This window comes from Danio aesculapii, chromosome 6 (assembly GCF_903798145.1).
Source record: "Danio aesculapii chromosome 6, fDanAes4.1, whole genome shotgun sequence".
Lineage (NCBI taxonomy): Eukaryota > Metazoa > Chordata > Actinopteri > Cypriniformes > Danionidae > Danio > Danio aesculapii.
The window spans coordinates 37683241-37755329 of NC_079440.1; the positions used below are offsets into that span (position 1 = coordinate 37683241).

Consider the following 72089-nt stretch of genomic DNA (forward strand, 5'->3'; position numbering starts at 1 on the left):
CTTACCCAATTTACCTAAAGCGCATGTCTTTGGACTTGTGGGGAAACCAGAGCTCCTGGAGGAAACTCACACGAACACGGGGAGAACATGCAAACTCCACACAGATATGCCATCTGACCCAGCCGAGGCTCGAACCAGAGACCTTCTTGCTGTGAGGTGACAGTGCTACCCACTGAGCCACTGCGCCGCCCAATAAAAAATATTGTATAAAATAAAATATAAAAAGTTCGAAGTTAGAAAGTAGAAATTAGACACACACACGCACACCGGCACATACTTTCAAACTTTTCTTTTTCTATTATCTTTTATTCTGTTTGTTTTTTTCTACAGTATTTCTATTTTTTGTTAGTATAAACAATGCACTAATTAATATGTGCTATGAATATTAATAATATTAATAATTAATATTAATATTAATTAATATTAATTTTTTTTCTAATAATTGTAATATTTTTTTCTACTAGATCTACTTAAATTGACTTTTTTTGAAACTTGAAACATTTGAAAATTGGGTAACACTTTATTTTAATGGTCCATTTGAGTATTAGTAGACTGTCTCCTTAATATCTATTGATACTGCTCAAAGGACATTTAACTGACTATATGAATCTTTGCAAGTACATATCAACTTACACTAACCCTCACTCTAACCCTAACCCTATTCCTAATTTAACAGTCTACCTATAATCTAATGTAAATTAGATATCATTTAGATCAGGCATGTCCAAGCTCGGTCCTGGAGGGCCGGTGTCCTGCAAAGTTTAGTTCCAACCCCAATCGGACACATCTGGGCTAGCTAATCAAGCACTTACTAGGCTTTCTGGAAACATCCGTGCATGTGTGTTGAGGCAAGTTGGAGCTAAAATCTGCAGGACACCGGCCCTCCAGGACCGAGTTTGGACACCCCTGATTTAGATGCAATGTAACTTCAATTCAACAAAATGACCATCAAAATAAAGTTTGACCGAAAGAAAGAAAAGAGTAGTTTACAAAAAGGGTTCACTTTACCAGAATTCACCCTAGTATACAACTCTAGTAGTGGTGTTGATAGTCCATGAAAACAGTATCTGTTTCTGTTTACATATTAATCCCACAATGGAGTAATCATTTATCTTCAGTAATCTGCTTTGAATGTGTAATCAGCAAAAAAACGCTCTGAGCTTTCCAATATCTAGTTAAAAGCTAATGGAGCAGAAAGGCCCGCATGCTTTAAGTCACAGGTCCACAGCTGAGAGCAGGTATAACTCATGATAAGAAGAAAAGCATGGGCTAATACCACGAGGAGGTGACTTTTACCCTCAATATGACCTCATCTAAGCTTTCTTATCACATTTTCCCTCTGCCCTGGATTAAACTATTTGCTATCATTTATACACACTTTATATGGTAGAGTTGAATGAACCGGAACTGATAGAATTACTTTGCAGTTTTCTGCTACTGATGTCATGAGTTTGTCCTTAGATCTCTTCAGGGATCTGACTTCAGTATTTTGTGTTTGTGTCAACACAACAGTAGCTTAAAGTGTGGAGAAATGTTTATTTTTTTATTTATTGTTATTTTTTTATCTATTTATTTATTTATTTATTTATTCCTTTATGTATTTGTTTGTTTATTTTATGTCAACCCACTTTAGGTGAATCGTGTAAAATGAGCTAATATAATTATCCCCTGTTAACTGATTGCCTGAAGAATTTCAAAGTTTTCGTTATTTGTTATGTTTGATTGCACAAAAGAGGAATTAATTCATTTAATATGAAATAATTTGTTCATATTTCTAGCACAAAAATCTCAACATTGAATGAAGTAAAGTTCAAACGTCTTGTTTCTTATTATTTCTATTTTTTTTTAGTCAAAGATTTTTTATAGTTTTATTTATAGATGGCATTGGGGATTTTTTTTATATCTCTGTAAGAATGGGTTTTAACCACAGCGGTTCGAACTGTAGTTCTGCCAAATGACTAAAAAATGATCAGCATGATGGTAAAAAACTGTACATTCTAGTCAAACCATTCTTCTGCAATCTTATACCAAAAACGGAAATAAGGGCTGTATTAATAGCTGAAAATGTGGGAGAGCGTTTATATTATGTAATTGTATTGTATTGCAATATGGAGCAATTATGTGTTGATGTTAAATCAAAAGCACTTCACAAATACTTGAAAATGAAATGATTTAATGACAATAATTCTCTATGGTTACAACTGAATTAATTACAAAATAACTGTATAAAAGGTTAAAATGTGAAATGATAAAAACATATGATATAAATTGTACCCAGCTTAAATTAAAATATAGTTACCAGAAGTAGGAGAGACAGGGGGAGGGAGAGCCAAAGAGAGCAGGTAGGCCTCAAAGAGGCAGAGAAGATAGACTCCAGAGGAGGAGAGGAGCAGAGCAGGAGAGTGCAGACCAGGAAAAAGACAGGCCAGGAAAAGAGACAGAGCAGAGTTTCCCAGCTATTTTGTACCTTTCTTGACCATGTGACTAAAGCCCAAATGCTGAGACATTCAAACTGACCAATCAACATGTGACCACACTGTAAAACCCCCAAAGTCCACACACCAGGCCCTCATCTGACTTTGGAATTTGTGTGAGCCTTCTTGGTGGAAAAGACATATAAACAAATGCATATGATCATTTTCATTCCTACAACTCTATAACTCTATAAAAAATACTGCAAATAAAAAAAGTAAAAGATAATGCAAAGAGAGTTGGGGAAAGGTACTTTTGAAAGTAATGCATTACAATATTGAGTTACTCCCGAAAAGTAGTGGCGTTACTTAGTTACTTTTTATGATAAGTAATGCATTACATTACTTTTGAGTTTTTTTGCTTTACTTCTTCTGACGTGGCTAAGGCTTGATCTGTTTCATTACTTGCAGGATTTTTTTAATAAAACAGCTCTGCAATTGACAATGCATTGTATAGCCTACACCTTTATTTACCTTAAAAACACATAAAAAAATAATAATGTAGTATAATCTTTTTTTCTGAGAACTACCCGACCTTCAAGCTATACATGCCATATATATAGAGATTAATGAAAGTGTCTTATCAGTGAAATCACCAAAATCACTGTCCATGGGGACAAGCCCCTTTTCCCTTTCTTTGATCTGTTTAGAATAATGAGAATACTTCCATCGCAGAAATGTAAGGTTTAACCATCTTGTTTTCTGTCTGTTCCTGCATTCTCTCATTGAGATTCAACGTAATGTTCATTTTAATCCAGCTATTTATTTTTTATAAGCTAATTAATAAAACTCACATTTTTAACTGAAATATTATCACTTAATTTTTCAAAGTGATGCGTTACTTTACTTGTGATGCCTCAAGCCTCATTCACGCTATGAGGGACTAGCAACGGCAAAGCAACCGTTCATTTCAATGAAAAGTGAGCAACTTCCGGCAACCTCCGTATACGCGAGCGACAAGGACCACTGGCGACCAGCTATGCAACAAAGTTGAGAGTCCTTTAAGCAAATGCAGTGCGACTTTCTTGAGCGACAGGCAATATGAGCACCAGTAGTGCTCACGTGATCAGAGGCTCAGAGGCTGATTATAGTCTCCGTGCTGTAGACCGACACAGACCTGTGTTTGCAGCAGATCACCACCCAGAGCGACAGGCAGCTACAAAGTCGCTGCTAGTGGGAATGATGCCTCATTCACCTCATGAAGCATTCTCAAATTTGTCACGTCGCTCGACACGCCCACCTGGTCGCCAACGGTCGCTGTCGCTTGTGTTAATGGAAGTCGCTCACTCTCTGTTATAAATGGTCACTTGCTTTGCCACTGCGAGACGCTCGTAGTGTGAATGAGGCTTTACTCATTACAGAAAAGTTATATTATTATGAAACTCACGTTACTTTTAATGCGTTACCCCAACACTGAATGCAAATAATAATGCAAATAAACAACAACAAATAATAAACAGTTAATAATAATAATAATAATAATAATAATAATAATAATAATAATAATAATAATAATAATAATAATAATACACCGTAAAACCCAGCAGTCAACTTTATCAAATGAAATGAGTGGAGTTAATTCAATATTGACTGAAAGTTAATTCTACTCATTTGAAAAGAGTTTTGAACTCTGTGGCGAAGGTAATGAGTTAATTACTGTAAATACCTCATTGCTTCAACTTAGTAAGTAAGTTCACAGTACTCATATAGATTTGTTTTTTTAACTCAAATGGTTTGTAGCAAGGTTTTCCTCAAGCAGTTTAAGTTGCCTTAACTTACTGTGTTTTACAGAGCTCAACTGGTTTGAGTTCTCTTTATTTATTGGGTTTTTCTGTGCTCAAATTGCTTCATTTACTCAAATGGATTAAGTTCACAGTACTTATCAGGATTAGTTTCTGAACTTAAATGGTTTGTTGCAATCGGTTTCCTCTAACGATTTGAGTTACTTTAACTTTTTGGGTTTTACAGTGTACTAATAAATAATACAAAGAAGAAGAAGTAGAAGAAGAAGTAGAAGAAGAAGAAGAGGAAGAAGAAGAATAGTTTCTCAATTTTGTGTAGAATAATATGTTGTATACAATCAGCCAAGTTATATATGAACAAATTCCTTTGTAAAAATCAAAGATATGAATATAACTGTAATATTTAGAGTATGTAGTGAATGTAAGTATTGTTGAAATGGAGATTTGAGTGCAGAAGAAAATAAACTAAAGCTTGAAATCTACAGACACAATCTGAAATACATCAAAATTGTCAAAAAAAAAAAAAAAAAAAAAAAAAACATGTTGTGGAAAGCCAAGAAACATATTTCAAAAATTGACAGCTGCATGAAAAAGAACTGTGTTTTTGGCTTCAGGGTCTTGCAGTGTATGTTCGTATGTGAGAAGTATGATGAAATATAATGTATATAAGGAGTATGATGAAATATACCATTGTATGTAAGGAATATGATGAAATGAAACTTTTACATGAACTCTAGTTCGCCTGCAATTCGAAGAAATCAGCTAATTGAAATCACCCGTTGCTCTGGTTTACATACAAACTAATATAAACAAGACTTTATTAGTTAATCAGGTTATTACCCACATTGTGGCGTAATCACCGGTGTGTCTAGCTTAGAATATTCAATTTGTTATGCGAGTTATGATGTTAAATAAAGCATGACAGTTTTTCATAGTGTCAGCCGGAACCTTACAGACTCCCTCGTGCAGCTACAGATGCATGAAATCCAATCTTTACAATCGAAAACATCAGTCCGGTGACAGAAATAAAAACTCCATTCATATTCTCCATAGGGAAAGGAGCTTACAAAAACTGATCTAGATACCCTATTATGAGTTGTGGTTGATAATTCATTGTATTTAGTTTAGCTGTTGATGATAAATAAAATGTTTCAAATTGGGAATCAAATTAAGTTAACTTTAGACCAGCAAAGATTAGACTGGTGTTCTGAGTCTTTTTAGTTCTTTGAATTCCTTGAAGTCAGTTTGTGAATTATCAGACTGATTTCACAAGGAAACGTAGCTATTTTACATTTTGTCAGTTTAGTAGCTAATTTATAGGGATGGAAGTTCAGTTATACAAAAATGTATGATTTTAAAATGGATGCGTAGTAAATTGTACGAGATTCATACAAATTAACCACTGAATCAAAAAGTTACCAGTTGCTGTGAGATCGTGTTGGAATTATACATGGACTAACAAATACATCTAATTTATTAATCAAACCTATTTCAGTTTTTAGTGTTTTAAAGGATAATAATAGGATGATTGTGACCGATTCCCAGTACTGGTTTGCAGCTGGAAGGACATCCACTGCGTAAAACCAACACAATCTCACGGCAATTCATAACTTTTTGATTTAGTGGCTAATTCGTAAGAATTCGTTTGATCTAATTCGTACAATTTAGTACAATTTGCTCATCCACCAATTATGTAGCCAGAAGTACGTATGAAAAGTGTCTAACAGTATCTTACAGTACTTACAGTATCTACCGTTGGGTTAGATCTAACAATTTCATGCTGCTGCTTATTTTCCCACATAGGCTGCTTGGTGTTTTCATGCATCAACAGTGGTATGAACCATTATAGAGGTGGTCAAATTTGCATTTAAGGTAGCTTAAATCTTATTTATTATTATTAATACAAGGTTATTAAAATACATATCAAAACTATTATACACTATTTGAGGGCAGACCCTCCTGCACATCTTTTGATCGAATCGAATCTAATCGAATGTTATTTAGATGGGGTCAAACCATCCCAAGCCCCTGTAATTTGCATGCTATGTTTAGTTACTCAAAGGCTTTCAGTCTAAATAGCTTTAACCATTAAAACACCTTATGTAGAGAACCCTTTCCTTGTTCCGTGCTGAATTGGTGATCAATTCCTGCTGCACTGTTGAACCAATTGACCGTTAAGGTTCTCTACGTCATCCTGTACTCATACATACATTTGTCTTTCATGGATGAACAGCCTTTTACGGATCCTTGAATGGGTTAATGACAGGGTAATGATGCAATATTCTAGTAACCACAGATTTGAAATGACTTCTATCGCTATATGGCTGAAAGGGTCTTCATTGTTCATCTGGACAACCTGCTGTCAGATGGTTTCAGTCGCTTTAGAATGCCTCAACATCTTGCAAATCAGTGTAATCTGAAAATGTCAGATAATTATACCAGTATGTTGTAGAGTACTGATCTGCAATCTAGAATCTAGAAAACTGTAGAAATAGATGTTTCTACAGACACAAACAAAAAAACATGATTGATTATGCTAATTTGATGAACTAACAAAATATAGTTTGAACTGAAAGTGATGTGGTTGAAAGAGTACTAAAAATTATACTTTTACTTGAAAATTACTTGCCAAAAATGTAGAATAAGTAGAGTAAAAGTATCTGTGTATTTGGTCACACTTTACAATAAGGTTTCATTAGTTAATGTATTTACTAACGTAAACTAATAATGAGCAATACTTGTACAACATTAATTAACCATAGTTCAACATTTTTTTAATGTATTATTAACATCCAAATTTATGCTAGCTAACATTAGTTAATGTACCATGAGTTAACATGAATTAACAAGGAACAACTGTATTTTTATTAACTGATGATAACTAACATGAACAAATACTCCAACCAATGCACTGTTCAATGTTTGTTCAAGTTAGTTAATGCATTAACTAACATTAAATAATACAATCTTATTGTAAAGTGTACTGTGTATTTTTAATTGAGTATCTATATGAATAAACAAATAATATATGTCTGTTCTAAATGCCACTCAAAGTATAAGTAAAAGTTGCCTTTTATAAGTACTCAAGAGTAGGGAGTAATGAATTTATGCAGTGAAAATGATTCCACCATATACCTATTTTATGTAGTTTTCTTTTAAGGGTGTTTCCAAGTCTTAGTTATTTTTTTTCCCATTCATTTAAAACGAATAAACTTATAAAATAGTGACTGCAGATTGAAGGAAAATAGCGCAGTAAAAGTTCTGATGCAGCACTAAAAATGTATTCAAGTGAAAGTACACATCTTTTTAACTTCTTAGTAAAGTACAAATCCTCTGAAAAAGTGCTTACAGTAATTTGAAGAATTGTAATGTATTATTTGACACCACTGCTTCTGTGTAAGCAGTGCTTTATTTATAGTAAACTTTATTTACAGTGAAACTGCACGTTTCTCTCACTTAGTTAAATGCGGGTTAAACGTTACTTTTCTCACCGTTAGGACATCCAAGATGTAGATAATTTTTCTTCAGTAAAACATTAAAGAAGATTTTTAGCTGGAGTCACATTACTTAGTGATTCATAAAATGCAAGTTAATGCCTACATGCACTTTGGGAGTCAAAAAAACTACATAGAAGTAATTTTTGGGTGGTCAATGCCTTTAAGGCCTATACATTCCAGCTGAAATGGGGATAATAAAACAGGTTAACCGGTTTACATGACCACAAGCAAAATCAGACTGTGTGTACTGTATAAACATGTCCACTCAGTAAAACAACTGTCACTTAATTACTAACTGATGCAATCCAGCTCATTTTGACCTCTCCATTATTTGATAAGTGACCCTGGACAACAAAACAAGGCTTATGTTGGTCAGGCATATTTTTGGCAAAAAAAAAACAAAAAAAAACATTGTATTGGTCAAAATGACTCTTTTATGCCAAAAATCTGTAGAATATTTAGTAAAGCTCATGTTCCATCAAGTCATTTTAAAATTGTATTGCCATAATTTTATCAGAACCAAATATCTGAATAGTAATCTGTATTGCTGAGAACATAATTTTAAATGCAATTTCTCAGTATTTAGATTTAAAAAAAATGAAACCAATGAAGCCATATGAAACCATACATCAAGGAATTCTCAAATATTGTCCTGTCCCAACAAACCATACATTAATGGAAAGCTTATTTATTCAACTTACCATCAATGTATGGTTTGTTGGGTGGTTTTGTTGTCCAGACACAGTCACGTATACACTACGTGACCAAAGTCTTGTCGCCTATCCAAGTTTTAGCAACAACAAATAATAACTTGACTTCTGGTTGATCATTTGGTATCAGAAGTGGCTTATATGAAAGGCAAAGGCCTCTAGATTACGCTTATTTTTACCAGAATAAAATATGATAATGCCTTGATTTTTATTTATTAATATGGGACAGTAAGGTCTGACTTAGACAAAAGTCTTGTCACTTAACAGAAATGATATACAGTATAGAATATAAAGTCATAGTGCAGTGGAAAAAAGAATTAATATTGTGTATGACTCCCCTGGAGCTTGGATGACGGCATCCACATCTCTGCAATGACTCAAATAACTTATTATGAAAGTCATCTGGAATGGCAAAGAAAGCATTCTTGCAGGACTCCCAGAGTTCATCAAGATTCTTTGGATTCATCTTCAATGCCTCTTCCTTCATCTTACCCCAGACATGATCAATAATGTTCATGTCTGGTGAATGGGCTGGCCAATCCTGAAGCACCTTGACCTTGTTTGCTTTCAGAAACTTTGATATGGATGCTGAAGCGAAGGAGCGCCATCCTGCTAAAGAATTTCCCCTCTCCTTTGGTTTGTAATGTAATGGGCAGCACAGATGTCTTGATACCTCAGGCTGTTGCTGTTGCCATCCACTCTGCAAATCTCTCGCTCGTCCCCATACTGAATGTAACCCCAAACCATGATTTTTTCTTCACCAAACTTGACTGATTTCAGTGAGAATCTTGGGTCCATGCGCATTATAATAGGTCTTCTGCAGTATTTGTGACGGTTGGAATGCAGTTCAATCAGATTCATCAGAGAAATATACCTTCTGCCACTTTTCCAAATGATCAACTAGAAGTCCTGTTATTATTTATTGCCTTTACAACTAAGATCAACGACAAGACTTTTGTCAGGTAGTGTATGTTTTATAGCACACAGTGCTTACACTCACCATGCTTGAGAAATGTTTGTAATACTAGTAGATTCCAGTTAGCAAGTCATACTTTAAATAAATGATTGCTATTAGGACTTCAGGGCTCACATAAATTCAGCATGAAGCGGATTTCCTTTTCTGAGAGCATAATTTACGATCTTATACACCGTTAAATATAGACCTGACATGATCTGATATGTAAATCAGGATAATGACAGCTATTACATTACAGCCGAGGATTATGACTCTGTTCCTGTCTCCAGTTCATTACAGAATTGGCCTTTTGCCTTTTCCCTTCAGACTGTAGTAAATTCATTTATTTGCATTTTTTTTCCACTGAGGAGATTTGTGTCATGACTTAGCTGATCGGTACAAATATTAATAGGGCTTTGATATGAAGGTGGTATGTCTTTATTGAGATTTATGAGTCGGATGGAATGAAACGATCAGTTGCCTCGAGCAAAGCTTTTTTCTCATTTGTGCTGATACTAATGTGAATTATTTATTTCTTCCACACAGATTCATTTCTGCAGGGCACTGCGGGTACAAACAAATGAAAGCACACATATTTGACAGCTTAAAGTATGCTGTTTCTGTGACCTGAAGGTCTTTATGTGTGTGTGATGGAGGTCAGTCAGAGACAGAGATAGATGCTGAGGAAATTATGGGCTGTGATTGTTTGTTCAGGCTGCTCTGGTGAATAATGACAATATTATGACATTTCTGATGGAACTGAAAATGCAAGTTGAATTGAAATACAATGGAAAGTAACTGAGGTTATGTGCAATAAGAAGTGTAATTTATCAGTAGAGTAAAATATGTGGTTTAGTATATTTATATATAAATTATAGAACGTTTTGCTCTTTTTTATTTGGCATTTTTGCTTATGGGAGCAAGAAATCACACATAGACTCTTTACTAAGCTCTACTTTTTCTCTTTTGATAGTTTTTTATCCCTCATATTTTGTTTATTAACCCCCCCCCCCATTTAATTACTGTTTTTAAATTATTCCTTCATTATTTCTCTTTTAGATATGAGGGGAAAATTAAGCCTTTGTTATATGAGTTTTACACATTTTCTGTATTAATTTGGGTTTTGACAGAAAAAAAGAATACCTGCATTTTAAAAAGCTCTATTTTATTTTTATTTTTAAATTATATTTATAGCTATACATATGTTAATCAATTTAAGTTCTTCTACCTAATTTTTATTGTTTATTTTTTCCCTTTAGGGCATGAAGCAAATATTTATTTTTCAAAATTATTTATGCTTTTTAAATTTCACGATTTTAATTACTGCTTTAATTTTTCATTACTTTGTGAAAAATTAAAACATTCCTAAAGTATTTAAGGCTGTAGTACATTTATATCTATTTAATATATATCAATTTCATTGCTTATTTTTATGTATTATTTTATTAAAAGTAGTAGTAGTAGTAGTAGTAGTAGTAATATTAATATTATTATTATATTAATTGCTTTTTTTATTTTATCTCTATATTTAACTTTAATTTATAATATTTTTTTAATGAATTGGCTAAACATGAAAGTACACATTCCATATACAGTATTATGCTAAGCATATTTTTGGCTACACATATCTAAATCACTTTAAATTTCTATGTGCTTTGGTTTATGGAAGCAATACATTTTATACAAATATATATGGGCACCCCCTATATTATTGTAAAATTATTCTAATTTATTTATTTATTTGTTTATTTGTTTATTTATCTTTTATCATGTATTTATTTATTTTATAGATTTTAATTTTTATTCTAATTTTCTATAGCTTATTTATTTTTTATCTGTATCATTTTATTTATTTTGTTAATTTATTTTATAGATTTTATTATTTATTCTAATTTTTCATTGCTTATTAATTAATTAATTAATTTATCTTGTGTCATTATATTTATTTTATTATTTTATTTATTGATTTTATTATTTATTCTAATTTTGTATTGCTTATTTATTTATTTTTCTTGTATCATTTTATTTATTTATTTTACTATTTTATTTAATAGATTTTATTATTTATTCAAATTTTTATTGCTTATTTATTTATCTTGCATCATTTTATTTATTTTCTTATTTCATTTTACAGGTTTTCTCATTTATTCAACCATTCTATTTATTTTTATTACTTATTTATTTATTTAATTGTTTAATTACTTTGTATCATTTTTTTATGTACATTTCAATTTTTTGACATTTGCACTATTGAAAACATCAAAAAGCAAACAATGCACATCCAACATTAAGGGGAAAGTACAACACAAAACTCCACCATGTTTATTACGCTCTGTAAATTAATTTAGGTAACAAAAAGTAAGTTTAAACATTAAGCTTCTTTCCTTAAATCAACTTTTGGAAATCACCTTGGTTTTGCCTTGTCTGCATTTGAGCCTTTGCAGTGAATGGCTGGCTCCTCTGTCGAGTCTGAGCTGTGATTGGCTCTCTTTTCTATTGTGTAGGCTGGTGCTGTATAAAAGGTCAGCTGGAGGAGGAGACTGCATTGAGATTGTGAGGATCTACGTTGTGACACTCAGACTCCTTTTCTCTTGCTTTGGATTTTTATTACGCACCAGCAACATGTGTAAAGGGCTTGCTGCCCTTCCTGCAACGTGCTTGAAAAGGTAACTATACCTCAATGGAAATCTTTGGAGATATTTTTGTGATTAATTTAATGTTTAAGACTTGACTTATACTTTAGGGAAAGAGAAATATATGTTTTTTTGGATATCAGATTTTATTGTTTTCACTGAGTGATGTTGCTTTTTTTAAGCTTGTGATAAATTCCAAGCAGATTTTAAGAGAAAATAAATTAATCATAACCAGGTTATGTTTGCATATATTGAGTGTCTACATCTAAATTTTATTTTATCTTATTTTATTCTTTTCAACAGCGCCAAAGATATAAAACATAAGATTGGCTTCCTGCTTCAAAAGCCCGATTCACCCCAAGAGCAAAAGACTCTGAAGGAAAAAGAGAAGGAGAAAGACAAGGAGGTGAAGGTCACTGTGGTTAACAGGTAAGACTGATCCAGCATGATTTAATTTTAATTTAATTTAATTTAATTTAATTTAATTTAATTTAATTTAATTTAATTTAATTTAATTTAATTTAATTTAATTTTTTATCTTGTTTTATTAATTTTTTTTGTTTTGTTTTATTTTATTTGTTTTAATTTATTTGTTTTAATTTATTATTTTTTAAATTGTTATTAATAAATGTAGTAGAGTGATTTACCATGGCTTATTTTCTTTTCTTTTCTTTTTTATCAAATATGATTTTATTTTATCAAATAGTTTTAAATTAGCCGGTAAGATTGATTCAGTGGGGCATAATATAGATATTAATTCATAATTAACATTATGTTTTTATTTAATTTTAAATATAAAAAAATGTAATATTATATTGCTACATAACTATGTTACATTCAAAATTATTGTAGATTTTATTGATAGCAGTTCTTACTTTTATAAATGTAATATAATATATTTACACAACCATTTAATCAATCCTCCCTCTTGTTTCAGAATCACTCCTGCCGAAACTGAGAAATGGAAAACATCTTTTACCAACCTGATCAAAAACGACGGTAAGCCTCAAAATGATATGCTCCTGCAATAAAACAGCAGATGAAGGCATCATGCATTAGCTAGGATCCATCTAACGAATTAAGAAACCATCAGTCTACAACATTGACCCTTGTTTATTGGGCCTTGTCTTCTCTGTCAAAGAGTCCTTGGCCTCATTAATGTGTCAGTAGAAGATGACTCTGGCAGGACATGACCGTGTCCTTCTCACGCTCCAGAGACTGTGTGCTACGTGTCTTCAGACTGCGCTGGTGGCCCCTGAAGAGCCCCAATGCTGTGCTCTGGGGGCCTGCAGGGGTCATCGACCAGCGGGACAGTCTTTAGAGAGTCTCTTCAGACTCAAAGAGCTGAACTCCTCATTCCTGAAAGCCCTCAGCGTCCACTAACTAGAGCTAGAGTCAGTTTAGAGGGAGTTTTCAGTGTATAAAAAGAGCCTATCTTACGTTATATTATAATGTATTGTATTAGATTATATTTAAGAAAATATCACAAAAAAACTTAATAAAAATGTAAATAGTTACGTTATACTAAAATACAGCTTCATACTGTAATTGTGAGTTTTTATTATATTTATATTATATTATATAAAAAAAATTTATAATATTTTTGACTTAGTATACTATTTATTTGTATTTAGTCTCACTGAAATCTTTCCTTGCCGATAGTTGAAATGTTACTTATTAAATAATTAATACTGAATATTTAAGTCTAATTTCATATTATTTTACTATTTATTCCATTTTATTTCTTAATAATGAGTTTAGATTCAGATTTGAATTTTTAAACTCATTTAAACAATATATTATGTTATATTATATTATATTATATTATATTATATTATATTATATTATATTATATTATATTATATTATATTATATTATATTATATTATATTATATTATACATAAAAAAATCTAAAACATAAAGATTAAAATATACAAATATTATATTAGTATATTAAAAATTTCTCAAACACAATAAAACAAAGAGTATATGTAATTTGTAAGTACCAAAAGCATGGCAGTAGTTAAAATGACAGTAAAGTACTATAATAAAATAACATTCAGTCATTTATATATTAAATCCTGTTATTTTTAAAGTCATAATATTAAACAAAAAGTTTAATATTGCTTGTAATTTATTTTAATTAGTTTAGTCCATTAAGTCTCACCTGAAATCCTTTTCCTCCAGATGGTCGCAAGGCTTTCGCATCCTTCCTGCAGTCCGAATACAGTCAAGAGAACATTGAATTCTGGGTAGCTTGTGAGGATTTCAAGCAGACGCCAGCAGACAAGATGAACCTGAAAGCCAGAAATATATTTGAGCGATACATTAAGGCAGATTCCCCCCGTGAGGTGAGAGCTTTTTACCTGACCACCATAAAACTCTTTCACACATGTACATCAAATATACTTATAAAGCTTTATTATCTTCACAGGTCAATCTGGATTCGGTCACTAGAGAGCAGACCAGAAAGAACCTGGAAATGTGTGATGTTTCGTGTTTTGACGAAGCTCAGAGTAAAATCTTCACACTTATGGAAAAGGACTCGTACCGGCGATTCCTGAGATCCAGACTGTTCCTAGAACTGTCTCAACCTACGATGGACAACAAACCCTGTGGTTTAGAGAAGAAAGCAAAGCGACAGATTTCTGACTACAGTCAGTGTTTGCCTAGTTATGCCTAAGCAGAGCCGTCTGCTCCTACATGAACAAAAGTACACTATGAACTGTGGCGTGTTGTGACCTTCACTCATCGGGCTGTGTAAAATGAATGACGTTTAATGCGAAACACTGCAGCTGAATTAGCTAATAATAATAGTTGTCATCATACTTATCCAGTTAATTGAGTTGAACTTTTTTCTTTAAATGTTATGTTTGAATGAGGAAGTGCATATTTTGGATACTACACAAAATTTGGAAAGTTGGATGATCTTTGACATTAGATTACATTTTTACTTATATTTTTTTATCATTCCATAATTAAGAAAATACTGCAAGCTGCCAAAAATTAAACAAATAAATTTAATAATTTCTTTTTTGTGGAATTAAATGTATATAATCAGACATATAATGTACTGAATATACAAATCCCTCAGTAAAAAAAAACCTTCAGAATATAGATATGTATAAAACTGTAAAGTTTGATGTAAGAGGAGATTTACGGCTTAGTGCGAGAGAAGAGAATGTTGTAAAGATGGCTTTTAAAAAGTATTTTGTAATTAAAATCTAAAGACACACAATTATAAAGTGTGTTAAAAACAAACCAAAAAAATTGTGGAACAACTGGTTTAAATGTATTTCCCTTTAAGAGGTCGCAAACCTTTAAGTGTTTTTTTTTTCTGCAGGGATTTTGAAGAAATTTAGAAACCAGTGACCGTTAGCCAAAACAAACACTTTAAAAGTCAATAGTTACAGGTTTCCAACATTTTTCAAAATAACTTGTTTTGTGTGAGCAAAAAGGAAACTTAAAGGTTTGTGACAAGTGAAGGGTTAGAAATGGATGGCAGATCTTTCTGTTTGGGGTGAAATATCCCTTTTGTTTCATCTGTTTTGGATGTTTTCTTTACATTAGAATGAAGAAAAACTTCATGAAAAGCCAAAAAGCCCAATAGCTGCAGTGTCTCGTCTTAAGACTAAATAAGAGGATTTGTGTGCCAGAGCCAATTAGAATTCATTTGATGTTTCAGCCATCATGATTGTAAAACATTTGCTTTTCAGACCCCTTCAAATCCCCAAAGCTATTTCTCTCACATTTACTGCAGCTTCTGCATTGAAATATGTGTATCAAATCGCCACTTGAGTAAGACGTTATCTTCTATATGGGATTTGTGGAAGCGATGTTTTCACCAACAACATAACTTAACCCACATCTACCCAGTCAAGCTGCATTGAACTGGTTTTGGGAAAACAACGCCTGACGTAGTTTACAACTAAATGACTGTTACAACTTTGTTTGATGCTATGATGAGAATAGGAACATCATTAACAATAACCAACTGTATCCTCTTTACTCTTGTAACGTTATGTAATGCATATATATATATATATTTATATTTGTTTGTATAAGCTCTTTTGAGGTGATCGTTCACCCAAAAATGAACATTTACTATCAAGTGAGTTTTAAACTTTATATAGAATTTCTTTCTTCTGTTGAAGGCAAAAAAAACCTTTTTGAGGAATGCTCGGAAGTCAGAAGTCAATGACAACTCGTTTTCAGCATTCTTTAAAATGTCTTATTTTGTGTTCTATAGAAGAGAGAAAATATGTAGAGGATGATGACAGTATTTTCATTTTTGGGTGACTGTTTCTTTAACTCTAATGGTGACGTACACATTCTTTCTACTTAAAATGTGAACTTCAGTTTTCTTTCTCTGTTGGCCATCCATCATAATCCACCAAATGACAAGTGAATGTGATAAAATGTGCATGTGCAATGTATATAACCTGTCACTAACAGTGATTCACAAATCGTGCTGTACCTGTATAAACAAACTGTGTGTTGGCAGACTTAACATATCAAACCACAGATGCTCCGGTTCAAATAAATGGCCAAACATGTGAGTTGTTTACATATTTGTTTACTATTTCCATATTTATTTTTGTCATATTTGTGAATAAAATCACATATACAATTTAACTGGTCTCTGGAATTATCTATCTATTTATCTCTATTTATCTATTCATTCTGAGCTTAAAAACAGAATGCTAAGAATAATCAAAATATATTTAATGATGTAGCCATTATTTTAAAAAAGTTCTTCAAAATATATGAATTAATTTATAGAATTTTTTTTTTACATAAAACTAATTGCTACTTTAAAACATAGAAATGCCACCGCCAGATACTGCTTTATTTACATTTGCTATTTATTTTTTGTTACCTATTTAACAAAAGAAAAACAACTGTTCAAATGTTGAGCTTAAAAAGAATAGTTTATGTTTTGAATATATACATAAATACGCTTATATATAGAGCTACATACATAAATAGAGTTACAAAATAAATAATGACAAATGTCAAAACACATAAAAGCAAACTGAGTTCAGTCCTCCGTATATCTTCAATAAATATATCTTCAATAAATTTATCTTCATTTTTTAAAGCCTTATTTTAGGTCTTTAAAAATATAATTTAAGCTATAAAATAAATTTTTAATACTATCTAGTATGCTATTTCTATCATATATATGTATTTTTGTATATGTTTTTAAACTTTCAAATAAACAAAAAATAAACAATAAGAGGACTTTATAAAACACGCATGTTTATATTTCTGACTGAAATTTGTTTTATTTAATTTTAATGTCTGTCAACTACATAATACTCATTTAAACAACGACATACCATTTGTTTGTTTCTGTATGTAATTAATAAAAACTGCATTTTTAGTTTATTTCCTTCACAAAATAAATAAATTAACTAAATTAATTTCAATTAAATAAAATTAATTAATAAAGAAAGAAAGAAAGAAAGAAAGAAAGAAAGAAAGAAAGAAAGAAAGAAAGAAAGAAAGAAAGCTCCATGTCAATAACCCTCATCTGTCCTAACACACGATAATAAGCCTCCATGTAATATGATTGTGACGTAATGGAGGATTGCAATTGTGGATGTTTAGGACATTGAGTGAAAGAGCACAGGAAGTTCAAATATTCCAAAAAACTATAAGGTCTCTCTGGGGTGTTGTTCCCATATTCCTAAAAGGACAATGTCTATCTGGAAAACAAGACGCTTTGGGTAAGATTACTTATTAACTATCAATACTGACGCATTTAGCACGTATCCTTTTCGCGGCTAAACCAAAAAACAAACGATTCAATATTTCACCTTCCTCAAGAGAAGATAAAGACGTGGTTTTTAGACTCTCAACAGAAAAAGAAAAGATTACCTTGGCGAAGTCAACGTGACCCAAGACACACGCAAACACATGGATTCAATCAAGACTGTTGTTTAGATGCTGATGTGAGAGAACATTTGATTCTGTTTTTTGGATTTATGGAATTAGACTGTGTGTAAGCAATACAGTGTATGCTGGTCAGTTGGGTAAAATGATTTAACTAATAGTTAGCTTCCTACTCCACCAGTTGCCTGTTTTACATAAAAATTACAAATATTAAAATAAATTTATTACAATAGATTTAAACTGATATGCAAATGAGGCATTATTTCGGTAAAATTGCGCACATTTGCATACTGTACATTTTCAGTACAAAAAATTTCACATTGGATAAAGCCAGGTTCTATTTGTTTATTTAATTGTTAACACATTAGATTAAAAAAATGTACAGAGGGGATTTTAGCAATTACTTTATCACTCCATAATTTCAAAAATACAGCAATAGCCAGATTTCGTTTCTGAATTATTTGTTGAATAAAATGTTCTTTATAACATTGGAACAAATTCCTCACAAATTCATAAATGTGAATTAAACTGTGGAGTTTGGTGTATTTGAGAGAAAATCTACTGATACAAACTGCTAAAATAAAAACACTTAAAAGTGTGTGTTTGTCTTTACATCTAAAACACTTAAAAGCCCCAAATCTCAAAACTGATGCATGAAAAAAAATGCATAAGATGAATTTACTGTCTCATCTCATATTCTTAAAAACAACGCAGAGGTTTTTCTTTTTTTTCTGAGTAATCAAAGTGGGCTGAGATGGAGTGGGTTCTTCAGGATGGGAACATTTAGTTCTGATCTCTTTTGTACTTCCCGTTTGAAGTAGGAAACAGAGAAAATCTTGGGATGTAAACAAATGATGTGACACTTCAAAGGCATATTATACACTCAAAGCAAATCATAAACACAAATGGAGTAATGAGTGAAATGATTATTATGATGTATTGCTGTGCATTTCATACAGAGCCATGGGGAACAAAAGAAAAGTTTTTCCCAAAGTTTGTGATGACTGAAACCATGACTAAAGAGAAATGATCAAAGAAGTTTATTTTAAAAATGCAACAGTAATACTGTGTATAATAATATATCATTTTTAATTAATTTCAAACACTTTGGCTGCATTAATAACGCAAGTTTTAATGCATAGATATAATATTATGACTAGTGAAGGGACTAAACAGAAAAGAACATGAATGAATGAATATTATGACTTTATGACATTTGGATGTATAGCTCAGAATGTAAACAACCATCTCATGCAGATTTTTGCTTACACCTGCAACAAATTCCAATTTATATGACATTTGGATGTATAGCTTAGAATGTAAACAACCAAATATCTCATGCAGATTTTTGCTTACACCTGCAACAAATTCCAATCTAAATGACATTTGGATGTATAGCTTAGAATGTAAACAAACAAACAAACAAACAAACTCCAATCTATCCTAAATGCTTTTGTTTATTTTTCTTTATTTTTCCTGTGTAAATTCAGTATAAACTGCAGCACATTTCTTTGTTTTAGTGAACAAACAATATACTGTATATTGCCAGCTACAATGTATCTGCCAGCTACAATGCTGAAAGCATTTAATAAATGACTCTTTATCGTGATTGCAGATAATGCGTCCACTGTACGTTTTTCAAAATATGTCCACTTAAGAATAATAACATGTTTCACTTCAGGGATTTTCCATCTTCATACCTGCCAACACCACAAGTTGTCTAGTGCGATTTTCTATTCTGTTTTTCATTCTATCTTCTATTTTCGAGTAGATGATTGTTATATTATATTATATTATATTATATTATATTATATTATATTATATTATATTATATTATATTATATTATATTATATTATATTATATTGAGTAACTTTATTATTATGTGGCGACTGTTTCTCAGTGTTGGGTTGTGGCTGGAAGGGCATCCGCTGCGTAAAACAAATGCTGGAAAAGCTGGCAGTTCATTCCGCTGTGGCGACCCCTGATGAATAAATGGACTAAGCCGAAAAGAAAATGAATGAATGAATGAATGTGGCAACGGCTGATGAATCAGGGACAAAGCCAAAGCAAAGTGAGTGAATTTATTTATTTAAATTATTATTAGAATTATTATACTGTAGATCACCTAGTTCAGTCAATTTGTCACTGTATATTGTGACGACCACATACATCTTTGTTTGCAGCTCATAGCAACGAGCTGTTGTTTAGGAAAATGCTGTGGTGATGACTGTATCTCTGTTTTGGAAAGAAAACAGATTCAAAAGGGCCTTTTTACCCCGAGGGGCCAATGCTTTCTGTTCAATTAACGTCAGCACAAAAAAAAGAGCAAATGAAACTGAGATGCTGCTCATGACTTTGAGTGAAGGGTATTATGAGCTCTGTTATTATCATCACAGTCTCATTTCATAAATGAGGGGTAAACATTTCACAGAATTATTCAGTCCCTACTGTGTTAAAAACATCCTAATCAGCATCTGCATAACTGTTTTTCATTCCCAAAGTAAATGCGTGGGTCCTATTCTGACAGTACATGTTTTGCTTTTGCCTGCAGTTAGAGTATGGCAAGCCATTTTAAAATTTAATCTATTACAGTTTTTCTCAGTTACTTTAGTGCATTTCTCACAACACTATTTACATTTGCACAACATTTAATGCATTTCTCAAAACCATTATTCATTTGTGCACATCATAGTAGCAGTTTCTCATTCCTTCCAACAAATTGCAAATGCTTTTAGACATGCATCAATTGTTTTCATACAACATTATCATTTGCTTATGCTTATTCCATATAAAACTAATACTCCTCATTTCATTACTTGAGCCAAAATGTTGAAATAGTTGTCAAAATTTGCACTCACTACTTACTTCTATTTTTTTTAATATATTTATTATCTGTTTTTTGTCCTGTCTCTGTAATCCTGTTGCACTGTAGAAGCTCTGTCACGAAAACAAATTCCTAGTATGTGTGAACATACCTGGCAATAAAGCTATTTCTGATTCTGAATCTGATTCTGAAAAAAAAAATCTGTCAGGCAAATTTATAAAACTTTTTAAACCTTTTTTTTTCTGAAAATGTCTTCTAAATTGAACAATTTCATGAATGATTTACAGACCTGTGTATGTTGTAGGTTCAGTACCAATATGTACTGCAATATTGTTTACAGTTGTGCACAGCTCTACCCAAAGGAAGTTTATGTTTGTTGTAAATATGGGTGTATTTGTTGTTTTGCACATTGCTGTGAATAAATTAGAATTGCAAAGAGCATATGCAGTAAAAATGTGAAACATATTCAGTTTTGTACTCAGATACCTCACTAAATGCAGTGATGTCTAACTTTACTGTAGTTTTCAAATGGCTGTGCAAATAGTATATAGTGCTGTCTTGAGCATTTTCAGGAAGTGTCACCAAAATCTGACTTTTTTGCATTGGAAAAAATAAACTATCATAATGAAAACAGGACAAAGCCATTTGACTATTTTGTTCATAAACAATGGTGGCAAGACTTTTCATCTTGATTACACTTACACTTTTATTGACATGAATACTTGCTTTTGAGGAATGAGCTATCCATTTTGAGCTGTGCTTTTTAAAATACTATTGGTTGGGCATTGCATTTTCGCCATATCGTCCAGCCTTACTAGTAAGCATTCACCAAATACCACTAGATACTTCTTTTTATTATTAAATACTAGTACATATGTCAGATATATTTAATAAATATTAGTTTATTGTTGGGAAGCACCTTGATGCAGTGGGTAGCGCTCTTGCCTCACAGCAAGAAGGTTGCCGGTTCAAGTCTCGGCTGGGTCAGCTGGTATTACATGGTATAGCGTGGAGTTGCATGTTCCTCTGGGTGGTCCAGTTTCCCCCACAAGCCCAAAGACACAAAAATAGGTAAATTGGGGAAGCAAAATTGTCTGTAGTGTATGTGCGTGAATGGAAGTTTATGGTTGTTTCCCAGTGATGGATATGCTGGATAAGTTGGCGGTTCATTTCGCTGTGGCAATCCCAGATTAATAAAGGGACTAAGCTGAAAAGAAAATCAATAAATGAATAGTTTATTGTTCACTATTATTATTGTCCTATAGTATGACTGAAATTACATATTTTTTACAAATGAAAATAAGTAAAATAATAAAAATTATCTTAATAATAACATTTCTTAAAAAGTACTATCTAATAAACGTGCACAAGTACCTAATTAAAGCAATATAGTGTCTAATAACTAACATTTAAAGGGCACCTCGGTTACCCCTTTTTTGTGTCTTTTGTCTTTTGTGTCAGTTTTCAGCTCAATACACCCATCAGGTCATTTAGTATAGCTGTCTGAAGTTTCTGTCTTATAGCTGGTAAAAGCTTGTTGCTGTCTTTTTGTACTGCACAGCCCCCCCCCCTACACAACTTAGCATGATTTCTAGATGACTGGGCGGGTCTTTTTGCATTTCTGCGGGTTTTGGATAGTTTTTGGGCTGGAATCAGCCAGCTACATCTAGCAACACTGCCCATGTGCCTGTCATCATGCCCCAATCGCCGCCCTCGGCTGACTCAGGAAGCATATCTCACATAACGTTTGTGAGAAATACTACAGTAAGAACTTTACCAATGAGTATTTGATGCATTTTTTTGTGGAGCAACGATGAGTCACACATGTCGTTACAAAGTTCATGCACACACACCCACAGCGAGAACACACACACACACACACACACACACACACACACATGCAGATAGCGCGCGCGTTTAGCTTTGCACTGTTTTTGCAAGCATATGTGAGAGGGTACAGGTTCATATCCACTGCTGTATGGATATCTGTTATGTTCATGTACAAAATAAACCTGATTTAACATCCACAAACCGGGATTGAAACATCTTCTCTTATAATTGTTCTGACACGCGGCTGTGCTGATGAAGTGAATCTTAAGTAAATTGCTGTAATTCATTACACACATGCACTGTTTTAAAACATTTTAAACTTGTAAAACTCACTTATGTTCACATTTGATGATGATTGATGATCCTAGCAAACTGAACAAACCTTTTATTCCTGGTTGCTTTGCGCACGTCCTGACTTGTTGATATGATTATAAGCATTACTAAGGAGACATGTTAATACACAGCTGTCAATCAATATTGGTGGGCGGGGGGACCGCACTCCTACGTCAAGTTGTGGTCGGTCTGAAAACCACTCCAATTGGTTTACATCACCCCAGTATGACGGTCTATACACTATACCTACACATATGTCTGTCCAAACAGCTTGAAAAGAAGATTTTTCACCATAGGTGCCCTTTAATCTTTAGAGGGGACCTATTATGTCCCTTTTTACAAGATGTAAAATAAGTCTCTGATGTCCCTAGGGTGTATGTGAAGTTTCAGTTTTCACTATTTTAGGCTTTGATCCAAATTGTGCCATTCTGTCACATTAATTCAAATTAGCCATAGCAACAGAGTGAGAGTGACACCATAGCAACAGATTCAAAACAGGTCTAACATTATCTCTGTAAAAAACTGAAAATGTGAAAAGAAGTGTCTCCGTCTACAGTGTTCATTTATGCATCCTAAAACTCCTCTTACGCTGCGGTCACACTAGATTTTGAACATGCGAAATTCTGTTGTACGGTGCTGCGAAAAGGGGCAGGATTAAACAAGTTGATTAGACATTAAAAAGCGAGCGATTGCTCCAAATTTCTGTACAAAGCGGTCATGGTTTGATCTTCTATAGGTCTCATGAAATCACATGATGCAATTTCACAGGACAGAGTTCACCAATCTTGAACTTGCTATGCGAAACTTGTTGCATGAACTTACGTTTCCAGTCTGCTCCATTCTCATGCAAATTAATGAAAGTGTATGGGGTGAAAAGTGCATTGTTACTGTGGTTTTAGTCGCTGACATTATATTCAGCAAATGAAAACACTAATGATGGACAGCTGCTCCTCACTCAGGGCTTTCTATGCTAATAAGGGTGACATTGTAACTAATGGCAGGGCTTTCCCCCTCTGAAGACTTGTCTAAAGAGAGAATGTCAATCAAAGTGTTTCTGCAGTTTTTATGAAGTGTGATTTATAATAATAATAATAATAATAATAATAATAATAATAATAATAATAATAATAATAATAATAATATTAATTTTTATCATTAGAGGCAGAATATATTCACACTGTTGCCACACAACTCTGTTTAAATCCTTATAAAAGTGATTTTTGCATTATAGGTTCAACTTAAATATTAAGCAACAAATATATATATTTAATAGGAGAGGGTATATAACCATAATAATTATGGAATCATGGCAACAAAGTTGAGGTTACAACAGGTCAAACAGGCTGGGGGCAAAATAACAGCAAGCAAAAATAAAAAGTGAGTAATCGGTAAAATAGTCAAAAATTGGGGGATAGGCAGCCAAAAAGTTCCAAAACAAAGAAGAAAAAAAACAGAGAAAACACTGAGTAGTGATCATTACGATGAAACAAGACTGAGCATAGATTGTGTGCGAAAGTGGTGCTTAAATAGTCAGTGTAATCAGTGTGAATGATCAAACACAGGCTCATTGTACCCCGTATACATTTCGGTATTGGTTGGTTGGTCAGTCAGAAGCTAAAAAATTAAATAAACAACTACATAACAGGGTGAGAATGTGGTAAAATCTGTAAACATTGCAAAAATCAGGTGGGCATGTTAATCGGGTTTAGGGAAGGAGGAGGGAGGTTTCATTGAGGGGTTAGTCAGTCAGTCGACAGCAGTCTCTGGTGGATTTACGCAAGAACAGCAGGCATGAATGGCACTCACGAGAGATATTTAAGATCTGAAAAAGTGTACACAGCGAAAACACAAAAACTGCAAAACACTTACTTTCTGGGATGTATTTCACCCTCTCCAGAGATGTATATAGGGTTGGAATGATCTGCAGCTGTGTGTGATGATCAGACTTCAGAATGATATCAGGTGTGGGTGGTTGATTAGCACGATACATGATGGGACGTGTAGTCTGAGTGAATGGCTGGTGGAGTGTACATAGCTCTAGTGAGTACTAGGGTATACTACACTCAAAAAATATTTTTGCTGCTTTTTCAGAGTAAGTTGAATCAACACACTTGCTTTTAAATTTTTTCATGTTTAATCCACTTAAATTAGAAAAAAACAAAACAAAAACAATTAAGTTAACTTAATCGATTTGTGTTGGAACAACATGAAGTAGTTATGTGAAACGCAGCATTTATTTACAGTGTGCTCTAGTGAGTCTGGTGGACACTCCAGCTGATGACCATAACAATAAGAGTATAACTCATATTTACTAATATCAGTAAAAACACAAAAAGTACATCATGAATATTGAGTTGTCATAGTAGTCAATGGCAGAAAACTGAGCAATCCAGTAGACTCTTGTCCCCAATGAAAAAGTGCTGATATGAATAAGTAAATATGTGTCTATTTAATAATAAATGCTTGTTTGCTTAATAGGCACTAGTACTTAATAAATAATAAATAAATACTACTGTCTACAGAATAAGCACTAGTAGGTAATAAATATGTACTAGTATCAGAAATATAGGTTATCTACAAAGTAGCATGGAAACAGAGTACTAGTACAGTATACAGATTAAATGTCAAAATGGCCTGCCACAGTTTTGTGAGCAGCAAACGTGTGTCTGGTTTAGCAGAGAACAGGCTGTTTTTCTTGACCGCTTTATCTGTTTCTGTCTGTTCTGTGTTCTCTTTGGCGGCAGGATCTTGCTGGAGGACAGCAGGTTGCTCATTACGGCTCAGCACAGGGCTTGATGTGATTATACTCGGCTCTGGCGCTTCAGGTGCTGCAGTGCCGGTTTGATCATTGTTATTGGAGAGGGCAGCTTTTGAAATGGCACACACATACACACCGAGCTGAAGTGAACTTGCTTGAACCGCAGAACAATACGGCATCACAAGAATCCCAAGTAACAAATAACACTACGGGACGAATTAAGTGAGTCGTATTTCAGCGCAAACTCTGAGTAAACACCTTCAGTTTGGTTTTATCGCAGACTCTTTGTGGTGATTCATTGAGTTCTGAGTCAATCACGTCGGCAATCCTGAAATGCATCACAATAAGATGTTTAATTGTTGTTTAAATTTATTTATATAAACTAATATTGTGCAGTCATTGACTCAAAATTATCTGGTGTGGGTAAAATTTACAGTAAGATCTAGATATTTTTACATAACATTATATATAATTATACAGTATAATAAATTGTATATTTTTATCTTTGTTATAGGTATAGGTCGGACAAAAATGAAAATTTACTGTTAATTTACTCACTCTCAGAATATCCAAGATAAGTTACCTTTTTGGCTTGTAACCTTTCCTCCCATTTTAGGTTTACAAAATTTTATAAAATGTTTTTCATAAATTCTCAAAATGACCCAAAGGACATATGCATTACATTTTTTATATGTATTTTTATTCAACATTTTTCAACAATATTAATTCAACAATATTTGCCTCCTATCACACTGGTGAACACAAAATGTTTGGGTCAAAATGATAAAAAACAACAAAAAAATTTGATTATGTTTAATCACTGCTATATACATTTATGGAGAGTGCCAAATACTTTACAGGAGGAACATTGTATTGCAGTTTTATTTCTGTAAATCCACCAGAGGCTGCTGTGTACACATTTTCAGATCTGAAATTTCTCTTGCGAGTGCCATTCGCATCTGCTGTTCTCACTTATACCCACCAGAGGCTGCTGTCGGCTGACTGACTGAGCGATCGACTGACCCGCCCTACTCCTTCCCTAAACCCAACCAGTAGTGTTTTCAAAAGCACCTATTGACCCGCCCACCTGATTTTTACCAAGTTTTCAAATTGTAACACTTTCTCACCCTGTTATTTACTAGTTTATTTTATTTTTTGGCTTCTGTTTTTGTCTTACCTGCTTTCTGGAAGCATTCTTCGACAGACTCGAACCCCGTTGTCATGGTCGGCTCCTCTCTCTGTCTCAACTCTGCCGACATACACTGTGAGCTAACTGGACAAACTGGTAATGCCGTACCGCCCCATAGTGTTCGTTTTAAACATGAAATGCAGCCATATGTTGCTCTGACTACATAATTCGCGACCTCCAGAAATGTATATGGGGGACTGTAGCAAAGTTCGATATTGGGGGAAGAAGAAGACAGGGTCGGCGATTCAGGTAAACAGTATACTTTTATTTTTAAATGAGTGCACAACACCCGTAGTGTGCGTGTGTGTGTGCTCTCTCCCTCTTCTCCCGGCTGCTCCTTCTGTTCTCCTTAAGAAGGTTGTCTCTCCGGCCCAATCACTAGAATAAACAGGTGTTATTTATTATTTCTGATTGGCCTGCTGATTAGCCGCCGGGCTCCAAGCCTGCTCTCCCCCCTCATTGGGTGTTCGATCATGCTTACCTCTCCACAGGGACGTTTTCAGAATGAGCCTATGTTGGCTCTGGATGATACATTAAGGCAGTGTTTCCCAACCCTGTTCCTGAAGGCACACCAACAGTACACATTTTCAATCTCTCCCTATTCAAATACACCTGAATCAAATCATCAGAACATTAGAAGAGACTTGAAAACCTAAAATGAATGGTTCAGATAAGGAAGACATCCAAAAGATGTACTGTTGGTGTGCCTTCAGGAACAGGGTTGGGAAACACTGCATTAAGGTATTTTAAATATCATTCAATGAATCATTCAATCATTCATTCATTCATTCATTCATTCATTTTCCTTCGGCTTGGTCTCTTTATTTATCAGGGGTCGCCACAGGAATGAACTGCCAACTTATCCAGCATATGTTTTACACATTGGATGCAAGTTCCAGCTGCAATCCAGTACTGGCAAACACCCATAAACTCTCACATTCACACACATACACTATGGTCAATTTAGTTTATTCAAATGACCTATAGCGCATGTCTTTGGACTGTGGGGGAAACCGGAGCACCCGGAGGAAACCAACGCGAACATGGGGAGAACATGCAAACTCCACACAGAAACGCCAACTGACCCAGTCGAACCAGCAACCTTCTTGCTGTGAGGTGACAGTGCTAACCACTGAGCCACCATGCCACCCTATATTAAATATATTATACTATACTATTCATGCATTCATTTTCTTTTTGGCTTAGTCCCTTTATTAATCAGGGGTCTTCACAGTGGAATGAACCAGCATGTTTTATGCAGTGGATGAGAAACACCCACACACAATCTTTATATATATATATATATATATATATATATATATATATATATATATATATATATATATATATATATTATACTCTATATTTTATTTTTATTATATTACACCTGCAACAAATTCCAGTTTTTATGAAATGTTGATGTATAGCTCGGAATGTAAACAATCAAACATCTCATGCAAATTTTTGTTTACACCTGCAAAAAATTCCAATTTATATCACATTTTGACGCAATCCTAGCAATTCTAAATGCTTTTGTTTATTTTTCTTTATTTTTCCTGTGTAACAGCATATACTGCAGCACTGAACATTTCTTGCTTTTAGTGAACGAACAATATACTGTATCTGCCAGCTACAATGCTGAAAGCATTTAATAAATGACCCTTTATCGTGATTGCAGGTAATGTGTCCACTGTACATTTTTCAAAATAAGTCTACTAAAGGAAAATAATATGTTTCAGCTCAGGCATTTTCCACTTTCATACCTGCCCACACTGCAGGTTTCTAGTGGGATTTTCAAGTAAAAATATTCTATCTTCTATTTTCTTGTGTATAATTGATTTATATTATATTATATTATATTATATTATATTATATTATATTATATTATATTATATTATATTATATTATATTATATTATATTATATTGCAACTGTATTGTAAAGTTTTACCACATTTTAAACGCAGCATTCCATCATTATAATATAGCACTGTTTTGTACATTAACCGAGAGAGCTCAAATGCACTACAAGTTAGGAAAACGCATGCATATTGACCTTATTCTGCAATGCGGAAGTGTGCTCTTTTTTGCAATTGTTTTAGAACTTCCTATTGAGCTATGGGAGGAATGACTAGCAATAATAAATGGCAGAAAACGGTCAAACTTCATGATTATATGAAAAAAAGTATAATAACATAATAAGAAAATATCAGTTTGCAATATCAGTTTGCAGCATAACAAGCTGTTTAAACATATAAAAATCAACAGAAGTGAATGAGACCGGAAGTCTAGAGCCAAAAAGATTTCAATGGTTGTGCCTACTCGTACATGCAGAATGCGTACAGGAAGAAACACACAAAAATGGAGATACTATATACCGCAAACTCTAAAAAAGAATGAGCCATATTCATAACTTTTTGGAGTCTCTCAACACATTTTTGTTGTGGTCTGCTTTAATAGCAGTACATTTCTGTATTTACAAGTGCTGTGAGAATTTGTGTCCTATATAGATATTTTAAATAAATAAAAATGTTTCTTCAGTTCATTAAAATTTTTCTATTTGCATATGCTTTCTTAAACTGCATGAAAGCAAACTGTACTCGTCTTATTTTTATGAGTACATAGTAGTGCTAGTTATAAATCGGTATATGTCCAACTGACATTTTTGTCAAAATTTAGTTATTGACATATTCGTATTAAATGACAACTTATTTACATTATGAGATGTTTTTTAATAAGTTGTTTACATTTTAAGACTTTTGATTTCAAAAACAAATGTTACACACATACTGTTCGCTATATGGAATGCAAAAACTTTGAAGCTCAATATCTCAAAATCATTTAGAATACAGATAGAACCTTATAATTCCAAGGTGATGAAATTATGTATCTGTGCACTTAGGTAAAAATTAATTTGCCCTCATAATCTTTTATCAAATACCATGACTTTTCCTCTATGAGTGTGTGCCTTGCTTTTCTCTATTCGTCAATCTTTCTCCAGTGATCTAATCGGTTCCCAAAAGATGAAATCATGCACCGCCTTCCATTGTTCAACATAGGCTCAATCTGAAAACAGAGCCCTATATACATTTCTGGACATGGCAAATCATGTACTGTAGCCAGAAGTACTTATGGCTGTATATCGCCTTTAAAACAAAAGCTACAGGGAGGTCTACAGTGACACTGTTCTTCTTTCACGCTTACCAGCTGACTGCTTACCTCTGTATGGATGGCTTTCCTGCTGTTACCAGTTTGTCCAGTTAGCTTGCCATACATTGGCAGACTTGAGACTCAGAAAGTTGATCACGATGACGGGGTTCGAGTCTGGTGAAAAACGGTTCCAGAAAGCAGGTATGACAATAACAGAAGCCAAAACATAAAACAAACAAGTAAACAACAAAGCGAAAATGTGGTAAAATCTGAAAATGTTGTAAAAATGAGGTGGGAGGCAGGTGGCAGTGCTTTTAAAAACACTATTGGTTGGGTGTAGAGAAGGAGGAGGGTGGGTCAGTCGATCAGTCAGACAGTCAGTCGAGAACTCATTTATGTGAGAACAGCAGATACAAATGGCGCTCGCGAGAGAAATTTGAGATCTGAAAAAGTGTACAGATCGACATCTGCTGTATTCGCGAATACAAAAACTGCAAAAAAATTTGGCGCTCTCCAGACTGTTACTTGAATATGTTGTTTTTGTGAATATAATGTATTCGCAATATGGAAAAAATGACACTGTTAACTTCTATTTAATGCCAACTTTATCTTGCAACACGTTTCAGCTCTCTCTGCCACCGTAGTTTTGACACTTTAGATTTAAACTTTTAAGACATGACATTCTCTTTTGTGACTGTTGGTAGCGTTCAAAAACCAGGCAAATTCACAGCTGGGCCTTTAATGAGAGCCGTCTGGTTTTACAGCACAAATGACCCCTTGAAATGAGTATTTACAGAGCATTATCTTGCCTGTCATCTGAGCATTGTGCAGCCATTATCTGCTTTCTGCTTTTGTTTTTGTGCGTTTAAGCCACGTTCGTTTCCATTTGTGTGCAATGTGCAAATAACAGGCAGAGTATTACTTAGCCATAAGGCATGATTAGCATTCTAGTCGTTACACACAAGCACAGACAAACACCTGCAAACACACACACGCACACACACAAACACACACAGACCTTGTTATAGCTGTCGTACAGCTGGCAGCAACACCTGAATAAGTTGTATATTGCCTGGTCCTTGTGTGAAACGTGATTGTCGTACGTAGTTTGAGCACTGAAGCAACAGCAGCAGGATTGTGTCTAATGAGCAGCTCCATAAAAAGAAAATCTGCCACCTGAACTGACAGGCTGTTTGTGAATGCAATTGATATGTAGTAGGCACAGAAAGTTGTTTGAGATGTAATGTAAAAAGTTTTTAATGGTGTGGTAATAATTAATGGCAGTAACAAACTAAACAAACACACGTTTTAAGCGAAATATTTTATATACACAATTGAAAACTGTTTTAACACAGAACAATGTATGTTTTCAAATATTCATATACGATATATTTTATTTAGACTATGGAAAGAAAAGATTTTATTCAACAAGGATGCATTAATGTGATAAAACAAAGCGCATTCATATTCATTTAATCACATACTTACATTTTTACAACTTAGAAAGAAAGAAATCATGCTTTTATTGAGCAAATAAAAACAAAAACCCATTCTGAAAACGTACCTCTATATACATTTCTGGAGACCGTCAAATACATCCTAGGAGGTAAGTTTTTTTTTTTGCAGTTTTTGTTTTTGCGAATCCACCAGAGACCGCTGTGTACGCTTTTTGAGATCTAAAATTTCTCTAGCGAGTGCCATTCGCTCCTGCTGTTCTCTCGTAAATCCACCAGAGGCCGCTATCGACTCACTGTTTGACTGACTGTTTGACTGACTGACTGACAGATTGACTGACCCACCCTCCCCCTTCCCTAAACCCAACCAATAGTATTTTACAAAGCACAGATTGACTCGCCCACCCACTTCCCTAAATCCAACCAACAAATTTAAAAAGCACTTTAGAAAAAGAAAAGCCCTCTTCTGAGTCTTACCACATTCTCACCCTGTTATTTACTTAATTTCATTTTTTGGCTTCTGTTATTGTCTTAGCCACCTTCTGGAACCAATCTTCACCGGACTCAAACCCCGTCGTCATAGTCATCTCCTCTCTGCGTCTCAAGTCCATCGACGTACATGGCGAGCTACTGGAAAAACTGGTAACAGTCTGAAAACCATCCATATGGAGGTAAGCGCTCAGCTAATAAGCATGAAAAGGAACGCTGTCATACCGCCCCATAGCGTTCATTTAAAAAAATGAAATGCAGCCATACGTACTTCTGGCAACATAATTCGCAATCTCCATAAATGTAAATAGGGCTATGTTTTCAGAATGAGCCTTTGTTGAATAAAAAGTGAAGGAAAGAAAAGACTTATTGTAAGGTTTAACTAAAAAGTATATTTCAAATACATTTTTGGAACCTTCTATTAATCAAAGAATTCTTAAAGGACACCTATGATGAGAATCATCTTTTGGAAGATGTTTGGACAGAACTGTGTGAAGGTATAGTGTGTCCACAGTCATATTGGCGTGATATAAACACAATAAGTCTCTTTTTTAAAGATTTTCTGTTGTTAGGATCCAAATTCCTCCCATTTTGAGGCCCAACGCAACGTTACGTAGGAATGAGGTTTCCTCACCCACCAAACTGATTGACAGCAGCATATTAACATGTCTCTATAGTAACGTATAATCATATCTACAAGACAGGATGAGTGTAATTATACAATTATAAAGGAAGACGCGAAAAGGGACTAAGCCGAAAAGAAAATGAAGGAATGAATGAATAAATGAATAAAAGAAGACGCTTCAAAGAAGACTTAAATCAGGATTTATTTTGAACATTAAAATAACAGATGTATATATAGCAGTGTATATTAATGTATATCTTGTCACATTTTCAGTGCAAAAACAGTGCAAATCTAAACGCGCGCGCGTGTGTGTGTATGCGCACGCACGCAAACTTTATAACGACATTGGGTGTGACTCATCATTGCAGAAAGGCTTGAATTAACCCCACAACAAATATATTAAATAACCGTTGGGAAAGTTCTTACCGAAGTAGGGTAGATCTGCTTTATTCTTGTCTGTCACTGTGCTGTTTATCTGAGATAAGACGCAACAGTAGAGGCTACACACATCAGCGATCTCATTGGTTCTGACAATGTCATAATAGCTCAAATTTCCAACATTCTGAAAGGTATAATACATAAGCTGATGGGTGTTTTGAGCTGAAACTTTGCAGACACATTGTGGGAACACAAAAGACTTATCTTAAATCTTGAAAAATAGGTGAAATAGGCGCCCTTTAAAATGAATGATGAATGAGCGAATGAACTGTCACAAACAACTTTTTCAATATTGTTTATACAAGTTTGTGACAAGCTGTTGCAGAAAGTAAATTTAGTTCCAAAAAAAGCTCCTTTATTACTTGTTTGCACATTGCAATTACCAACTGGTTTGACATTTTGTAACTAATAATACCAACATACATTCCAGCAATTTAAGTGTGACTAATTTTTAACTGTCCAAAAATGTCTCAATTCTATTTCAGGCCAGTGTACTTTTTTTTTTTTACCTTAATTTAAATTAGGTCTGACCTAGGTCATTGTATTTTAAGGGCAGCCTAAATTGATGTGCACTCTTTAAATTAAATGAAAATATTTCTTGTTGTTGTACTTCTTTGAAAAGAGCAGTACAAACAAAAACAATTGAATAAAGAACAGTTTTGGTGATCTTGACCTATAGTCTGGACAAAGTGAAATGGAGATGCTCTTTTCTTTGGCATTTAGGAAAAGGGTGCCTTGTGATGGGACACAGTAATGATATTTTCAGTCCAGCCGATACATGCTGGCTTTAACCCTCAGTCAAGAATAGTACAACTGTTTCTAGGAATGAGAGTGGTAATGAATGCGAACATGTTTGCATGTGACATTGCTTACTTTGGCAGCCTCTCATCACACATCTGCTTTGTCTCAGTTTTCCACCTCTCTCTCTCTCTCTCTCTCTCTCTCTCTCTCTCTCTCTCTCTCTTTCATTCTCTCTCATTCTCTCTCGTTTCTACATTTATCTTTATATTCTTCCCAATGATGCTCTTTGTCTTATCATGGTTTTGTGAATAAAACACTCTGTGGTCGAGTGGTGAAATGAAAGCTTTGAGAGATCTTGCCTCACAGGATGTAGTTGCATTTTTATTCAGATTTGGCATTTTAACAATATTCTCTGGGGATTTAAAAGTTACTGAAATTTCATGCTTACCAAAGTGGTTTCTTCAAGGATGATTCAGAAAATTATAGAGGAGGAACACAAAAACATTTCAAAAAGCTCCTAAAATGTTTATTCATTTTAATTTAGTAGCTTTATATGGTAAAGACAATTACTAATTCATTTTTGTTCATATACATACTGTGACTGAGGATTTTTTGGTTGGTTAACAATTTTAGTTGTAAATTGGTGGTAAGGGTAAAAGACTGATAAAAAATCTATTTGTTTAAAACGATAATTTGATTATATGATCAACTATACATTTATATGGATATTGTTTACTGTGTATTTTATATATGTGCCAACTCACTGCATAATTATAAGATATTATAAGATATACAAGTGCTGTTTTCATCCTGAATAGCATATGTACAAGGTATAACATTATAATATAATATAATATAATATAATATAATATAATATAATATAATATAATATAATATAATATAATATAATATAATATAATATAATAATCTAATATAATATAATATAATGATCTCATCACACTGTTTATGTTGTAATGTAAATGTAATGTAATAACCACATTACATAATTTTTAAAGAAACTTTTAAGTGTATAAAAGACTCCTTTTTTGAAAGAACAGAAAGGACACAAACTCTTATCTTGGTATTTTTTAACTTGAATATGAAACAATCAGACAAGCAAGAATAAATTAAAAGCAAATGCTGAAAATGGCTGATATGTACATCTGGGTAGCATAAATAAATAATCTTCAGAACTTCAATGTGATTATGGATTTTATATGATCAACTGCAAACATACATGCATATATAATTTGATGCAGATTTCTTATATAATAAGTGAGGTACTCTGTCAGTCCTTACTGACAATTTTTCCAAATCCCCACTCCGAAATAATATATTTTAAATGATATTTGCATCTCAAAAAATGTATCTTATAATACATAATTATCATAAAACATGATTATTATTTTCTAAATTACTTTAACTTTATATAAACACATTTTACTCAACAGATTCTTCTTCTGCTCTTAGGATCCCCATCAAAGTAAGTAATTTTATTCATGTTGGTGATTCCCAGTAATTAATAACCACATTAAACTAATCCTGTCCTGCAGAGAACTAACAGTTTGCATTGCGGGACATCAGTAAGGACCACTAGAAGCACCTTTCACTGCTCATGTATAAATGAATGTTATTAGACTTAGTGATATGGCAAAACACAATACGATAAAGACACATGCAAGAGTATAAGTGTCTGTGCAACACACTTTAAATTCAAAAACATGCAAAATGACACTGAACATCACACTCGTGGATTACATCTGCCGCTCATATTGCAAAAACTCACAAGCCTCTAACAACTTATGATTCTATAAGCAAATAATATACTGAATGACAACATCAATAGCATGGTCCCACTTAATGTTAAGTGACCTTAACTGATATGTACTTAAACTGAAAATAATCAGTTGTTACAATGTACCTATTGTTTAATTACATGTTCTTACATTGTATTTATGTTTGATTAAATATTTAAATCTTTAATTAATTTCAGTAATAGCATCTTTAATTACCTTGACCCAGCCTTAAACCTTCCAATACCACCGAACCTGTTCCTAACCCATTCCCGTATCCCTCCAGAAGTGTTCTGCAATTCATCATGCACACAGTAAGTACATTGTATTTATTTTTTGATGCAAGTACCCAATAGTTAAGCATACTTAATCTAAAGTGGGACCAATAACATTTTGCAGTAATCACTCTTGTTTAGAATAATAGTTTATATGTCTTACAATGTGTTTATACTGTATATATGGTATCGTGATAAATGCTCGCACTAATGTTTTGGGTTTCCATGACTTAATCGAAATGTGTTTTGGATTTAAAGTGGCATGGGAATAAACATTGCCTTTAGTAAAAAAACGATGTGCCCAGTGCTTTATATAGTTTCTCTCCTACTTGATATTCCCATCTTAGCAACTTTCAATAGGGGTAACCCAAACAACAAGTTCCCAGAGACTGGAGCGCATCTTAACATGTCACGCTTTTTTGTAAGCAATGACTTATAGTGACGCTTTCAATAATGAGTGGGTTGTTTCCCCAAATCGTCTTTCAGTTTACCAATTGGGCTTTTTAATATTAACACAGACGTTTCCAAGAAAAAAGGCAGCCCACACTCATTCCCACCCATTCCCTTTTCCCAGCCTCTTCCTTTTGATAAACATGATGCTTAGACGCTCAGGTCAGCGCGTCCTCATAAAGAAAAATGACACAAAACCACTTCTGCGCTTACGCTGAAAAGCCAGTAATTACAAGTAGGGACCAGTTTTGGTCTTTATTTAGTCTACAGGGGTCAGAAAAGAGTGTGACTCCAATTATTAGGACAATGTACAGAATTAATAGAGAATATCAGGATTTTGAGGCGCTTAGATAACTTCAAATCATACAAATTAGTTGCTTGGTAATGACAGATTACATTTCATCAGTGTGTATTATCTCTTAAACCCTGATCTTTTTCTTCTTTTCATTGAAGTTCTTGACATTCAGAGCACTGGGCAGGAAATACATTCATTTAGGTTTGTGGCAAGATGTTCTTGTTAGCAATGGGACATTTCATTCAGGTGAAGGGAGACACTGAAACGATATATTATGTTTTTCTTTCAGCCCGATCTCACGAGGAGTCATAACTATTTTATGTATTGCCAGAAAAGTGGCTAAATTCATACAATGTCATTCATATTTTTAAGTAACAAGTAACAGCTACCAAACCCTGGCCCTAAACCTACCCCTCATTGTAGAATGAACAAATCATACTAAAATGTATGAATGAGATTGTACAAATGAATACAAATTAGCCACTAAATCAAAAAGTTACAAATTACAGTGAGATTGCAATGCATTTTCAGTCTTTCCAAATAAACAGATGCAGTATTGTTAATCAGCTTATACATCAAAAAGTGCATGCTCAAAGTATTCTTTTTCTTTTAATGAGTTAAATGTGTGAAGTCTCCTTGCAGCTGGTCGAGTGGGTTTACTTGAGCAACTCCTGGTACTGGTCAGAGCGCAGGAATCGGCCGAACGAGTCCTTCTCCATCAGGGTGTAGATGCGGCTCTGTGCCAGCTCGAAGGTGGAGGAAGAAAGATCCACCAGATTTCTCAGAGTCACATCTTTGGTGAAGTGGTCGATATTCACCTAAAGGAATAAAATTGGTGATAATGATACGATGTGTGAAAATCTGTTTTGCACAACGTGCTGAAACTGGACAAATGTAAATGAGTTAGAAACACATTATGTCAATTTTGACAGTGTGTGAGAACTCTAGGGGGGCTGTAATGTGAAGACTAGAATAGAAAACTAATGCAAGCACAGGCAAATGGCCAACTGGATTGATTCCCTATGTGTGGGATTCCCACACACACGCACACACAATGTGTGTGTATATATATATTAGGGCTGCACAATATTGGAAAATGTCATTGTTTTATTTTTCTGTGATACATTTTGCGATATCGAGTAAACCTTCAACTCATGAAATGAATAGCTCTGTTTGGAAATAATTAATAACTTGAGGACTATTTTAGTTAATGATAAGATGGTTTTATAGTAGAGCGCATCTGCATAAAGTGTAATAAACTAAATCACAAGCAACGGTAAATACAGTAAAGCAAAGTTACAAATGAAATGAATACCTTGTGTTTTTTTCTAGGAGTTTAACAGTATTCAGGAAGAAAAACTTATAAATAAATAAATAACACTGTATACTCTGCACATAAATACATCTTTCTTGAAGTTACAAAAATGTTAATTTCCTATGTCTGAATGCTGTAAACTGGCTTGAAAGGCCTTGAATTTTTGGTGACTTTGGTTAAAATTTGCAATTACTCATTTATTAATCATGTGTGCGTTCACACCAACTCAACTATAATACTAATTCGACATTGCAGACCCTGCGATGTGACGATTGGAGATGTGCACATTGCAATATCGATGCTGAAACAGAAAATTATTCTGTTCATTAAGGCAGCATTTATTAAATGTAAATAAACTGTTAAATTCTTAAATATTTATTACCATTTTAAATAACTGCTTTCTTAATGTATATAGTTTCAAATAAAATTATTACTCCTGTCATTATTGCTTAAATAATAATAATAATAATAATAACAATAATAATAATAATAATTAATATTAGAATGATTTCTGAAGGATCATGTGACTCTGAAGACTGAAGTAACGAAGCTGAAAATCATCTTTAAAATCACTGAAATAAATGAGTAAACTAAATTATAAACTACTTTTGAACAATTATTTCATAGTGCAATAACATTTCACAATTGTACAATTTCTACTGTGTTTTTGATTAAATCAATACAGCCTTGGTGAGCAGGAGAAGCTTATTTTAAAACATTTAAAAATCCTACTGACCCCAAACGTTTGACAGATAGTATATATATATATATATATATATATATATATATATATATATATATATATATATATATATATATATATATATATATATATATATATATATATATATAATTAGTACTGAAATATTTAATAAAAGTGATCCTATAATATTGTATTATATTTTAAATGATTGAAGTGTTTTTCTGCCAATGAGGAGAATCTAGTGCTTTAAAACTTTAAGTGCAAAGTATAAAACTTTAAGTGCATTTTATTGATTTTAAAAATCATTATGGTCACTAAGAAATAAATAGCTGTTGCACAATGTTTATTAAAACACTCGCATACAGATCCATTACATAACAAGCACTTTAAACCTCAGCACACGGATGTGCAAACATCCTGACAAATCTTTTTCAATAATGTGACTGTTTACTAAATTATTTTTCCAGTTGTTTACTAAAACTGACAGTGTGGGGTTTTAAGACAGAGCAAGGTTATAACCCACAACCTTCTGGCTGTTAGAAATATAATAGAAAAGTGACCTGACTGATATTCTAGTGAAAACAACAGTTTCATTAGGTTATATCCAACTCAAGATGCAGACATATCAAATGTACTGTCAGTATTTCAAGATATATTTCAGATGTAAAATTACAGCTATCAAAAATAGTCTACAAGCATTTAAGAAAATTATATTCATGAATGTTCTTCTAACATTCTGTATATGTTTTTTTAATGTTTCAAAATGTTGATTACTGATCAGTATCAATGCAAATCTATGGTAATGTGACCTTAAAACCTTTCTTGATGTCTTGGAGGTCAATATATTTTTAATCATACTGTAGTTCATTTCCCTTAAAAAAATGCAGATACTCCATCACATCAAGTTTTTGTAGCTCCTTTGGGAAATTTAAGGGCTGAGAGCATGGGCCGTGTTGTTTATACAGCGATCTCAACAACTGATATGAAATATATTTTCACAACACACGAGTAAACTGTCTGGCAGAGTTCTGTTTCCTTCTGCCTATGAAACAATGTGATTTCTGGAAAGCTTTGATGGAAATCTGAGTGCGATTAGCACACACAAACGTACACACACAAAAATCAATAACAAAACAAACAGACCTCTTTGGGCCCACCGGTCTGTATGAAGTCCTCATAAATCTTTTTAGCTTTGGTGGCCATTTTCAGAGGGTTCTTGGTCTTCTTGAAGTCCTCACAAGCCTCCCAGAACTCAATGTTCTCCTCACTGAACTCAGATCTCAGGAAGCTCTTGAAGGTGGCCAGACCATCTATGGAATAAAAAAATGTGGAAAAGCTATTAGGGAGCGAGAACAGCTTTGTGTGTTCTTCGTGTACTAATGTGTTGGTGACAGGCTGCCACCGGAAGCCCACATCCCACCGGCTCTTAACATCCTTATCCAAACATTACAGCCTTGCACGCCTGAGGCGCACAGTCCTTAATGCAGTCCCTCTCCAGCTCCTGTTGTATAATAGCAAGTGGCATTCAAGTGCCACCTGATTCAGCCCTGTGAATTAATCAGTGTAATTATGCACTATTCAATGCAGATTTATTTTAAGACTTGTTATTGTTTGTATGAGACGGATTGTACCAAACAGACAAAAGAAATGCTCTTAAATTTGAATCCAAGATAAATTTTGAGACCACCCCCCACCCCCCGAGTAAAATTGTTACAATTCTGCATAACAAACAGGCTTTGAAACAAATAATTGAATGAATAATTGTTTGGAACAACATAATTATTTAATGCAGTCGCTCTATGTGGACAAAGGATCTTTTGGGCTTTTTGTTTATTTATAGGTTTGCTTGGGTTTGTAAAGATCTGACCTAATTAGATGATGATTTACTGCTGACAGAGATTGCGCTTTACAATGGCACCACAGAACCAAATGCATAAAATTATGTTAAAAAAGTTTCATTATTCTTGTTATCTTCTTTTTCACAAATTCACTGTCTATGGTTATTCACACCAAAAAGGTAAAAAATAAAGATGACAATGTTTACATTCACATCCTCTAGACCAGTGTTTCCCAACCCTGTTCCTGGAGGCACACCAACAGTACATATTTTGGATGTCTCCCTTTTCTGACCCATTAACTTCAGGTTTTGGAGTCTCTTCTGATGTTATGATAAGATGATTCAGGTGTGTTTGATTAGGGAGAGGTTGAAAATGTGGACTGTTAGTGTGCCCTCAGGAACAGGGTTGGGAAACACTGCTCTAGACTGACTGGCAATCAGCATAATACTCAGTGGCGCAGCGCAAAATGTGGGGGCGTCCACTATGCTACTGATAATACTGACAAGTGCACTCTAAAAATGACATCTGCTGCTGGTTGAAACTACTTATTTAAAATGAGTTGAAACAACACAACTCTTAAGTTTTTTGGGGAAATATTGTTTTATGTTCAATCCATTTAAATTAGTAAATATGATTAAGTTAACTTAATCGATTTGTGTTGGGAGAACATGAAAGTATTCAGCATTTTTACAGTACATTTTTAGTTTTGTTCAGCATCATATTTAGAGGAATGAACCTGTAACATAATCTCTCTACAATTACAGATTCACATGTGGGTTGTTGTTTTCACTTTGTGCCTCAAGCAATTGTTTTGTATGCATTTTGAAGGGTTTATACGGTGAAAAGGCATTTATTTTATATTGCGAAGTGCTCATTGTCAGAGTTGTACACATGACAGCTTTATTTTTCCACAAGGGGGATTGACATCAGGTCATTTTTGCTTCCAAACAGACTGTTCATCAACACGACAGATTTGTCTGCTGGAAAAATGTAGACTTCAACCAATTAGGTGATATCTTCCAAACTTCTGAAGTGTAGATTATTTGGTCAGCCTCAAGCGTTATATGCATAACCAACTGTCCACAAGGGTAATGTCTGAGAATTAAATTAACAGTGTTCATTTGTCAGTGAAAATAACAAAAATTTTTGTTGCCTATGGCTTGAAACAAACAGAAACTTCTTTTCTGTGCAAGTAATGTGACTAAAAACTAAGAATGCATGCCCTCTGTCTGCTCAACTAATGAACGAACAGTGCTATATTGTTGATGAAAGAAGACAAGACTAAAATGTAGTCAAAAAGATGGAAACTAACTTAACATTGTTATTGTTATAATGTGCTGCATTATAACAGTTCATTCATTAGATGTGTGGCTCAGAGCATGCACATTCAGTCACAATACTGTTTATTTCAAACTGTTTTCATTGACAAAATTAACAGTGGCTTACTGGGTGAGTGAAATGTAACTAGGCATTAAATATTAGTAGTAAAGTCCATATTTCTAATACTTCCTTCCCTGGATGATGCCTGTATTATAGATGCAGGGAATATTTATCATATTCTGTTTTAGATACTGTTTTTATCATGATAGAATTATATAGCCAATGTAATCTGCCTACACTGAAATAAATGAAACTACTGTGTCTTTCATTCAAAGTACCTTTTTATATTAGGAAAGTGAAAAGAATTTTTTAACACATGAAAAATGGTACTCTTTATGTGCTTTTTATGTATTTCGTGCACTCTCAGAAAAAAAATGGTAAATCAAAATAAATAAATAAATCAAAAGATCTATTTTTTGCTAAACATTTTACAACACTTTTCACAAAAATGTTACAGAAATACATCCTCCCATGTACAAAATTAAATAAAAATTTCCTCCAATACCTTCGTAATCACTTAAAAGTTCATTCAATTTACTTCATTTTAAAAAAGGAAATTGAATTATGCAAAAGTAACGAATTATGCACAATGTTTGATTAGTTTTACAATAGTAAAATGTTTGCAAGAACACTTTGCAGATGCAGGACTTTTGCCAGCTCACATGCGTAGTGGAAAGCAAACACCAAAAGGTGTGGAAAATGTATTTATCAAAAATATAAAAAATAAACATTTGCTTACCAAATGTCTATTACAAATGCCTTAAAGTTTAGTTTACAATAGCTATAGTTTTGTTTTACCAGTTGTTTTGTTTTATAGACCTTAATAATGAATGTTCATGAGTTTCTTTAAACATGTGCTTTTAAAAGATGATTCTTGTTTTAATGTGGACATTATTGATACAATCACTTTACCTTTAATATTTATTTTCATAGATATTGTAATAAAGAAGGAGTTGTCTAACACTTATGTACCTTTTTATGAGAACAATTGTGTACCTTCATTTCAATTGTGCCATAAAAGGTACATAATAATATCATAAGAGGTCTTTTCTGTAACAGATAAGGTACAACTTTTACAAAGGTACTAAACTGTTCATTAAGGAACATAATTTGTATCACCGTGTACCTTTTTTTTTCTGAGAGTGTAATGTCAGTTTTGTTGTTACCTTTTTGTGTGACATTAATAACATAATAATTAAGGTTAAAAAAGATAGTTGTCTATACTTTGTACTAAAGTAAAAATATATATTTAGTGCCTCTATTAACCAATATAGAAGGTCACTGGTTCAAGCCTTGGCTGGGTCAGTTGGCATTTCTTTGTGGATTTTGTATGTTCTCCCTGTGTTAACGTGGGTTTCATGCGGGTGCTCCGGTTTCCCCCATTAGTTCAAAGACATGTGGTGTATAGGTTGGGTAGGCTAAATTGTCCGTAGTGCATGTGTGTGAATGAGCGCGTATGGATGTTTTCTAGTGAAGGCTTGCAGCCGGAAAGGCATCCGCTGCTTAAAACATATGCTGGATAATTGGCGGTACATTCTGCTGTGGTGACCCCAGGTTAATAAAGGGACTTTCTTGACCAAAATGCATATTTTTTTCATTCAGATTAAATTTAATTTTATAGTTTAAACCAAAGTTAAATTATACTTAGAGAAAAGGAACAACAAAAAAAGCTATAACAAATTACAGTAATTCTTTTAAGTTGTTTCAGAGTGTACTTATTTCAGTGTAGCTACTTTCTCCTGGCTGTAGCAAGATCTAGGCAAAAACACTCAAAGTGTGCTATGTCCTCATTTAGAAGAAGTGTGTTTGTAATTCAGAGAGGAGTCTTCTTTTTATAGACCTATATAAACTACTATTAGAATGTTGTTGTTATTAAAGGTTAATGTGCCCGTTCAAGCACAAGTTGTTTACGCATTCCGAATCAAGTGCATCAGTGCAGCTCCATAGAAATCCAGAGAGGCATAAACAAGTTTTTATAACGTGTTTTACAGAGACTTTCGATAAACCAAACCTTCTAATGATTGGTTAAGATACAACCGAATGGCCGTGAAGATAAACATGTACTTACAGCTGTTGGAGAGGACCTTATCAAGGGACTCGCGCCATTGGGCTGCTTCTTCAGGTGTGGCCCTGAACAAAACAAGCAGATTTATTCATTTAGTTATATTTTATTTTTTGTATATATGGTCAACATGTTGTTTTTGTGATTTCTGAGCATCACAGGTTACTGTAATTGTACTTTAACAGCACAATGAGTTGTGTTTGCCACGATTTGAAGCATAAAGAAAACAAAGGGATAACTCATCCACAATTAAAATTCACTAAATATTTACTCACACTCAAGTGGTTCTAAACCTTTATGAATTTCTTCCTTCTTTTGAACAAAAAACTAAACATGAAGAGTTTAGATGCAGAGTTCTGAAATTTTCTTCTAAAATGAGCATTTTATTCAGGTTCCTGGGTGTATGTTCAGTAATATCCCTTTTATGTCAAAGAACAAGTCCTTTTCTTGTTTTTTTAAGTGAAATATCTCAACATAAACAAAGGAGACTGAGAAAAATATTCATTTTTGATGAAAATTTGGGACGGCACTTTCAGAGGTTTTTGCATCTGAACTCTTCATAACAATATTTGAAAAAGCAGCCATTGGAATTAATAGTAGAAACAAAAATACTATGGAAGTCAATGGCTATTTTTAAGCACTTTTCGAGAGAACAAAAAGAAACTCAAAAAAAATTGGAACAAGTGGAGAATGAGTAAATACTGGTAGAATTTTCTTTTTTTTGGGGGGTAAACTATCCCTTTAAGAATGATGTCACAAAGTTAATTCAAGAACCTGTGTGAACAAATCAAACTGCATGTGCACAGACATACACAGATATCATGTTTGTGTATATTTGTTGATATAAACACATTGGTCAGAGCAGCAATAATGTGATTAAGTTGTTCACCATGCTTACATTTTAAGTACTGTAAAGTGCAATGGCATTGGCAGGATTGCCTAAATCTCAACACACAGATACTAACGTTGTTTTAGTACAATGCAGTTATACTAAAGTCTTGTATATATGTAGATATACTCAATAATAAATAATTTTATTGGATTAGAGACACAGAAACCTTGACATAATTGTTACCTTTTTTTGTGGATTGTTAATTTCATTACATTATATAGTGTTATCGGGTTTATTTCACTTCGATGGAGTTTATTTGACTTTGACTTTTATCATGTCCCCGGGGTCTTAAAAATCTTAAAATGTCTTAAATTCCAAAGAATAAATTTTAGTCCTTAAAAAGTCTTAAATTCACTGAAATTTTGTCCTTCAGGTTTTTTATTTTGTTTATGCAAAGCTACCCCTTCAATCCAACACACATCCAATCATGACAATACAGCTCAATAAATCTTTTAGCAAAACTCCATTTATAGCTAGGGGAGAGCGGGGTACAAAGTAACACTTTTTGGTTTTGGCCTAATAATGAACAAAGTATTGGGGTTAGACAAACCATTGGTTTTTTACCAACAACACACAAGCCTCTCCTACAAATGAGCACTGAAAGTATGATCTCCAGACCTATGGTTTCTGTGCAGTATTGCCAAAAGTGCCAGGAGTAAAAATTTTACTATTTACCCCACCTGCAGGGCAAGTTGTAACAGACAGAGGGTTAGTTGTAACACGTGCTTAAAAAGGCAGACTTTACACAATTAATTTAAATCCATTTACTTTAAATAGTAGCTATATTTCCTCAGTACTTAGCTCAATTTATTTTTTATTCTACATAGCACAGTATGTTTATTTATTTATTAGATAAACACATTTGGATTTATTTAGATTATTATACAATGCAACAATTTGCAGTATTAGCAATAAAATATATATTTTTTGTCTATTAAAAAATATTTTCTCTCAAAAACATTTTATTTAAAATGTTTTCAACATAACACTCAAAACTCAAAAGTTATTTTGTTTGTTTAATTGGTGTCCAACAGTGTGTGACTTATTTATAACACCCTGTTACAACTAACCCTGCTGTGTGGTGTTTTCCTAAATACTGGCTAGCAGTCACTGTGTGTTTCTTACATCTTTCAAAATGGTTCCATCTTTTAGCCTAGAAGACGGTAATCAAATAAAAATTTTTCGAGTATAATAAAAAATAGTTTTATGCTGCAAAAATGGTTTCTCCTGTGTTTCTCCAGATTTTGGCGAACTTTTTTAAAAATTGGCAGGAAGACGTCTGCCGACACTGTGGTGAAAACCTTGGAAGCATGCCATGGTTAACTCTGAGCAAATACCTTAAAACTCCATGTTACATTTTACCCCGCGTTATGTTGTGCCCCGCACTCACCTAATATCATAACAGTCAGTTGTGCATACATTTAGTTTATCAAAGTTTTAATTTACGTTATGTTAAAAAAAAGGTCTGCTTGTTTTGACACAGTAATTAAAATATGTTGCTAAGAAATAACTAATAAGAATTAGTTTTTTTGATGGGACAAGTAATTTTTTTATTACTGGACCATTAAAAAGCCTTAGTGTTTAGCCCTTATATAAGTCTAAAATTTCATTCTTGATGGTCTTAAAATGTCTTAAAAAGTCTTGAATTTGACTTTTCTCATTTGACTGCAGAAACCCTGTTTTATACATAACATATAATTTTAGACAAAACTATTTGAATATAAATATAAATATGGACAACACTTTTTTGTTTTACTTTAGATTAGTGTATGGTTATTTCCCACCACCAAAGTTTGTACTTTAATTACTGAGTTACAGCTGAAGGGTATCCGCTGTGTAAAACAATTGCCAGAGTAGTTGGCAGCTCAATCTACTGTTGTGACCTCTCATAAAGCAGAGAATAAGACAGAAGGAAAATGAGTGATTTATGTCAGATTAAATTACCATTTCAACTAATGTTAGCATATACAGTGTTATTGTTATGTACACTGTTTATATACATTTATGTTTGTAATATTTATTTTGTATTATTGGTTATTTATTTTTCTACTGTTGTAGTGTGTTAGGTTTTTAAAAAGCTCATTATAAATAATAAATAATAATAAAAATAATAATAATAACAATAATAATAATTATTATTATTATTAGTTATCATAATTTATCTTAAAGGTTAATAAACTATTGGAAAGGATATTGTTTTATTCTGAGTTTATTTGCACATATTTTGTCCAAACAAAGTCTCATACAGTTTACAAATCCTTTACGGTTATTGTTTCTATACACAATGTCTTATCCTGTGATTAAAATCTTTAATCTTTTGTTGTTTTTTTTGTGCCTGCCAAATATAGTCCTATTAACAAGACTTGCATAAGGCTTTACGTAAGCAAAAAGGGAGCTGAAGTGGTCTGCAAATGTTTTTACGCTCAATTTGGACACAATTTACATTACAAACAGACCCTTTTCCATTACAGGATGTACCATGTTTTGTTTTTCTGACGCCATTACTTGTTCTCTACTGTTCAGCCTTTTCCTCCACACCTCAACCTTTGGATAATCTGATAATCTGTCTAATTTTGGTTGTGAATAGATGAATAGGTAGTTAAATTGATATATGCTTTGTAAAAAAATCACAATGAGCTTTAGAATACATCAATGTTGGGGAGCTACTTTATTGTTTCCTTACAAAGTTACAACCTCAAAATTTAAACAGTAAATGCAAGCTTCTAAAATGTAACTTAAAATAATTAACTTGCATCTCAAAGATATATGTTTCTGGTGCTTATGGAATCAAGAATTCTCCACTTGGAAAAACGGGGATTTCTGTTATGTCTGTCCATTGTGCAGTAGTGGTTGCGCATTTTGAGACCCTTAAAATGTACTTCAAAATTGAGCTCTTACAGGTGGAAGTCATCTCAGAATGATTGTTTGAAAACATCAAACAATCATCCTGAGATGATTTGCACCGTTAAGTGAAAGCAGAAAGTTCCGTTTGGCTCTATTTTGAGAGAAAGAAAAAACCTGAATGATGACTTCAGTCAGAAGAGGCCCTTAGTGTACACAGAGTTTTTGGTTTAAATGAGTAAGCGATGCATGTGAGGAAACACGTGCAGATTTGAAGTCCTCATCAGTAAGGAAGAAAAAACAAAAGAGAAAGATGAGAGAGGGGAAAAAATGAGGAGAGGCGTAGGGAAAGTGAAGGGAGCCAAGAGGAACTCACTTCTGAAGCTTCTCTGGTTTCTTCTCAGGCTTTTCCTGGTAGGGGATAATAAGGTCGATGGAATTCTCTGGCTTCTGAAGCAGAGTTCCCAATTTAGTCTTGATCTCTTTAGCCCTGAAGACAACACAAACACAAATACATACAGATGTCCATTAGCACTGTATTAATTGTAAGAAAGGAAGTTTCCTATAGATGTACAACAAACTTTCAACAAATTACGTTTTGCTTTCTTAAAGCTTGCAGTGAATCTACTTGATGAAGCTTTATCGTACGGCATAGCTGGTATGCTTTTAATGTATTGACTTTTACAGCTGTCATTAGTACAATTATTACAACAGTTAGACAAATGATGAAACAACATATGTTCAAGATGTTCAGATCAAACATGTTCAGAACTGTGTTGGCTATTCTTCATAATAAGGTTCCATTTGATAACATTAGCTAATTATATTAAGTATTATGTCTTTGTTGAAGCATTTAAATCTTTTTTTCTTATGTTTTTTTGGTTGTTGCAACACAAATTTGTGTTAGATATTCACAAAATCCAACCAATAGATTAAATGTATTAATCGTTGCAAATTTTAACAGCTGTTGTTTGTTAATTTTCCACCCAAATATGTTTAATGGATTAAGTGTATTAATTATTTAAATTAAAATTTTATACAGCTGTTGGTTTAGTCAATTTTCCACCCAAATATGTCCAATTGATTAAGTGCATTAGTTATTGCAAATTTTAAATTTAATACAGCTGTTGGGTTTGTCGATTTCAGCCCAAATATCTTCAATGGCTTAAATGTATTAATTATTGTACATTTTAATTGTAATACAGCTGTTGGGTTTGTTGATTTTCCACCCAAATATGTTACATAGATTAAATGTATTAATCATTGTAAATTTTATGTTTAATACAGCTGTTGGGTTTGTCGATTTTCCACCCAAATATGGGTTGAAGCAGTCTAGAATTTAAAAAGTTGTAACATTATTTAACTGATTACTGGATTTTCTCATCTCAGGTTCATATTAATAATTACAACTTTTGATTTTGATCATAAATTTCATGCATGTTGAAAATACAACGAGGTTAACTGGTAGTTCCTAGTTTAACCTTGTTTTAAAATATGATACACACTATAAAAAATGTGTTGCCTTTAAACTGTACTTAAGAAAGAGAATAAACTAAAAAGAGAGTATAAATTTACCTTAAAACTATTAACTAAACAAATTATGTGCATAATTAAGTTAAATCAATGGGTTTACTGACTTTTGAAAGCAAAATGAACTTCTTACTTTCAAGGCAACAAGTTTATTCATTTTTTTTAAAGTAAAGTAACTAATCGTTTTTTACAGTGCATTTCACTGTACAAGTAGGAACAGATGCAATATCCTTTTCATGACAAATACACATATTCCTCCTGGATTATTGCGAGTGCAGTGACGTCAGGCAATCTTGGTGATTTGTTAAGGTTTTGCGAATCTTGCTTCCACAGGCAGATTTATTGCTGAACAAAAATACTGACGTCAGTGCACATTTCTCAGCTTCACATGTTAAAATTATGATTTTATGGTCCAGTTATACAATGCAACATTATAAACCAACCATGTTGCCATCTTAAGGCTGTTTATCTGATGTACAAATAGACTTTTCATGAGTGATCCAGGCCACGGGGCAGGTTTTAAACCCAAAGCCAAGAACAGTGATAAACATATGTTGACACAATGAATGAGCCAATAGCACAAATCGGAATATGACTCAATATTCACAATAAATGCTCTCATTGCTATACTTGTAGCATGCTCTCAAGAATTCTAATATCTTGTTTTGAACAGAGATTAAGCAAAGTTGACACTTGGGAATGGTCATGTTTGTTGAGGCATAATAAGATTAATAGGATTGATGCTACAGTATGACAGAAATGTAAGCGGAAACAAAAATGAAATAAAATCCAATGTTTTGATTGATGTTTTTAATTACTTTTGCTAAGTCCTGAGAACAAAACAACACAATTTAAAATAAATAAATGAATAAATTACAATAAAACTCCCAAATATTTAATAAAACTTTGCTCTATGTACAGTAATTATCAATCGTTATTAACTCACAGATTTCCCCAATACAACATGAGTAGAAATAAAAGCCAAAACAACTTTAAACCCAAATAATGAATAAAATAATGAATAACATCAATACTCACTCACTCATACAAACACAATAATGTTCAATAAATTCAAAACATAGCCAGAAGATACCTAATAAAACTCAAATGATGAATAACATGTTTAAAATTCACCAGACACCACAGAAACTTTCCCAAAAAAAGTGTATTTTGAACATTCCCAGCTGTTCTAGAATACAGTTATTGCAAAACACGAGAGCTGAATCCCAGTGGAGGCTGTCAGTTTTTAAAAGTAATTGACGTAGCTGACACAGCATGGGATGAAGTCTATTAATTCATGCTAAAATGTTGTACAGATCTTACCTCTCCAGACATGTCTGGGGCAGGGCAGCTAATCCCTTACACATTTTCTGAGTTGTTCACTTGAGTTAGTCCACCACCATGAGTTGTTGTCTCTTCTCTCTTTTAGAAGTTGTCGTCTTGCTCGCCTCTTAATATATGGAGAAATTCTGCTGGCCCGAAGCCAAAAACACGAGAGCCAATCAAGTCCTGGCTTGCAATTACAACGGGAGAGCTGTGAGAGCTCTGGAGATAATCAACACAAGAGAGGAAATTTTGGACTTGCCAGAGAACTGAAACATCAGTCCTCTGCACTTTAGATCTATATCTATGCCTAGCAACAGAAACCTGAACCAGTTATTACGATGAAAACATAGGCTTTTTAACTACTTTTATTGTAAGTAAAGCTGGCGTCTGTTTAGTTTCAGATAAGTTGACACACTTTATTGGATTTTAGGCTTTAGTTTTAACATAAATGAATGTTGAGCTTCATCTTGTAGAGTCGGTTGGGTCAATTTACTAACATAAACTGCAGGCTATATTAAGTATGACTGTTTATTAACAACCATAATCTGAATGGGTCCAACTTTATCATATACATTTACAAATATAAACCTGCTGTTAAAATGTCAAATTACAGTAAAGTAATAATAGCAAAACCTGGTAGTTTGTTAAAATGTATACATGCATTAACAACACGTTGACAAATATTTTTTTAACAGTAACAAAATCAGTAGAAATATGGATTTCAGTTGAATGTCTTTTTGATTGTGTGTGTGTATTTATACATTCCACAATATCACTGAAGTTTAGTATAACAAAAATATCATTTCCGAGTAATGATAATGGAAAATTTGGTCACAGTATTGTCTTGTCTGCAGACAGATAAACAAACTTCCGATTTCATGGTTTGCTAGAACATTCTTTGTAGATAAAAAAAAAGCAATGGAAACAAGGAGTGGGGGGGAAACAAAAATCAATCCAAGTCAAAGGTCGCTTGAGCATTGTAGTAGAAATTCAATATGACCAACAATTATTAGTTTGGTGTAACATTTATTATACACACACACAAAATGGTACAATGTTGTATCAAAGAAGGTACAAACCCTTGTCACTGGGACATTACCTTTTTATGGGACAGAACTGTACCTTAAGACAAAGAAACACATTTGTACCATTGCAGTTTGTACCTTTAAGGACATGATTTGTACCATGGGAAACCAAAATGTACCTTTGTTTTTTAAACCTGCAGATACAATATTGTACCTTCATCAAAGGTACAAATCTGATCCATAAAGGTGACAAGACACTTTTTACCTTAGCAGTGTCAAAAATGCTTATCAAACATTTATTTAAAATACCTTAAATGTTTAGTTTACAATACCTATAGTTTTGTTTTACCAGTTGTTTTGTATTATAGAACTTAATAATGAATGTTCATGAGTTTCTTTAAGGCGACGCAGTGGCACAGTTGGCAGTGCTGTCGCCTCACAGCAAGAAGGTCGCTGGTTCGAGCCTCGGCTTGGTCAGTTGGCGTTTCGGTGTGGAGTTTGCATGTTCTCCCTGCGTTTACGTGGGTTTCCTCCGGGTGCTCCGGTTTCCCCCACAGACCAAAGACATGCGGTGCAGGTGGATTGGGTAGGCTAAGTTGTCCATAGTGTGTGAATGAGTGTGTGTGTGGATGTTTCCCAGTGATGGGTTGCAGCTGGAAGGGCATCCGCTGCATTAAACGTGCTGAATAAGTTGGCGGTTCATTCTGCTGTGGCGACCCCGGATTAATGAATGAATAAATTTCTTTAAACATATGCTTTTAAAAGATGATTCTTGTTTTAATATGGAAATTATTCATAAAATCACTTTCGAAGATTTCCAGTAAATTTCCAGTAATATTTATTTTCATAGATATCATAATAAACAAACACTTTTGTACCTTTCATATGAGAACAATTGTGTACCTTCATTTCAATTGTACCATAAAAGATACAGAACAGCATCATATGATGTCTTTTGTGTACTATACAAGGTACAACTTTTACAAAGGTACAAAACTGTTCCTCAAGGAACATTATTTGTACCACCGTGTACCTTTTTTTTTGAGTGTACAGTTTTGTTGTTATCTCATAATCTCCATAAATTTGCAAAAATCATTCGCTTGCATTTTATCCTCATTTTGTGTTTTATTAAATTACATAATTGTGTTTGACCAGAAACACTCTGTAAATGTCTCTCTTTTGCTTCTCGACCCAACCATCTGACTTGGAAATCACTTTACTGTCAACTTAACATAAAAAATAGCATTTTGTTGAGCCAACAATTAATCATCAAAAAAATAAGCTATGAAGCATATTTGATCTGTTTAGCATATGGTCTGTGTCTGGCTTGCATAACATCTTCATACAATCTATTTTTACAAAATATAAACAAAGTGTGAGAATAGGAGCATCACGCTACAGCGATGCCACTCTTTGTATCCAGATATATTTAGTGCGAAATAGATTATCACAAGTATGCAGTGCTGAATAATGCAAATGTAGCTGGAGGCAATTTACAGATTGAATAAACATTGAACAGTTGGTAGGCGAAGACTTTGTGTGCATTAGACACGTATGATCAGGACAGAACCTGTGACCTTATTTTATCATGACAAAAACTGTTAACATCTGGCGACGGAGTGCAATGGACTGAGAAAATTAGCATTCTTTGTTTTGTCAAGCACTTGCGCAGTCAGATAAGATCATCATGGAATACCACATATAGCAAATTCCCATCGTAAGTGGGCATCCCTATGACATAATCACTTTTTAGTGCGCACTATAAAACACGTCAACATCTTCACTTTGAATATTACCATGACAGTGTAAAGCTGCACAGATCTCTTATTATTAGAGATGTCCCAATCAAGTTTTTTTTGCTCTAGAGTCCGGGTCATTTGATTTTGAGTATTTACCGAAACCGAAACCTGATCTGATACTTCTATAATACATAAAAAAAGAATAAAGTAGAGCAAAGAAACAGATCCAGGATTTAAAAAAAAATTTTATTCACCTTATTTTACCATTCAACAACTCAGTTAACAGGCAGAGGTAGCTTCTGTGAGGTAGCTTGAACAATCAAGTAATAAATTACATCAATTCTTCACTTTTGGACTTTAGTGCAACAGTAAATATATATATAAAAAAACTAAAAGCAAATAGCACCTCAACTTAAAATACCCAGCAGAAAATCCCAAGTTTACATATCTCACAGTTTGCTGTGGCAATGTTGTTGTCATCTACTTTATAATACCTCCAGACCGCAGACATACTCTCGCTTTCTGCTTCAAGCTGCTTCCGTGTTCTACTTTAACCAATAGCGTCTCTGCAACAAAGTGATGTCATGCCGCACGTGTTGCTGTTTCTGTGTGGTCAAGAAAGAGGTCTACCTCTGTGCCACTATAAATGTGTTAAAAAAAAGAGAATATTTATTAATATATATATTCGAGTCCTGATTGGGAAGTAACGTCCGATTCTGATCGAGTCTGAAACTGCATGATCAGGCCCGATTTCTGATCACGTGATCGGATCTGGACATCCCTTCTTATTATTGCCCTCAATATGCTGCATGTTATGAAGCGGACAGGAGACAGAGGTAAGGAAACGTTAGGGTGTTTATTACATGACAACAAGGAGCACATGAAGGATAGCCAGGAGGATCAGGAATGATGTTGGGGTCTTTTCCTCCGTGGCTGGGTAACAGGAATACACGAGGATGGACAGCACACACCAGATACAGCTGACAGAGGATGACACAGACTTGGAAGGACTGGAAGACAGGACGATTCGGGAGGACCAGGAAGACTAGGAGGAATACAAAGAGAACAGGTAAGTAAATCGTTTGTTTTAGCTGAGGATGACTACGCTGAGTGGTCGCTCAGTTGTCCGCTTTCGTCGAGACGAGCCCGGACAATGAGCGACTGGAGTGCTGTGCTTTTATCTGGTGCTCGTGAATGTGATGCAGCTGTGTGCTCATTAGAAGTCAGGTGATGGTGATCTTCGTGAGTGGGGGTCGTGAGAGCCTGACCAATCCATGACAGTACCCCCCTCCCCAGGGCCCGCTCCTGAGGGCCGACACCTCCGACGCCGTGGTGGTCTCCCTCTGCCTCTAGGCGCTGGGAACTCAGGGTGGCTCTCATGAAACTCCACCATGAGACTAGGATCGAGAATATCAGCTCTGGGAACCCATGTCCTTTCTTCGGGGCCGTACCCTTCCCAGTCCACCAGGTATTCCAACTGGCCACCACGACGTCGGGAACGCAAGATCTCCTTCACTGCGTAGACGGCTCCTTCTTCTAGGAGCAGTGGAGGAGGGGGTTCCTCTTCGTGGTCAGGCTCTGTGGAGGGAAGAACAGGATCGTGATAGGGTTTCAGGAGTGATACGTGGAATGTAGGGTGAATACGGTAGTGAGAGGGTAATTGTAGTTTGTAGGTGACGGGGTTAACCTGTTCCACGATGGTGAAGGGACCAACAAATCGGGGACTTAACTTGCGAGAGGGCAGTCGCATGCGTATGTCCCGGGTGGATAGCCACACCTTTTGTCCGGGTGTGTATCTGGGTTCTTCAGACCTTCTCCTATCGGCGGTTACCTTGCTTCGACGGACTGCCCTCTGCAGATGTTGATGAGCCTCGTCCCAGACTCTCTCGCTCTCCCGGAACCAGTGATCCACTGCGGGGACATCAGATGGTTCGCCATCCCAGGGAAAGAGCGGTGGTTGGAAGCCCAGGACGCACTGGAATGGCGTGAGTCCGGTGGAGGGTTGCCGCAGTGAATTTTGGGCATATTCTGCCCAGCCCAAATACTGGCTCCAGGAGTTCTGGTGACCACTGCAGAAGGTCCTCAGGAACCGTCCCACCTCCTGAATCTTCCTCTCTGTCTGCCCGTTGGTTTGGGGATGATATCCAGAAGAGAGGCTGACGGCCACACCTAGGAGCTTGAAGAAGGCTTTCCATAGACGTGAGATGAACTGTGGACCTCTGTCCGACACAATATCTTCTGGAATACCAAATGACCTGAAGACTTGATTAAAGATATTGTCGGCAGTTTCAAAGGCTGTGGGAAGACCTTTCAGAGGGATTAGTTTGACAAACTTTGAGAATCTATCTACTATGACTAGAATACAGGTATTACCTTCTGACGAAGGGAGGTCAGTGATAAAGTCCACTCCTAGGTGTGACCAGGGACGGTTCGGAATCGGCAAGGGATGGAGCTTTCCAGCGGGTAGATGACGTGGGCTCTTGGATTGGGCACAGTCCTTACAGCCCTGAACATATTGCCTCACATCCCTTGCCATGTTTGGCCACCAGAATCGTTGGGATACTAGCGAGAGAGTATTGTTGATCCCTGGATGTCCAGTGCCTAGCGAGGTATGTAAGGAGTGGATCAGATCTACCCGGTGTTCAGGTGGTATGAACTGCCGATGAGGAGGGCATCCCGGCGGAGCAGGGGCTTCCGGAGTGGCAACGACTGGAGGAGCGTTCCAGGTGATCGGACAAATGGAGATGTGTTCGGGAAGAATCTTCGTTGGGAGTTCTTCATGATCGTGATGCTCGTGTAAACGAGAGAGAGCGTCTGCTCTTAGATTCTTGGGTCCTGGACGATAGGAAATGGAGAAATCAAAACGTGAGAAGAAAAGTGACCATCTGGCTTGACGTGGACATAGTCTCTTGGCCTCTTTGATGTATTGGAGGTTTTTGTGATCTGTGATCACCTGGAACGGATGTTTGGCTCCCTCCAACCAGTGACGCCACTCCTCCAAGGCTAGCTTGATTGCTAGAAGCTCCCTGTCTCCTATGCTGTAATTCTGCTCCGCCGGGCTCAACTTCCGAGAGAAATAGGCACAGGGATGCAGTCGGGGCGGTGTATCATGATGTTGAGATAATACTGCCCCGACGCCGGTGGTGGATGCGTCCACTTCCACCACGAAAGGAAGATTTGGGTCAGGATGAGTCAGGAGTGGGGCCCTTGTGAACTCCTTCTTAAGAAGGCGGAAGGCTGCGGCTGCTTCTTTGGTCCACTCCAGTCCTTTGGGGTTACCCTTGAGGAGATTAGTGAGAGGTGATGTAATCCTGCTGTAGTCCTTGATAAACCGTCTATAAAAGTTAGCAAACCCAAGAAACCTCTGGAGCTCCTTAATGGAAGTGGGTTCTGACCAGGATAGAACAGCCTCAATTTTCTTCCCATCCATACGTATACCGGTTTGGTCAATGATGTATCCCAAGAAATGAATCGACTTCTGGTGGAATGAGCATTTCTCCGCTTTGAGGTAGAGGTGATGTTCTCTCAATGTGTGTAGGACCTCCGCAACGTGTTGGCGATGTTCGGCCTCACTCCGGGAGTAAATGAGGATGTCATCTATGTACACTATTACACAGTGGTGAAGAAACTCCCGGAGGACTTCATGAATGAAGTTTTGGAATACGGAGGGGGCGTTGACCAGACCGTAAGGCATGACCTCATATTCATAGTGGCCAGTAGGGGTCACGAATGCTGTCTTCCATTGGTCCCCCTCACGTATTCTTATCAGATTATACGCGCTGCGGAGGTCCAATTTAGTGAAGACTTTAGCTTCTCGGAGCTGTTCCAAAGCGGCTGGTACCAGAGGAAGGGGATATCGGTATTTTACTGTACCGTTATTTAGGACCCTGTAGTCGATGCATGGACGCAGCCCTCCGTCCTTCTTGGCCACAAAGAAGAAGCTTGAGGCGGCTGGTGATTTTGAGTGACGTATGTACCCCTGACTCAGAGCTTCCCTTATGTAATCTTCCATTGCCTGATTCTCTGGAAGCGAGAGCGGGTAGATCCTACCTCTTGGCAACTGGGCATCTGGAACTAGGTCGATCGCGCAGTCCCATGGCCGATGCGGCGGTAGCTGGGAAGCTCTCTTGGGGCAGAAGACATCATGAAAGGAGCTGTACTCCTTAGGAATGTGGATAGACTGCTTCTCAGGAGGGCTCTCGACCGATGTTGCAAACAAAGAAATGGGGTTCCGACCTTGAAGAGGGAGATTTGGAAAACAGGCAGGTGTACATCCAGATCCCCATTTCTTTATCTCTCCTGTGCCCCAAGAGATGATGGGATCGTGCTTCACCAGCCACGGGCGCCCTAGAATGATGTCCATATTTGCACCCTCCAGAACCAGAAATTGAATCCTCTCTTGATGTAACAACCCCACTTGAAGAAGGATGTCTTCGCATTGTCGATGGATACGGGTCGAAGATCGAGTGCACTGGGTTATCGGTTGTATCTGGTATATATGCGAGGACGCCTCAGTACGGAGGTGGAGTTGACGACAGAGGGATTGGGAGATGAAGTTCCCTGCTGACCCGGAGTCGATGAGGGCTGTGACAAGGAGAGAAATAGAGGCAGTAGTTATTTGTACGGTGGTAGTAAGTGGTTTACATTGTTCAATATTCGTACTGAATACACTCACTGAAGTCCGAATGGGACGAAGGGGACACTCCATACGGGTGTGTCCACTGACACCGCAGTATAGACACAGACCCCGGGTCAGCCTCCTCTGTCGTTCCGCTGATGTCAGTCTTCCAGACTCTATTATCATGGGTTCTGGTTCTGGAGAGGCTGTTGACTCAGGCGATTGGAGGAGTGCAGACGAGGGGGTGATGGTGTCCTGTTGATAGGAACGGAGACGATCGGAACATCGGAGAGAATGTTGGATGAATCTCTCCAGACCCATTGTATCATCTAATGTGGCCAGTTGGATTCGGAGAGTGGGTTCCAAGCCGAGCCGGTACGTGGTCAACAACGATCTCTCATTCCATCCACTTGCAGCTGCTAGAGTGCGAAACCGGAGAGCATATTCCTGTGTAGATAGAGTACCTTGCTTTAGATGATACAGCTGCTCTCCAGCGGCTACTTCCCCATCAGAACGTCCAAACACCTCTTTGAAATACTCCGTGAAGGTAGTGATGGAATTCATGACCGGCCCGGCTTGGTTCCAGATCGTCTCAGCCCATTTAAGTGCAGGTCCAGAGAGTAGAGATACGATGTAGGCGATCTTCGACTTATCTGTGGGATATAGAGAAGGTTGCATTTCGAATATGAGGGAACATTGTAACAGAAAACCATTGCACTCCCCCGCTCCGCCTGAGTAGGGCGCTGGTCGGGCCATGGGACTGGAAGGAAGGGCCGAAGAAGAAACTGTGGAGGCGGAAGTGCTCGGTGCTGGTGGTGCGTTGGAAAGTGGAGCTGGTGGCTGTAGAATCCGCTTCAACTGGTCCACCAGCTCTTGAAGGTGATCGGGGGTGCTCATGTTGTCGTCGTTATTGGTCCGGGCTTCTGTTATGAAGCGGACAGGAGACAGAGGTAAGGAAACGTTAGGGTGTTTATTACATGACAACAAGGAGCACATGAAGGATAGCCAGGAGGATCAGGAATGATGTTGGGGTCTTTTCCTCCGTGGCTGGGTAACAGGAATACACGAGGATGGACAGCACACACCAGATACAGCTGACAGAGGATGACACAGACTTGGAAGGACTGGAAGACAGGACGATTCGGGAGGACCAGGAAGACTAGGAGGAATACAAAGAGAACAGGTAAGTAAATCGTTTGTTTTAGCTGAGGATGACTACGCTGAGTGGTCGCTCAGTTGTCCGCTTTCGTCGAGACGAGCCCGGACAATGAGCGACTGGAGTGCTGTGCTTTTATCTGGTGCTCGTGAATGTGATGCAGCTGTGTGCTCATTAGAAGTCAGGTGATGGTGATCTTCGTGAGTGGGGGTCGTGAGAGCCTGACCAATCCATGACACTGCAAAAATAATTAATCTTTAAAAACAGGGTTTATATGTGTGTTTTCCCTACTTACTGTATAAAAACATCATATGAAATGCACAGTATATCACTACAAAACAAAATTACTCTGTTTATATAAAGAGTCTAGATGAAAAAATCTCTTAATCGGTGGTAAGGGACCTATGGCTCATGAGCCACATCTGGCTTTTTGACCAAAAATACGTGGCTCTCCAGCTGTCTCCCTTCAATAAAATTTTACGCTTTAAAAAAATTATAACCGTCACTACAAATCAGTTTCCTATTGAAAACATGATTACAATTCCGTTTTACTATAATTATCATTCAATCATTCATTTTCTTTTCAGCTTAGTTCCTTTATTAATCCGGGGTCGCCACAGTGGAATGAACCGCCAGCTTATCCAGCATGTGTTTTATGCAGCGGAACTCAGTTCACAATAAAAGGACGTTTCGACCAATTGCGTGTGTGTTGCTCTGTGAATAAACTTGATTTGCGACACCAATAAAGGTCAAACAACTTACATTTCTATGGGAACCTCGTACATGTAAATTCAAACAGCATTTATGAGTGGTGATGGCAAATAGAAAAAAAAAAATTCAAATTGTCTTTTCTTCATGCATGGATTACTTAACTTATGAGGTTTCATATTTGTTTATTTTTCAGTTGTGCATAGGCATAAATAAAGGTGTTGTTAAAATAAATAATGGCTCTTTAATAAAGGCATTTGGCCAAAAAATCTTTAATGGCTCTTTGCTGAAAAAAGGTTCCCGACCCCTGTTCTGAGTGCTATTTGATATTTTCTTCTAAAATTAGACTTTTTCACTGACTCCTGTGTGTAGGCTCAGGTGTTTTGTTTTTATAGTGATGAATAAGTTCTTTTCATTGCCTTTAAAGTGAAATAAGTGAACATAAAATAGGAATCTGAGAAAATGCTCATTTTAGGAGAACATTTCAGATGGCCTTTAGAGGTTTTTGCATCTGAACTCTTCATATTTGAATCTTTCTTCATATACAGTTTAGCTAAAATGAATTATGAGTATGTACATGCTAACATGACCAACATAACATGATCATGAAAGTGATTAAAGTACTTCTTTTGAAATGTAACTAAAAACTATTTAAAAATCTTATTTTTTCCAGTGACATTGGTTAGAGGAGTATTTGTTCTATTTATTTTTTCCAAAAGAACAAAACAAAACATTTTCAAGTGTTATACGCCATTAAAAACCAGCTACAAGGTGAATTTCAACATTGCAAACGTTTATTTGAAAAATGAACTTTTAAAAATGTATATAAAAAAAGAATTAAAAAACGACTTAAGTTTAGCATGAAGTTAATGGGTTTTTTATTTTGCTAGCGCACATTATTAGTCTTAATAATAATCGTAATAATTCCCTACATTTATATAGCGATTTTCTGGACACTCAAAGTGCTTTACACATTTTTGGGGGAATCTCCTCATCCACCACCAGTGTGCAGCATCCACAGCCATATTGTGTCAGACCACACACCACAAACCAGCTGATTGGTGGAGGGGAGACAGAGTGATGTAGCCAATTATGATATGGGTTCGGCATGGTTAGGAGGCGGTGATGGACAGAGGCCAGTGAGCAAATTTGGCCAGGGTACCGGGGTTAAACCCCTACTCATTTTCGAAGGACATGCTGGGATGTTTTTAACGACAACAGAGAGTCAGGTGCTAGGAATAATATAGAGTCCCTAGCAATTTACTGGGGCAGCACCCCCTGCTGGCCTCACTAACACCAATTCTGGCAGCAACCTTCCATTCCCATGTGGTCTTCCATCCAGGTACTGACCGGGCACAGTACTGCTTCGCTTCAGTGGGCAACCATGTGAGAGTTGCAGAGAGCTAGCTGCCAGCATTATTAGTCTTAAGGTGAAAAAAAAATGTTTTTGGTAATCTTTAATCATATTCAAACTATTTGCTCTGGAATGGCAGCCCTTCTCTGATGTCGGTTTGATGGTTTGGGTGAAGTATACTTAGCCACGCCCATCCAAACATAGAAAGATGACCCCACCCTTTCATCAATATTTCATTTCAGTATAGGAAAAACATCATCATATTGAAACAAAGTCTGCACTCTGCAAATTCCAGTACTGAAGCAAAGAACTACAATCCCATGAAGCATTGCAAATAACACAATAAGATATGGAAATTTGATTTCTTGAATATATTCAGCAATCAAATATGATAGGTTTTTTTTAAATAGGTTGAATTAATGCAGGCAACACAGTGGCTCATTGGGTAGCACTGTCGCCTCACATCAAGGTCGCTGGTTCCTACAAATCCACAGATGTGTGAATGCAAAAGTGTATGGTTGTTTCCCAGTGCTGGGTTGCGGCTAGAAGTACATCTGCTGCGTAAAACGTATGCAAGATAAGTTGGTGGTTCATTCCGCTGTGGCGACCCCTGATTAATAAAGGGACTAAGCCGAAAAAGAAAATGATTGAATGAATCAGTTAATGCAAACATTTGTGTCAAAAACATCCAATCAACAACCTCAAAGTTTACAACAGGTCTGTTTTTGAAAATGTACAATTTACTGTTAAAAATCTAATTCTTTTTTTTCTTCTGGAACCATACCAGTGTGGAGTGAAAAAAAATGTGCACAAAATATTGTGTCAAACTCTCACTACTGCACTTAACACATGCTGGTCCAAGTAAATCAATATGCAGACATGAAACATTCATTTGATCTTGTTATCCTAAAGCTTCTACTAAGATTACATGGTCAGTGTACACAACCGTCGGCATTCATTCATATTAAACCATACATTAAACCATGTGTTGATACTAAAGACAGGAAAGATTGTTGGAAGTCCAGATGAAAGTATAAATATTGTGTTTCCACGTTTACATATACAGATAGTGAATATATCATTCAAACATGACTGGTGGTAATATTCATGGATTGTACAAACATAGAACAGTTGGTAAGCGAGGTGAAGTGTTTGTGCTTTAGGCACACGTATGTTCAGGGCAGAACTTGTGATAGTATTCAAAAGCTGTCAACACTTGGCGGCAGAGTGTACTAGACAGAAAACGAGTGCACTCAGATATCATCATCATAGCATAAAAGGTAAGGCAAATTCCAACCGTAAGTGGGGATCCCTATGACATAATCACTCTGAAGTGCGCAATTAAAGACAACATCACTATCTTCACCTGGAATAATACCATGACAATGTTAGACACTAACTACAGGTCTTATTATCATTGTTAAGATTTTTCCTAATAAAAATAGCTTTTGTACAACTGTGCTATAACATTTTACAATGACCATACATGAATAATGATGTGCTAAAATGCAAACTAAACATTACTTTATTTTGAACTAATGAGCTTAGGCATGCGCTAATCAAGAACTAACATTAATTAATCAACCCAGGCTCATTATGAAAACGTACTGCTATATACATGTCTAGAGAGCACCAAATACGCCCCAGAGGGTATGTTGGTACATTTTTTTGCTGTTTTTGTTTTTGCGAATCCACCAGAGGCTGCTGTGTATGCTTTTTGAGATCTCAAATTTCTCTCAAGAGTGTCATTTGCACCTGCTGTTCTCCCACCAGAGATTGACTGACTTGACTGACTGAATGACTGAGTGACTGACTGATCGACTGACCCACTCTCCTTCTTCCCTAAACTCAACTAATAATGTTTTTAAAAGCACCGACTGACCCATCCACCCACCTCCCTAAACCCAACCGACAGTTTTAAAAAGCAATTCGGAAAAAGACTTCTGTTTAAGTCTTACCTGCTTTCGGGAATTCACTGGATTTGAATCCCATCATCGTAGTCAACTCCCCTGCTGCATCTCAACGTACATGGCAAGCTACTGGACAAACTGGTAACAGCTGGAAAGCCTTCCATACAGAGGTAAGCAGTCAGCTGGTAAGTGTGAAAAGAACGGTGTCATACCACTCCGTAGCGTTCGTTTTAAAAACGTAATGCAGCCATACGTACTTCTGGCTACATAATTCACAGTCTCCTGAAATGTATATAGGGCTACGTTTTCAGCATGAGCCTGTGTTGCAATTACTTGTTAGGTTATGTTTATTCAATTAATTAGCACTTTGGTTTTAGCTACTGCAAATGTAACTAACATGAACTCATGATCTGTTTACTGTATGTCATCACTGTACTTGGAGGGACACATTATCATTAACTTATTCTTATCTACACATGAACATTTATACTGTCCATTTTGATGTAGACAGAACACTTTTCTATTGTTTTTAATGTAAACACGCACTAAACAGATGTGCAGAACTGTCAAGTTTAAACACAGGAATTAAACCATGATAATGTGCCCCTTCAAGGGTGCCACTCCTGCAAGTTAAGAACAGGAAACTGAGACTACAATTCGCAAAAAGTTCACCAAAATTGGACAATAGAAGATTGGAAAAACGTTGCCTGGTCTGATGAGTGACGATTTCTGCTGCGACATTTGGATGATAGGGTCAGAGTTTGCCGTCAAGAACATGAAAGCATGGATCCATCCTGCCTTGTAACAACGCTTCAGGCTGGTGATGGTGGTGTAATGGTGTGGGAATATTTTATTCCACACTTTGCGCCCATTAGTACCAATTAAGCATCATGTCAGCAAGTATTGTTGCTGACCATGTCCATCCCTTTATGACCGCAGTGTACCCATCTTCTGATGGCTACTTCCAGCAGCATAATATGCCATGTCTTAAAGCCCGAATCATCTCAGACTGGTCTCTTGAACATGACATTGAATTCGCTGTATTCAAATGGCCACCACAGTAACCAGTTCTCAATCCAATAGAGCACCTTTGGGATGTGATGGAATGGGAGATTTGCATCATGGATGTCCAGCGGACAAATCTGTAGCAACTGCGGGATGCTATCACGTCAATAGGGACCAAAATCTCTGAAGAATATTTCCAGTACCTTGTTGAATATATGCCACAAAGGAGCAAGGCAGTTCTGAAGGCAAAAGGGAGTCTAAGGTGTACCTAATAAAGTGAGCATCCGGTATGTGAGTTGTCTCCAGACATAACACAGATTTATAAAAATGACATGTATACAATATGAAGTGCAATAAATTACAACAAGATTAAATTAATCATTATTTATTCCCAAACTGAGTATTGGATATGTATATGAAATTTTTACTAATAATTTGAGCAATGTAAGAGATTATAAAATAAGCTACAATTTGAATGACAGCAATACAAATTTCTTCTAAAACATGCATAAGTTACTGTTAAAAATCCATAAACTTCCTTATGAGGAAAAGAAATAAAGTTCTACTTCTGAAAGCAGGAAATGCTGTTTTGGACAATGCTGGTTTTGAAAACAGAGAAAGATGTGTTAAAATGTGTGATGTGTGTGAAAATAACGTGACAAACTCTCTCTATTGCACTTAGAGATAACAGATTTTTTTAATCTTTCCTGTGTGTTATTATAAAGCTTCCATCAAGATTAAACAGTCCATTGCAATGAATGAAACATTCAGCATTCATATTAGACCATGATTTAATACATGTTTTTATACAAGAGACATGGAAGGTTATTGGTAATCCAGATTAATGTAAATATTGTGTTGACATGGACGCTATTAGGAACAGATGAAAATAAAAGGAAATATTGGACTAGCCAATCAGAATCAAGCATTCAAGTGTGCCATGTATTAAACATATAGGACAACGTTATTAGATGTTTAAAAGATGTCATTATAACAGTTAAAGTGAAGAACGATGTTGTGTTGCATGTACAGTCCAGTATTAACCTATTCAGTGTGGATTGAGTAAACAATGACTTTTTGCACTTTCATGGACTTATTTTGGCTGTTCCAAGCTAACACATCTGATATAAAAATGGGTATTTTGGGGTAATCATTCTACTGATTAAAACCTCCATATACGGGCTCTCTTTCGCCGTGTAACGCTCATATCAAAATTTTCACTTGCTGTGTATCAAGTTCCGATACCATTTATGTCCAGTGGCATGTGTACAAAAATTGCTCTTGCCTTGAACAAAATTAATGTCTTAATAGACATGCCTGCCAGACAGGAAGGCAAGCAAAACTTTTCTCTGATGTGCCAGCAGGAATTTCTGCAAACATCACCTAATCGCAGGTTTTTGTTTCAGTCCAAATGTCTTGTTTAGACTTACAGCTAATGTTTTGGCATGTCCTTTCAAAATCAGACAGCGGAAGGAACTGATTAATTCATTTCACTGTTTTAGAGTCTGTTGTTCGATGGTTTTATGATTGTGGTTGAACTTTTTTAATAAGGCAAACCGTTTTGCATAATCTCCATATTGCTGTTTGATGACTGTTTAGTATTAACACATACATTATGATATTAAAGATGCAACTGTGCTTATTCATGAAAGCTCCAATCTAAAAAAAACTGTCTGATCTTTTTATATTAAAGATTTCATTGTATAATTATTAGATACTGAAACTATCAAAATGTCTGATAGAAAAAAAAAGAAAAATTGTTCACCCAAAAAAATATAAATTTACTATTTACAATTTACTCTTTACTCACTCTCGTGTTGTTACAATATGTGTGTATTTTCTACAAACCTTTCTCATCAATCAATTAATCAATTAATTAATCAATCAGTTGTCACCTTAAAATTTTATGGTTCTGTCTGACATTTTTGTCAAAGTTAAGTTAATCCCATATTTTTATTAAATGTCTACTTATTTACATGCTCCGGTTTCCCCCACACGTCTAAAAACATGTGGTATAGGTGAATTGGGTAAGCTAAATTGTTCGTAGTGTATGTGTGTGAATGAGAGTGTATGGATGTTTCCCAGTGATGGGTTGCAGCTGGAAGGGCATCCGCTGCGAATAACATATGCAGGATAAGTTAGCGGTTAATTCCGCTGTGGCAATCCCAGATTAATAAAGGGACTAAACCGAAAAGAAAATGAATGTAAGAATGAACTAACAAACAAACACACTCTAGCTTGCCTCTATAAGGTTCTTTCCGTGAGCCAATCAGCACGTTGAATGCATGCACAAGAACCAATCAGGATCAGAAAGAACCACAAAATCAGAGTTGACTAAATAATGCCGCATCACACAAAATTTTGAAGAAACCTCAAACTAAAAAGGTTTTTCATTGTTAAAAAACCACGTTATTAAAAAAATTATATATCAAATGTGAAATATTTTTATTTGTATATATATATAGTCAGTGAAAATGTTCAGTTTTTATTCAAATTTGTCAACTCATTTCCTCTTTGTTTGTTTTCTTTAAAAGTCTTTAAATTTGATGCAACACCAATTATTTTTATTTTTATTAATAAGCGGACTGATTGTATTTATTTATAAGTAAAGCTTCAATTAATGATCTGCCAGATAGAAAGAACCTAATAATTCCAAGCGGAAAATTACTTTTTTAAATTACAAAGTTCTTTCTTGCATTTGCCCTGTTTATTTTACCCCAATTTGCAAATTTAAGAGAATTTTGAAAATGTACAATTAGAGTATATTTGTGGTTTCTGTCATGTTAATATTAATGTATAAAAGAGAACTGTTACATATATATTGTTTGTTTATGGAATGCAAAAACTTTGAAGCACAATATGTCAAAATAATTTAGAACGCAGATAGAACCTCATAATTCCAAGGTGACGCAATGTGAATTTTATTTAAAAGCAAGGACTTTCCAAATAAAAATATGTTTATAATATTACAGTTTACAATAAAGTTCTTGTTTTTTGTTAAACAAATGTATTTGTTTAAACCTGAGGGGAGAAAGTTCATCCCAGTTTTAACAGAATGCAGCACAACTGTTTTCAGCATTAATAATAATGGGAAATGTGCACCAAATCATAATCATATTAAAATTATGTTTGCAGTATTATTAAACATACAAGTCTTTAGCTTTTTTGACAATATAAATTGATGCAATAACATTGTTCTATGAATGTACAATACGATGTCTATGATGAAGAGAATTTTCCTTTGATATGTATTTTAAAATGCTGCTGCTGTAAAGCACATTGGTCAGCCTGGTGATGCCACACCAAACTTAACATAGAAACTAATCCATCATGTCAGACTTAGACCTTTACTGATCAAGTGATAGCAGCAAATCATTGTGCAAGAGTTTCATATGGCAGATATATTTGCTTATAATACTCTTCTGTTGTTTAAGTCATTTGATGACTTATTGCTGTCAGTGTAGGGTATGAATTCTTTTAACACGTGGATTATACTTTTAACCTAACACAAACATGATGGAAAGAAAGTTTGTTAAATTTATTTTGATGGTCAATAGACTTTCCAATGGCAATGAATAAACTTATTATTATTATTAACTTGTCAGCTTATACAGTATCACTTTAGTTCAAGCACCAATTCTCTCTATTAATTAGTGGCTTATTACCTAAATTATTATTTTATTTAGAAATTAGCTGTTTATTAGTACTAATAAAGTTCATATATTCTGCATGATCTTATCCCCAATCCTACCCAATTTCTAAACCTACAGTAACTACTATTTAATGACTGTTAATAAGCAGAAAGTTAAGAGTATATTGTGCTAAACATCATGCTTTGTAAATAGAATTATACTTTAAAATAAAATGTGACCATGTGTATTTAAACATACTACCCTATTAGCATAACTTTATACTACACTAACAAGGGTTAGTTAAGAAGTAAAATATTTCTTATTATTAACAATGCTGAAAACAGTTATCCACTATAAAATTGATCGAACGTTCAATTGATTGTCGACATGGTTGTGTCCTTTCCTTATTTTTACAATTCCTTTATTGACCAGAGATACATTTGCTACACATTTAGGATTAACACAAGGTTTGTGGGGGAAATTACATATTTTATTATTAGTGGTTATTGTTATCTGGTTTTGAGGAATAATAGTCCCATCATATTCTGCCCTTTTGTGATTAATCTAGCCCAGAAATGCCCAAACTAGGTCCCGCAGGCCAAAGTTGGCCCATGACAACCTTTGATTTGGCCCCTCATCCCACCTGAGAAGACAGTAGGAATGATGGTCTGCGGTATTTTACAGTGATCGTCATTTCTAATTTAATGTATAATTTTTTGTTTGTTTGTTTTTGTTGACATACAAAAAAAGCAAAGTGAAATGAAATGTTGTAACTGAATCTGATTTTTAAAAAATATAAATACTGACACTCAACGGATGCAGGACAATGCAGCTTGACTAGTATAACTCCATTCTGTTATAAATGAGATTTTTGTAATAAGTTCATTATACAATTAAAAAACATATACTACATTAATTAATATAAATCAATTTCCAGTTATTTTTAAATATCAAGTAAATTAGGAAATTACCCATGGCAACTTTAATATAATACAGTTTGGTATATTTACTTTCGGCCCACCACCCTCAATCAAATTTGGTTTTTGGCCCTTCGTAAGAAAAAGTTTGGGCACCCCACCAACTATTGCTATTGTTTTATTTGTCTGTGCCACCCTTATAGAACTGTCCCTGGTTATAACTGGCAATTTAATAGTGTTTTGTCAATGCACCTTTAAAACTAACTTAAAAACTAATATCTTCAAAACTTTTGTTATTAAATACAAAAAAAATGTTGGCAACTATACAATATGATAAATAGATGTTCCAGCAAACTAGACATTGAGACAAATACATCATATCTGGTTTAGACTATTGAGTGATGTTTGCACATCTGTGCCAAATATTATAATGCCTTTTTGTTATTTGATTATCATTTAATGTTGTATTGCATTGCAAATCTATTTCTCCTTCACGTCATTTTACCATTGGGGTTTTGTTTTGTTGTACCATTTTTGTTTTGTCTATACTGCATTCAGTGTTGACAGGATCACGCATTATAAAGGCTTTTATTGTCTGTAGTGGCGTCGTGCCACTGACATTCAGTCTAGCACAACATTAGGAGATTATGTTCCAGATACTATCACTTTTAGTTTGTATTTCTTTATTGCCGATTCATTCGTAATAGGGGTGTTACCATAACGTCATTTGATATGGAATTGAGGTGATGGACTTGAACTGACTTATGAAAGTTGTTAGTCACTATTGAAATAAGTCATAGTATCTGTTAAAGAATTAGTAATATCTATTTAGTGGGTGCTATTACGTAATAAATTAATAATAGTATCTAATTAATTAATTCATAGATCATTTCTAATAAATACTGTAAGTACAACCTAAAGAATAATTCAATTCAATTCAATTCAATTCAATTCATGTTTATTTCTATAGGGCTTTTACAATGTAGATTGTGGCCAAGCAGCTTAACAAAGAAGTTCTAAATTGAAACTGTGTCAGTCCAGTTTTCAGAGTTAAAGTTCAGTTTAGTTCAGTTCAGTGTGGTTTAAATTTTACTGCTGAAATTTCAAACACTGAAGAGTTCCCCTGCAGTTCCACAAGTCCCAACCAAGCAAGCCAGTGGCGACAGTGGTGAGCAACAAACTACAGCAACTGATGAAAGTGAAGGAAAAAATACACCTTGAGAGAGACCAGGCTCAGTTGGGTACGACCATTTCTTCTCTGGCCAAACTTCCTGTGCAAAGCTGCAGTCTAGGTGCCGAAGACTGGAGTACACTGGATGTCCATCGTAGAGAACTGCAAGTTTTCCTGAAGTGCTTTGACATTTGCAGCTTTGTTATTTGTGTTTTAAGAGATTTAAACTAAAACCAGAAGATAGAATGGGACAAGTTGAATAGATATTGAAATATTGAAATAAAATGCTACTGGCTATTTTATTAAAAGGGATATAAAACATATCCTTTATGCTTTGTTTGTGAATAATATTTATATGGTCAAGCAGTTTTACCTGGATCTTTTGTTTTTGGTGTGATATTTGCTTTTTTATATGTGCACTGTAAAAATGCTGCACAATTCACACAATTCCTTCATGCTGTCCCAACACAAATCGATTAAGTTAAGTTTTTACAAATTTAAGTGGATTGAACATAAAACAATATGTTGTCCCCCAAAAAACTTCAAGAATTGTGTTATTTCAACTTTATATAAGTAGCTTGAACAAGCAGCAAAATAATGTCCTTGAATGTGTGTTGTGGATTACATGTGCATTGCAAAGTGGGATTTTCTCAGTATTTTCAACCATCAGATTACAGATATTTAAATAGCTGTATTTTGGTCAAATATTGTCCTGTCCTAACAAAGTATACATCAATGGAAGGCTTTTTATTAATCTTTTAGTTGATTTATACAGTTAGGTCCATAAATATTTTGAAGGGAAAGAAGTGGAATGTTATGCAATGGCCAAGTCAATCTCCTGATCTGAATCCGATTGAGCATGCGTTTCACTTGCTGAAGACAAAAGTGAAGGGAAAATTCCCCAAGCACAAGCAGGAACTGAAGACAGTTGCTGTAGAGGCCTGACAGAGCACCACCTGGAATAAAACCCAACGTCTGCTGATGTCTATGCGTTTCAGACTTCAGGCTGTAATTAACTTCAAAGGATTTGCAACCAAGAATTAAAAAGTAAAGGTTTGATTTATGATTATAATTCTGTCCAATTTCTTTTGGACCCTTAACAAGAGGGAGGCACATATGCAAACTGTTTTAATTCCTACAGCGATTTCCTGATTTGGTAAAGCACATGTTGTTCATTTAATTTCAAATCCATTGTGTTGACGTAAAGAGCCAAAAATCTTGGAATTATGCCAATGTCCCAATATTTGACAACCTAACTGTAAATCTCTCAATTTCAAAAATAAAAAGTAAATAAATAATTAAGTTATAAATAAATAAATAAATAAATAAATAAATAAGGTGGTGCAGTGGGTGGCACATTTGCCTCACAGCAAGAAGGTCGTTGGTTCGAGCCTCAGCTGTGTCAGTTGGCGTTTCTGTGTGGAGTTTGCATGTTCTCCCCGTGTTCGCGTGGGTTTCCTCAGGGTTCTCTGGTTTCCCCCACAAGTCCAAAGATGTGGTATAGGTGAATTGGATATGCAAATATTGACCGTAGTGTATGTGTGTGAGTGAGTGTGTATGGATGTTTCCCAGTGATGGGTTGCAGCTGGAAGGGCATCCGCTGCGTAAAACATATGCTTGATAAGTTGCCGGTTCAGAAAATGAATGAATGAATGAATGAATAAATAAACATTCAGGGTTCAACTTTAAGAGTTGCGAAGGTTGCATCACAATGAATGTAAACTAGGTAGTAGGAATTTTCAGTTGTCCACATGCAATCTTTCACAGCCATGAACTCATATTCTCTGTGATGTGAATGTCCGACTCCTCAGACAAGAAGTTGCAGAACAAGGTCAAGTAATGAAGCCACATCTGTCATGCTGTGCAAGGGCACTGAGTGCACTTGTCCAGCCGAGATCACAGGTGATGATTGTACCTGGAAAGCATCAGACTTGAAAACATTTTAAAAGGCAGGTGTCAAATATTGCAGGGCTCAAATGGCCGATCCTTTCAGGGTCTGCGCCAGAAAGCTGCATGAAGCTGGAGAAAAATCTCACAGGAAAAGAACCAAACCAGACCTTTTGAAAAACGTGTTCTGGTTTGTATTATGAATGGAAAAGGGAACCTGCTTAGACAGGCAGCTTAAAGTGATGCTAGATGCAATCCATCCAAACAGCTTTACTGTGATCTTTATGGTGGTTTCCATCATTATAAAGCTGACATGGTGCAGGGCACAGGCTGTGGACTGGAAGTTTTGTTGTCTTTTGTTTTTGCACAGAGCTTTTTACATTTTATGTTAAAATAAAATGTATTGAATACGTTTTTTGTATTTTTTTTTTCTTTAAAGTAGCTTTTAATGAGTTATTTTGAGTTAATTTTGCAATACATTTACTTTCTCCTTGTTTGTAAAATTCATTAAAAATATATTTCTGTATTAAT

The 72089-nt window shown here is 35.0% G+C and overlaps 2 protein-coding genes across 2 annotated transcripts; one reads left to right on the plus strand and one right to left on the minus strand.

The window, feature by feature from the left end:
* The first annotated feature begins 11934 nt into the window (after positions 1-11934).
* On the plus strand, positions 11935-16643 carry rgs4 (regulator of G protein signaling 4). The gene is made up of 5 exons (XM_056460128.1): positions 11935-12041; positions 12312-12437; positions 12946-13007; positions 14196-14359; positions 14443-16643. Exons 1-5 carry the CDS (start codon positions 11998-12000, stop codon positions 14689-14691), a joined length of 645 nt encoding a protein of 214 aa, XP_056316103.1. The 5' UTR covers positions 11935-11997; the 3' UTR covers positions 14692-16643.
* Positions 16644-34935: 18292 nt separating this feature from the next.
* Positions 34936-50550, minus strand: rgs5a (regulator of G protein signaling 5a). Its single transcript, XM_056460129.1, has 5 exons — positions 50434-50550; positions 47957-48070; positions 43854-43915; positions 39711-39877; positions 34936-37367 (listed from the first exon to the last, which is right to left on the minus strand). The coding sequence occupies exons 1-5, from the start codon at positions 50475-50477 to the stop codon at positions 37206-37208; spliced, it is 549 nt and encodes a 182-aa protein (XP_056316104.1). The 5' UTR covers positions 50478-50550; the 3' UTR covers positions 34936-37205.
* Positions 50551-72089: the final 21539 nt, after the last annotated feature.

Coding starts and splice junctions, on each gene's coding strand:
- rgs4 (XM_056460128.1), top strand. CDS start 11,998: ATGTGTAAAGGGCTTGCTGCCCTTCCTGCAACGTGCTTGAAAAG. Junction 12,438..12,945: donor AAGGTCACTGTGGTTAACAG/GTAAGACTGATC, acceptor CTCTTGTTTCAG/AATCACTCCTGCCGAAACTG. Junction 13,008..14,195: donor CAACCTGATCAAAAACGACG/GTAAGCCTCAAA, acceptor CTTTTCCTCCAG/ATGGTCGCAAGGCTTTCGCA.
- rgs5a (XM_056460129.1), bottom strand. CDS start 50,477: ATGTGTAAGGGATTAGCTGCCCTGCCCCAGACATGTCTGGAGAG. Junction 43,916..47,956: donor AAACCAGAGAAGCTTCAGAA/GTGAGTTCCTCT, acceptor TGTTTTGTTCAG/GGCCACACCTGAAGAAGCAG. Junction 37,368..39,710: donor AGACCGGTGGGCCCAAAGAG/GTCTGTTTGTTT, acceptor TTATTCCTTTAG/GTGAATATCGACCACTTCAC.